At 40.8% G+C, this 71412-nt stretch overlaps 4 protein-coding genes across 4 annotated transcripts in view; 1 reads left to right on the forward strand and 3 right to left on the reverse strand.

Annotated features, from left to right (window-relative positions):
- Nucleotides 1-32504: 32504 nt before the first annotated feature.
- On the reverse strand, nucleotides 32505-35865 carry Tsen54 (tRNA splicing endonuclease subunit 54). Its single transcript, XM_090155880.1, has 9 exons — nucleotides 35752-35865; nucleotides 35520-35690; nucleotides 35395-35458; nucleotides 35246-35329; nucleotides 35039-35187; nucleotides 34288-34976; nucleotides 34151-34217; nucleotides 33965-34081; nucleotides 32505-32719 (listed from the first exon to the last, which is right to left on the reverse strand). Exons 1-9 carry the CDS (start codon nucleotides 35844-35846, stop codon nucleotides 32539-32541), a joined length of 1617 nt encoding a protein of 538 aa, XP_090012006.1. The 5' UTR covers nucleotides 35847-35865; the 3' UTR covers nucleotides 32505-32538.
- Nucleotides 35866-37247: 1382 nt separating this feature from the next.
- On the forward strand, nucleotides 37248-38218 carry mRpL16 (mitochondrial ribosomal protein L16). The gene has a single exon (XM_090155735.1). It carries the CDS (start codon nucleotides 37406-37408, stop codon nucleotides 38189-38191), a length of 786 nt encoding a protein of 261 aa, XP_090011861.1. The 5' UTR covers nucleotides 37248-37405; the 3' UTR covers nucleotides 38192-38218.
- Nucleotides 38219-42299: 4081 nt separating this feature from the next.
- LOC149932816 (uncharacterized) lies at nucleotides 42300-59845 on the reverse strand. Its single transcript, XM_090155774.1, has 4 exons — nucleotides 59164-59845; nucleotides 57922-58267; nucleotides 44159-44284; nucleotides 42300-43461 (listed from the first exon to the last, which is right to left on the reverse strand). Exons 1-4 carry the CDS (start codon nucleotides 59434-59436, stop codon nucleotides 43031-43033), a joined length of 1176 nt encoding a protein of 391 aa, XP_090011900.1. The 5' UTR covers nucleotides 59437-59845; the 3' UTR covers nucleotides 42300-43030.
- Nucleotides 59846-67114: 7269 nt separating this feature from the next.
- The window catches only part of LOC149932817 (uncharacterized), a 19741-nt gene continuing 15443 nt past the window's right edge, over nucleotides 67115-71412 (reverse strand). Inside the window, exons 4-5 of the mRNA XM_090156657.1 lie at nucleotides 70940-71127; nucleotides 67115-68458 (exon numbers count right to left, since the gene is read on the reverse strand). Coding sequence (XP_090012783.1) covers nucleotides 68048-68458; nucleotides 70940-71127 — 599 coding nt within the window. The 3' untranslated portion in view covers nucleotides 67115-68047. The remainder of the gene's footprint in view (nucleotides 68459-70939; nucleotides 71128-71412) is intronic.

Below are 71412 nucleotides of genomic sequence, written 5' to 3' on the forward strand. Positions count from 1 at the left end.
TGAACCCCGAAATTTTAGCTCCTCTGTTTTCGCTCTTTATTGAACCCCGAAATTTTAGCTCCTCTGTTTTCGCTCTTTATTGAACCCCGAAATTTTAGCTCCTCTATTTTCGCTCTTTATTGAACCCCGAAATTTTAGCTCCTCTATTTTCGCTCTTTATTGAACCCCGAAATTTTAGCTCCTCTGTTTTCGCTCTTTATTGAACCCCGAAATTTTAGCTCCTCTGTTTTCGCTCTTTATTGAACCCCGAAATTTTAGCTCCTCTGTTTTCGCTCTTTATTGAACCCCGAAATTTTAGCTCCTCTGTTTTCGCTCTTTATTGAACCCCGAAATTTTAGCTCCTCTATTTTCGCTCTTTATTGAACCCCGAAATTTTAGCTCCTCTATTTTCGCTCTTTATTGAACCCCGAAATTTTAGCTCCTCTGTTTTCGCTCTTTATTGAACCCCGAAATTTTAGCTCCTCTGTTTTCGCTCTTTATTGAACCCCGAAATTTTAGCTCCTCTGTTTTCGCTCTTTATTGAACCCCGAAATTTTAGCTCCTCTGTTTTCGCTCTTTATTGAACCCCGAAATTTTAGCTCCTCTGTTTTCGCTCTTTATTGAACCCCGAAATTTTAGCTCCTCTATTTTCGCTCTTTATTGAACCCCGAAATTTTAGCTCCTCTGTTTTCGCTCTTTATTGAACCCCGAAATTTTAGCTCCTCTGTTTTCGCTCTTTATTGAACCCCGAAATTTTAGCTCCTCGATCTGTTTTCGCTCTTTATTGAACCCCGAAATTTTAGCTCCTCTGTTTTCGCTCTTTATTGAACCCCGAAATTTTAGCTCCTCTATTTTCGCTCTTTATTGAACCCCGAAATTTTAGCTCCTCTATTTTCGCTCTTTATTGAACCCCGAAATTTTAGCTCCTCTGTTTTCGCTCTTTATTGAACCCCGAAATTTTAGCTCCTCTGTTTTCGCTCTTTATTGAACCCCGAAATTTTAGCTCCTCTGTTTTCGCTCTTTATTGAACCCCGAAATTTTAGCTCCTCTGTTTTCGCTCTTTATTCAGCGGCGAAATTTTAACTCCTCTCTTTCCGCTCCTTTTTGAGCGGTGAAGTCTTAGATCATCCCTTTTCGGTCCTTTTTAAGCCTTATAATTTCAGCTCCTCTCTTTTCGCTCTTTCTTGAGCGTTAAAATTTCAGCTGTTTTCTTTTGGCTCCTTTTTGAGCGGCGAAGTCTTAGCTCCTCTCTTTTCGCTCCTTTTTGAGCGAAATTTCCGTTTTCCGCTCTTTCAAAAAGATATTTTACCTCTCGATTTCGCTCAAAATGGCAAAAACCGCTAAAAATGAGAGGAACGCGCCCATCACTATTTTCTAGATTGGATAGATCCTTCCAAGCGCTATTTTCCGTCAAGTTAAATAGGAAGTGTCAGCTGCTAAAAGTAATCTTCAAAATAAGACAATTTCAAAAAATAGTAAAATCTTTTTTTTTGAAATTGTATTATTTAAAAATAATTTAAATTAGTTTAAGCTATGCTCTAACACTTGTATGTAGCCGCCACTTCCATTTTTAGGTCTCTATCGAGTTCGAAAACCTGAATTATAAAACAAAAGTGATACATTTGGAAAATAGAATTTCAGACTTTAAATTGAAATAAATATAAATAAAATTTTATCCTCTTTTCTTCCCCGATAATCTAGAATAGTTTGAGAAGAGGAGAAAGGGTGCTCCAGCATTTCCATACATTTTGCGTCTTTACTAGGAGAATTCTTTTGACCTGCCCCGAGCAGTTTACGGTCAATTTAGAGCTACACTTTTTCCAAAACTGAATGTTCCAGTTTGTAGCGGCGTAGCTCCGGGGTCCGCTTAGAGGGAGCGAGTAGCTTTCACCAAGTATTAGCGGCTCTTTCTTCGAATTTTGCCCGACGATTTGGCGTCTTCATCAGTATGGCTGAAGGGGGTTCCATTCTTCCAATTTCGTCGCCGAAATATGAGCCACGTCTTGAATATCTACATAGTATATCCCTAGCGCCTTCGTAGGCAGCTTGATTTTTAAAAGTCATAATCTTATCAGCTTGCAGAGTGGCTAGCTTCCAGCCAAAGGCTAAAACAGTTTCGCGCGTGGAAGAGGAGAGGAGAAACGGATCTTTTATATAAGCTCGAAAGTCGTCTTTATTGAAACGTGCAGATTTCTGGCGTGGCTAGATAGGGGACAGTTTACGGGTATAGCTTATTTTGCCAGGATTAAATTACGGCCGCGAGGCACCCCCTGGTGACATTTTCTCTAAGCTCGAGTTGGGTCATCCGTATACGGCCGATATTAAAGTCTTAGTCGAAATCTTTCTAAATCCAGGAAGACGTTTAAAGTCTTCCTTGGAATCTACTGTCAACCGGAAGCCCTCGATTTAAGTCGAAACCTTTCGAAAATTAAACCCAAATCTTTAGCAACCGCTTTCAGTCTGGCACTTAGTGAAAGTAATTAATTTTGGAAGGTAGCGATTCTTAACCTTATAATGTTTAAATTTGAAATTTGAAGCGCGTTCGTGATTTTTTTACCCAATGAAATATTCTTTACAAGCTTTCTTTCCCGCATCTGTCGGAATTTACATTTTTATTGGCCGATAAAACGGCGGAGGAAATATAGCCAGCTCGTCGCTCGATCCAATCCGTCGTAATCTTCCACGCGCTTTTAATTAAGAAGGGTTTTGGTATGCGAGAACACGACCAGCCTCCAGGATTTTCTCAATTTCCAAATACCACCATTCACCTTCACTCCTAAACCTTTTCAATGGACTGATTTTCATTATAATAGTTTTCGGGGAGAGGCTGAGTTGGAGAGTTTCCCTCGTACTCGAATACGCGATATATTCGGGTTTCATCTTAGTAACAAGTTCATTTTTGGCCAATTATTTTACGGGTAATTGAATAGAAAAAGTTTTGAAGTTAATATTCCGCCCCTAAGGTCTTGAATTTTCCCATCTTTATAGTATTTTCATATTTTCCTAGCTGCTGGCGATGTTTTAAAAAAATGTTAATTTAGCTGATAACGGGCAAAGTAGCGCCTAATTTCGTAATGGAAGTCGCAAAAATGCGTAATAAGTTGATAAGGATCTCTAACTATGTTTCGTAAAGGTAAAGACGAAAGCGTGTGGGTCTGGAAAGTTTTATTTCTGGGCAGTTATAACTTACGATTATTCGATGAGAAATACGACAAATCGCCTCGTCGGAGTAGCTGGCTAGAAACCCCGAAGATGGGTTAATTGGAGCGCGGTAATTGCCGCCGAATCAAGATTGAGTTTTCCGGAAGCCCGTCGCAGTTGGGTTTGTTTCCTGGCGGTGTTTGGGAGGCTGTTAGGGCGATAAACTGGCCAACCATTTAGCCAATTAAACATTACCCTATCCCGTATATTTCCCTCTTGGCTTTTTCCCGGCAGGCCAAGCTATTATCTCACTCTTGGACGTACCAGTAAGTTTTCACCTCGATGCCCCCAACTTGGGTGAATATATTCTCTCTTAACCAAATTGCAAGTTCCCGTTAAATCTCTCAATTACCATCGCACGCTCTCACGAGAAGAGTTAGAAGGGGGGCAGGGGCAGAAGGCCTCTGGAAGTCAAAGACGTCCGACTGGGGTTGTAGAGCCGACTTTTAATTGGAATCCTTTCTATTATACGTAAGAGGCAGATGTAGCCTGTAAATAACAGCAAAACCAAATTAAAGTGGCTATTCCGGAATTAGCGAAACTTTACTCGAGAACCTTAAAGCGTAAAACGCGAAAATGACATCTACCAAACTAAAATTTGTATTTCTAATTGGGTGTTTCTAGTTTCAAATGGATTTTTCTGCATTCACGTTTGTTTGGTCGCTCTGGGAGATGTTGCGGAAGGCCTATTCGTACTAAAACACTTCGTCAATGAACGCGGTTGTTTAAAATTATATACATTTAAAATATTCCATTTAGTAATTAAATCTTGTACAGCCACGAAGACGTATTGCCGAGATTTTAATTATAATAAGGATATGGTATTCCCGAAAATATTGTCTCATATTCCTTATATTTGTGGTTTAGTATTAGAGTAAGCCCTATTCATGATAGATAATATGTAACCGCGACTTTACCTATAACCTCTGTGTTAATGATCCCCGGTATTTTCCGTCTATCGAAAGAAAGGAGGGAAAGATTACGCGAGGAAAGGCGTAAGGGCGTGGCGTTTATTTTGGGCTATCACGAGGCAAACTGTAGAGAAAGGGGGAAAGATTACGCGAGGCAAGGCGTAGAGGCGTGGCTTTTATTTCGGGCTATCACGAGGCAAACAGTAGAGAAAGGGGGGAAAGATTACGCGAGGCAAGGCGTAGAGGCGTGGCTTTTATTTCGGGCTATCACGAGGCGAACAGTAGATAAAGGTGTGAAAGATTACGCGAGGAAAGGCGTAAGGGCGTGGCGTTTATTTCGGGCTATCACGAGGCAACCAGTAGAGAAAGGGGGGAAAGATTATGCGAGACAAGGCGTAGAGGCGTGGCTTTTATTTCGGGCTATCACGAGGCGTACAGTAGATAAAGGGGTGAAAAATTACGCGAGGAAAGGCGTAGAGGCGTGGCTTTTATTTCGGGCTATCACGAGGCGTACAGTAGATAAAGGGGGAGAAGATTACGCGAGGAAAGGCGTAAGGGCGTGGCTTTTATTTCGGGCTATCACGAGGCAAACAGTAGAGAAAGGGGTGAAAAATTACGCGAGGAAAGGCGTAGAGGCGTGCTTTTATTTCGGGCTAACACGAGGCAAACAGTAGAGAAAGGGGGGAAAGATTACGCGAGGAAAGGCGTAGGGGCGTGGCTTTTATTTCGGGCTAACACGAGGCAAACAGTAGAGAAAGGGGGGGAGATTACACGAGGAAAGGCGTAGGGGCGTGGCTTTTATTACGGGCTAACACGAGGCAAACAGTAGATAAAGGGGTGAAAGATTACGCGAGGAAAGGCGTGGGGGCGTGGCTTTTATTTCGGGCTAACACGAGGCAAACAGTAGAAAAGGGGGGGAAAGATTTCGTGAGGCAAGGCGTAGAGGCGTGGCTTTTATTTCGGGCTATCACGAGGCAAAAAGTAGATAAAGGGGTGAAAGATTACACGAGGAAAGGCGTAAGGGCGTGGCGTTTATTTTGGGCTATCACGAGGCAAACAGTGGATAAAGGGGGAGAATATTACGCGAGGCAAGGCGTAGAGGCGTGGCTTTTATTTCGGGCTATCACGAGGCAAAAAGTAGATAAAGGGGTGAAAGATTACACGAGGAAAGGCGTAAGGGCGTGGCGTTTATTTTGGGCTATCACGAGGCAAACAGTGGATAAAGGGGGAGAATATTACGCGAGGCAAGGCGTAGAGGCGTGGCTTTTATTTCGAGAAATCACGAGGCGAACAGTAGAGAAAGGGGTGAAAGATAACGCGAGGAAAGGCGTAAGGGCGTGGCGTTTATTTCGGGCTATCACGAGGCAACCAGTAGAGAAAGGGGGGAAAGATTATGCGAGACAAGGCGTAGAGGCGTGGCTTTTATTTCGGGCTATCACGAGGCGTACAGTAGATAAAGGGGGAGAAGATTACGCGAGGAAAGGCGTAAGGGCGTGGCTTTTATTTTGGGGCTATCACGAGGCAAACAGTAGAGAAAGGGGTGAAAAATTACGCGAGGAAAGGCGTAGAGGCGTGCTTTTATTTCGGGCTAACACGAGGCAAACAGTAGAGAAAGGGGGGAAAGATTACGCGAGGAAAGGCGTAGGGGCGTGGCTTTTATTTCGGGCTAACACGAGGCAAACAGTAGAGAAAGGGGGGGAGATTACACGAGGAAAGGCGTAGGGGCGTGGCTTTTATTTCGGGCTATCACGAGGCAAAAAGTAGATAAAGGGGGGAACGATTACGCGAGGAAAGGCGTAGGGGCGTGGCTTTTATTTCGGGCTAACATGAGGCAAACAGTAGAGAAAGGGGGGGAAAGATTACGCGAGGAAAGGCGTAGGGACGTGGCTTTTATTTCGGGCTATCACGAGGTGAATAGTAGAGAAAGGGATGAAAGATTACGCGAGGAAAGGCGTAGGGGCGTGGCTTTTATTTCGAGATATCACGAGGCGAACTGTGTGCTGCACTCTTAATCTCCGTTCAAACGAATACATACGTAATTGTTATTCATAGCCCGTCTCTAGAAAAAAATATTCAAAATTCGTTTTCGTAAGTTCGTATACTTGAATATACTTTTTTAGAATTTTTGTTTCATTAATTTGGCAAGTAGTAAATGTTTGGCTTTCCGCGTTCGAAGGTTTACTAAATAAACAAGATATCGGGCGTCCTTTGAAAGCTGATCCCTATCTCGTTTAGGGAAAAGTCTTTTCTCATTCGCAGAAACCCCGAATACAAATTTCGTAAACAAAACTTTTGAAAGACGAAGATAAGTTTCCACTGACGATGTTTCATTATTTTTCGGGTGGGTTTCGCCCCGGGGAAATTGGGTTCCCCCGCCCGAATAATTACCATTCCTTTTCCAGCAAACAATCTTATACGTCACCCTTCGAATCTCTCTTCGCGGCTCCGTGCGGATCTGGCGTATTATTACTCCGGTTCCGTATTTCTAGGGACGTGGACACCAGATACGACTCTGTTCAATACGCAAAGGCCTGATTTCAAAATTTCTGCCGCAATACTAATTCATTCGTTCAAAAGGCGCGAATACTAAAATTTCCGCCGTCAATCCTACTTTGCTTCGAACGACGGAATGGCCTTCTAGTCAAATTTTCGGAATAATAGGCGTGCAAATCTCGGACATAAATATTCGCCGGGCCCCTAATATCGAAGATTACCCTCCTTTCAGCTTCGGAAAATAAAGGCCTCGTTATTCGCGCTTATTAAATTTGTCAGATTATACATGTAGAGCGTTCCTTCTTACGAGTTTCCTAAGCCTAGTGACTATATACGATGGCCGGACGTCCCCGTTATAAACAAATGTTTGGTGGTTTTCGGATTAAGCCTGGTTATACCGTACTAGCGCTAATCCGATGCCTTATCAGAAACAGCCGACGCTCTACGTAAGCGTTCGCCGAATTATAACGCGCTATTTTGAAATGGAATAAGTAGGGAGATCTCCTTGACTGTTTAGATACTTTTTAACTCTTTACCATAACATTGCGTTATTGTTCGCCCCTTTCATGAGCCCGACTAACTAGTTCTCTGTCGACAATCGCTCGCTTTCAGGAACGGAAAATGAACTACGTTTTAAACTATTAAGCTGGTTAATGGTTGATATTTCACCCAGTTAGGGAATATCTGGTATCTGTTTCTTATACATTAGCTTGTTTTATGCGGATAACAGAGCGGAAAAAACATGCTTACCACTTTTAATCTTATCTGATCAGATCAAATCTGATAGTCTTCTCTCATCAGATAAAACCTGTTAGTCTTCTCTGATCATATCATATTTGTTAGTCTTATCTGATCATATCATATTTGTTAGTCTTATCTGATAAGATCAAATCTGTTAGTCTTCTCTGATCAGATCAAATCTGTTAGTCTTCTCTGATCAGATCAAATCTGTTAGTCTTCTATGATCAGATCAAACCTTTTAGTCTTCTCTGATCATATCATATTTGTTAGTCTTATCTGATAAGATCAAATCTGTTAGTCTTCTCTGATCAGATCAAATCTGTTAGTCTTATCTGATCAGATCAAATCTGTTAGTTTTATTTGAATATGTTCGCCGGTCTGCTTTTTAATTTAAAAATCCGTTAATCAAACAAATATCTGATACACATTTTAGATTTAGTAAATAAACAAAACATGTATTTATGACATTTAAACGGTTTGTGTACACTTTATCCGTTATCCGTAGATTCCTAAGAAATCGGATAATCTGATCTAGGCATAAGACAAGGAGTGGTGATTCTTAAGTCTAATGTATTTAATGATATAGATGATTACTTTTATGCGTTGATTTTAATGAAATAATCCCTTTCAATCATCAATATTTAATAAAGTTGAAAAAAGCTAGGTATTAGCGTACAAAATAATAATTCCCTTATAACGGTTATAAGCGGAAAAAAATGGTTACGACGATTTTAAACTAAGGTAACGATAGGACGAATTCTCCAATTTTAGATATACTTCATAATGGTTAAATATGAACGCGTACAATTTTAGATATACTTCATAATGGTTAAATATGAACGCGTACAATTTTAGATATACTTCATAATGGTTAAATATGAACGCGTACAATTTTAGATATACTTCATAATGGTTAAATATGAACGCGTACAATTTTAGATATACTTCATAATATTTAAATATGAACGCGTACAATTTTAGATATACTTCATAATGGTTAAATATGAACGCGTACAATTTAGATATACTTCATAATGGTTAAATATGAACAAGTACAATTTTAGATATACTTCATAATGGTTAAATATGAACACGTACAATTTTAGATATACTTCATAATGGTTAAATATGAACAGGTACAATTTTAGATATACTTCATAATGGTTAAATATGAAACAATCTAAAATCAGCACGATTAATAATACGCTTAACGTATCTAATTGTCAGTCGGCACGACCCAGATATAGAATATTCGTGACAGAGTAGTTTGTTTTAAATATATATTCCTTAACAAAATATTACGTATTCGACCGTCTTGAGACTCCGAGTTTTATAATGAATTTTTGGCTGCTTTTTTAAGGCGTGCTATATATTTCGACTTTAATATTTCACTGGTTCGGGGCAAATGACGTTTTATCTGACATTCGCAAATAAGGGGGGTGACTGAAGGGGTTTAGGTCTCGCCGGAGAGTTTTCGACGGGCTTCGCGTGTAGGCTGGGACCTACATAATCCATCAGAAGCTGGCGCGGAACGTCAGAACTTTAACTCGGTGGCCCTGGCTTTCTCTCTCTCTCTCTCTCTCTCTCTCTCTCTCTCTCCTCTCTCTCTCTCTCTCTCTCTCTCTCTCTCTCTCTCTCTCTCTCTTTCTCTCTCTCTCTCTCTCTCTCTCTCTTTATCTCCGATTAAAGCCAAACGCAATAATATTTTGACGTCGGACTCCGACGAAAATATATATATTTCGAATTATTAGAAAATAGCCCAGCGGCCCGATTTTTTCTCCTGCCAAGTTTTTCCGCGCAGCCTCTCATTTGCATTTTGCCTCCATTCTCATTTGGCACTTCCGTCTTCTTCCCTTGACCCGGTATCCGCCATCCCGCTAATACTATTAAGGGAAAACGCTTGTCAGTCGTCAGATTTTTGACGGGGCTGAATTTGAACCGACGGCCCGAAAAGTAACTATTTTTACACACGACATAGACGCCCAAATTTAATCTTTTCTATCATTATTTTCGGTCGTGATTCTCGTAGGACTCTTCTACGCTAGAGATGACGCGTTGTTTAAAACGTTTGACTGAAAGAAACTATAATTATAAGCGTAAGTTTAAAATATATCTCTAAAGCTTGTTTTCCACTAGCGCGCGTCATAATGTTATATTCTTTACGCGCGTAAAAACGTTTGAACGTTTCAAAGCTGAGAAACGTGTCGTTGCGCGCGCCAGTGGAAAACAAGCTTTACGAGATAATAACTTGTAGAGGTTAGCGGTAATAGCTAGTGTAGGGAGCTGTTGGCTCGCGTGACATGTAGGGCTTGCCACCACACTCCTATACGAATTGTAACCTGGCCACTTGTTTAAAGGCATTATAAGTCGCTAGATGACTTGGGCCTAAGGGTGTGCCTTGGGTATTAGCTTAGCTAATTATTATTATTATTAATCGAAATGTGTACCTTCCCTAAATGGAGACACATTTTAATGGGTGCGAGTTTCCCGTCAAATCGCGGATGCATACACCGCATCACCGCTCGTCTAATGACATAAAATGTAATACCGTATTTTTCTTATGTAAGAGTTTTAGAAAGTTAGCGTTTGATGTATTTCAGCCGCGCATTTTCAAGAATCAATTACAGCCAGTGACGGTATAGTTTATTTCTTCCAGGTCAGAGAGTCTCTTTTGAGGAGATGCATTGGCAAAAAAAAATGCGAACAAATAAATGACGTATCATTATCGTATTCGTACAATTTCTCACGTCTGATTATTGGTTCATCGTAAGTCGTATTTTAAAGGTGAATGTTTTTCAACCAAGTTTTTGTTCAATTAGAAAATACTTTTAACGAATATCAATGAATAATTAAACACCTCGCTATTTTACAAACTTTTAATTGAGTTTTATTCAAAGTTTGGTCATTTCTCTTTCCGGACAGATTCGGAAGTGTCACCTTGTCAGCGAAGGGTGGAGGCCCGCGGCCGCGAAATGGAAATATTTAGCCAGTGCCCTGATGACAGATCGTGGCTTTCGACCGTCATCCGGAGAGAAAAAATCTTCGAAAAGTGTCGGCGGGAAAAGTCTGTTATATTCGATTCCATCTCTATCTCTTCGCCGCCCCCCGCATCACGCCGCTGCGCTTCTTTCCACAGCGGCCGCGTTCCCTACAGCCGCGAAGACCGTACGCTGTCACGCCATCCCGTTTCGACAATTTTTCCTCTCCAACACCCCCGCGACAGAGGTGGGCAAAAATTGTGAGCGAATTCTGAAATGAACGCTCAGACCTTTTTAATTTGAGTGATCAAGTAAGCTAGTGCTCAATACTGGCGATGCTATTTTCTCTCTCTTAAACTGAAAAAGCTCAGGCCGAGCACCGTGAAATTATCACAGTCACTGATCTTTCACAGTGCGTTGAGCGAAATCGGTTGATCGACACGCTAGCCTGCTCAATTTGAAGCGCCACGTCCTCCAGCGGCGGGATAATTCGTTCACTAGAAAGCGCTGACGGCGGGCTGAGTGAGATCGCGCCGAGAGAAGCGGTAGTTTTTTAACACTGGAATTTCTCAACCCACTGAGCGACGGGATAGTCATTTTTCCGGAATTCGCTCACAGCGCGGTGAGAAAAAAATATACAAATAATATTTTATTGTCGATTTTTTTATTCAATGCACTTTTTTATGAAATAATTTATAAGAAATGAAACTTTTTTCTCACAGCGCTTTGAGCGAATTCCGGGAAACAGTCTACGCCGTCGTTCAGTGGGATGAGAAATTCCAATGTTAAAAAACTAGCTCTTCTCTCGGCGCGATCTCACTCAGCCCGCCGTCAGCGCTTTCTAGTGAAGGAATTATCCCGCCGCTAGGGGAAGCGGTGCTTAAAATTGAGCAGGCTAGCGCCTTGATCGGCCGATCTCGCTCACCACGCCGTGAAAAATCACTGACTGAGCAAACTAATCGGCGATCACCCTGAGCTGGCTCAATTTCTCTTTCTCGCTTAACAAAACCAACCGACCTTCGTATTTGAAGTGCTCACTCGTTTCGAGAAGATTTTCAAAAATGAACGCTCACAATTTTTGCCCACCTCTGCCCCGCGATCCTCGCTTCTTTCAACTAAGCCTCCGTCGAATCTCAACCGCGGCCTGATCGAAGTCGAAGCTCAAAGCACTCTTATCACATCGACGCAGTCACCGACGAAAAATAGCCGCCCTAAAATGGCGCTCTCCAAAGCGATTCTAATTAACGCTTGTTTTCGTTATTTTTTCCGTTTCGCCTCACTCCGCCTCAGCCTCCCCTCGAGGCGGCCTCTTCTTGTAGTTCATTTTTTTCGCGAGAAGAATTAATTTGGTTAATTATTCTTAATCCTCGAGTACACTATAGGAGATAACTGAAGGACTTATTTCAGAGAGTCGATCCCAATAACCACTGTCATTAGAAAATAATGAGGTCGTTGTCGTGGGCGACGACGCTTTTTTCGACTATTTGGGGACGTCATTGAACTAAATCTGGAACCAAGGCCTGAGCCGAGGCTTAAGCTTTTATAAAACTCTACCGGTCTTCGTATAGAAGTAAAGCGCGAAGAACAAAATTGGAAGTGTCGTGTCCCTTTAATTAATGGATGGTTTTTATTTACACGGTATAATTAGACTCTATTAAAAGTTTGGGCGTATAATTTTGGACCTAATTACCATATCGATTCCTTCTGTTTTAAAGCCAAGTACAAGGACGTAAAATAATAATTATTTTCGTCTCGGGCTGGAAAATAATTAGAGACAATTCCTTTCTCTCCCTCGGGATGAGGATCGCCGAACCGCGGCCTCCGATGAGCCCTGATCTCTCAACAATTTCCCATATTTCGCCCATCTTCTTTATTCAAGGAGCGCTTACGCTTGTCTTCTAAAAGGCGTCTTTTATAATTGACCGCAAATTAATTCCGCGAAGAAATATTGATTTATAAGCTCGACCCTTAAAATTAAAAAATACTAAATTTTAGACGAACCATTTTGGAAGTTGTTATCTTTACTTTTTTCTCGGCTCAAGTATTTCTAAGAATATTCAGTAAAGATATAAGGTCGGCTTCGTTCAAATTGCTTTTAATGTTAGTTAAATATGTAATAAAGCGTGTTTTGAGGTCAGCTGTTAATAATGTTTTACGTTATGTAGACAAGTATGTTTTCATTTGTCGATAAATATAATTATCGTTTAGTTTGGTTGAGGCTATGCTTCCTTCTCAATGATTACTACTGTAGACATAGTAGACAATAATCGATTTGAATGTAATTTCGTACTTCAGTGGATATTACGAAGTACCACGTTGTGACGCAGCCAGAATTTTTAAATTTGATTTGTGATTCGAGATATTTGAGGTCACAATTTTCACGATGTACGTCCATATTGAAACTTGACAAGAGTTTACCAATCGACAAAAATATTAGGACACAGTACAGCTTGTTCTGTCATATTGAGAATTTAAATCAATTGAGTTGAATTAACTTTGGGTCAGAGTTCATCGTAAATTCTATTTGTGAACTGCTTTTGGGTCGGTCGATATTGTTTCAAAGGCTTTTGAAATTGAGGGTTCCAACATTTGTACAAATCTCGTACACTCTAGAGAAAAAAGATTTTAGAAATCTTGAAAACCACTTGCAAATCCTGAAATATGGGCGAAAATCAATTTTAAAACATCGAAATCAGCTTTAACAAGTCGGCCCAGGCCGTAATATTAGTTCCACATCAGTGTATTCGAGTGGGCAAACCCATACACCCTTAGTAGACACAGGTAGGCAAACTAACACAAAAGATGTTGAGGCTACGTGATTTATTATCGTTTGATATATAAATTGCCATCCTAAGTTAAAGAGTGGATGCCGCCCACCATCAGGAGACCCGGGTGGGAAAACTGATATAAAAGCTGTTGAGCCGATGTGATTTCCTGTAGTTTGATATATAATTTACCATCATATGTTAAAGAGTTGGCACCGCCCACCCTCAGGATACGCGGGTGGGAAAACCAATACAAAACCTGTTGAGGCCATGTGATTTCCTATCGTTCGATATATAAAATACCATCCTAAGTTGAAGGATTAAAACTTGGGCGCCACCCACCCTCAGGATACGCGGGTGGGCAAACCAATACAAAAGCTGTTGAGGCCATTTGATTTCCTATCGTTAGATAGACGGAAAGTATCAAAGGTGAAATAGGTAAGCAAAACACGACGAACATAATTCTTTTAAATTATTGAAATTAGTGGAAATATGATTTAACGAGATTCTTAATCTGGGATTAAAATGGGTTTATTTTAGTAAATTTATATCAAACATTTGGGTAGTTTAGGCACCAAAAGTCATGTAAATTCGCAAATTCATAAAAAAAATACCCATGAATTTATTAACTTGTTTTTTTCGATCACTCTCCCTTTAAGGGGGTTGGTTTGAGGGGGCGGAAATTAACGGCACTGCGTGTGCGTCAAAGAGTTCTATCGAATGAGACCAACTGGTTTTTTTCGGTTACTCTCCCTTTAAGGGGGTTGGTCGGAGGGGGAGGAAATTAACGGCACTACCTGCGCGTCAAAAAGTTATATCGAATGAGACCAACTTGTTTTTTTCGGTCACTCTCCCTTTAAGGGGGTTGGTCGAAAGGGGCGGAAATTAACGGCACTGCGCGTTCTATCGTTTGATATAAAAAGTACCATCCTAAGTTAAAGAGTTGACTTTAACGTATTGTTATTAAAGACAGACCTAAAACTGGCCATCGGTAAAAGTTGTGTAGCCCCACACTCTAATTCAAACTTCCCGCCACGCCCGTGTCACCCTTCGTTCAATCCACTGCGTTGGGGGGGCGAAGTTTGAGGTTCACTTGACCTTAAACGCCGTAAATATACGTAAAATAACGCGAAAAAGGAACGACAATTGCGACAACTTAACTAGCCAAATACAAACTATAAAAGTGTTCAAGGCAAAAAGTTCAAGAGGAGGACGTGGCTCAATTGGTAAAAGCGTCGGTTTTGGAGATTACGCGGCCAGCAGCTATCTGGGTTCGAATCCCGGCATCGCCAATTATATAAATTATTTTTCACAGCTCCATCTACCGTGTCGTCGCTTTCCACGACAAACATATAAACAAACAAACTACAACACTTAACGACATTCCGTCCACAGCAATAGTCCCACTTCGATAGATATATATATATATATATATATCTCTATATATAACTAAAAACCAGAAATCAGCCCGAAAATTGCACTCGGAAATTTCAAAATCAGTTTCCGATTACTGAAATCACTTTGAGATTCAAAATCTCGTGCGCAAAATGTCGAAGCCCTCCCTCGAAATACCAAAAAAACTGATCAGTTCAATAATCTTCCGTGTTTTACAATTTATTGATTCAACTTCGTTTTTTTACCTCAGTCGTAACAGATCTCGGAAACTATCAAACCAATAAGTTCAACATTTTGTGCACCAACCACTTCGATGATATTCCGGTCATAAAGAAATTTGAGTTTGTTTACCTCAATTCAAATGCTGTGAAGTACTGGGTTTTTTTTTTGTTTAAAATGTTATTCAAAATCTTGGATAAATTCTTATTTTAGAACTGAAAACCGTTACTTTTTAGCACAGATTTTCACGAAGAACCAGAAACTTTCATTTTCTTTACTCTTACATAAAAAACCAAGTAATTCAGTTCACTTCAGTTCTTTTCCAACCCCGAGTACATCTCTTTTTTTTTCAGGGAGGCTCTTTACCGCGTCGCGTTAGGGGCACAGTGGCGGGAACGCGGTTGTTTCACCCCATTGGTCGTTTGTTATTTTTTCTAATCGACCACCATTTCCAGCCATTGAAGGGGATCTGGTACTGAATTTGGCTCCCCGAGGGGCACTGTCTCTGTCGCGGTAATAGCGTCACGTTCGGCCATTAGGCAATTTCGGCGCAGAGTTTGCACTGGGACCACCAATAACCTCTTCCTCCCTAGCTGTGGTCGGGAGAGCACCCGTGCGCGCCTGAAAGAGAAGGCAGCTTCCCCAGCTGTTTTTGTAGAAACATTCCCTGGGTGGTTTCCGCCACGCCCTTTTCGCCAATTTTAGGCGGTGGGGCACGAAGCCAGATTCACTAAAGAACACCATACTTTGAGTATATAGACGATTTGTACGTCTACTCCATAGCGTATGGTGACCTGGATGGTCGATGTAGTCGTACACCGGTCTTATCTGCGGACTGGCTCGGAGACATGTACCAAGAAAATTCAGTTTTAAGTGGGCTTCTGGCGTTTCGAATATAGATCAACCCATCTGGCCTTCGATGGCCGCGTTCGCTTTGATCCATTTTCCGCCCAGAGCAACCTTCCCGACTTCCCGTTGCTTACGTTCCAGGGTGGTCCGGGTCGCCTCTGTGGCCAACGTCAGCGCTGGCACGGCAACCGACTTCATCAGGGTACAAGATACCTCATAGCGATCATAGTGGCCTTTATGACCCTCGTTTGATAGGTAGCGTCAAGATAATCGTAGCGGGTAGAGAACACTACTCCGACGAAGCGTGTCTCGTCCATCTCTTGGAGGGGCGCGTTGTCGATGAACAAGCGCGCTTTTGGGCAGGGGCGTAGGAACCGGGAGGGGCAGGGGGGCAATGACCCTGCCTAGAATTTTGCTGGGAGGGGCAACTAATGTTATTGCCCCCTCCAACTTTTTGGTCAGTTGCAATCTTCAAAAGGCTCAAATTCTCATTTTAAAAGCATATAAAGCTTATAGAACCTCAACAGTTTTTAAATTTCAGTCTTTTCCCGCCAATTTGCATAGTAGTACAAAGTACACATGCATTCGGAGAAGCTAAACTCCATTAAAAATTCAAAACCATTCTCCAGACCCCTTTCCGTTTCTCTTTGCCCCCTCCAACTTCAAGAACGTTCCTACGCCCCTGCTTTTGGGGGCCGCTCTCTTGGAAGTGATATTAGGGTGAAGTCCATAACCCACGATTTTGTGGTGCAGAAACACAACGCCTTGTCCAAATTTTCCTGTATTTTAATTGTAATTAACCAAGACAGTAGCTTGAGAAGGGGTCTCGAACCCGAAAGCTTGCAGATTTTTAAATTCTTTTGAACCATGTCGTTTGTTTTAATTCATATTATCATAAGTGTATAATATTTATTATTATTCAAAGATACAAAGACATTCTGCGATTTCGCATTAGCGGTTAATCAAAGGTTTAAAGGTTCAAAGGTTTTTATTGCCGTAGTTGAACTACACTCTTTTTGAACAGAGCGGCTCCTTGCGGAGCTCAGCGAGAATGAAAACAACAAAATAAAAAACACATGTAAATAAACTTTGAAAAAATCACAAATATAGCACTGTACTGGAGTAGGGGGGTTACTGACTAGCATAGCAAACCCAAGTTTGTCCTTCGCCAAGCTAGTTTTAGTCTGTTCCAGGAGCACAGTATATGGGAGACTACACCATGGTCCCAAGGGTCCTCCTTTAAACCGAGTAGAGATTCCAGGGGCTTTCCTTTATTTGTGACCCTCCAGATGCGAATATCCTCATCTACCTCTGTCTGGGGACATTCTATCAACACATGCCATATATTTTCCTTGTCTGCCCCACATAGTTTGCATACCGGACTATATGGGCCGAGTTCGGCCTGCCTTTCTCCAGTCAGCAGCGACCCTGTCCTAGCTTTGAAAAGGAGCCCACTGCTATAGCTGTTGTTATAGCAGTTCTCTACACGGGGTTTGCTTTTAGACATATTTGTCAATCAATATTTGTCAAAATGGCCGCCGATTTGGTAATTCGGCTCACGAGCCGCGAGCTTTGAAGTCAATGTCACCACGTAGTAACAGAAGACTCTTGAGCGAGTTTATTTCATCAAAAATTAAATGGATTTTATTTATACAGATATAAGTCGAGATATTTATTAGGATGTATATGAAGGGCTTTATACGGATGTGTAAAGTTCTGCATATTAGGATTCAGGTTAAAGATAATTAAATTATATTTCCTTAAACGGATTGTTGTTAACTCAAAATTCCCCAAAGGAATATAGTTGCATAACACAAATTTTAAAGGATAATATTGATGTCAAACCTTTTTATAGAGATATAGAGGTACCTCAAAAGGTAAAGTGACTTTAAACCGTCTTAAATGGATAGTAAACTTTAATATTCTAATCGCCTCTAAAAATTCTTAAAGGTATAGTTGACTCTAAAATTCTTAAAGGTATAGTTGACACTAAAATTCTTAAAGGTATAGTTGACACTAAAATTCTTAAAGGTATAGTTGACACTAAAATTCTTAAAGGTATAGCCCTTACCAAAATGGGAGTCTTACTTTAGTCGCCAATTAGTCGCAATGTAGGATCAAGGATTTTTAAGTATTATGTAAGCATTAAAAACTGAGACCAGAATTGTGGGTCCTAAATAAAATCTATTTTAGTCTCAATAAAAGAGTTTATATATTTAAATGAAACTCAGTCTAGTCTCAGTTAGGAAGACTCATTTCTGGAGACTTGAAAGAAGTTTATTTGCGAGTTGATTATGAGAATTTTAGATTAAAATAAGAGTTATTTAAGACTTCACTTTAGTATCATATGGGGAGACTAATTTTTGGGGACTTGAAAGAGGCTTAATTGAGAGTTGATTATGAGTTACAGTATTAGATAAAAATAAGAGTCATTTAAGAGTTCACTTTAGTCTCATATTTGAAGACTCATATTTGGGGACTTGAAAGAGACTTAATTGAGAGTTTACTATGGGTTAGAATTTTAGATTAAAATAAGAGTCATTTAAGACTTCACTTTAGTATCATATGGGGAGACTAATTTTTGGGGACTTGAAAGAGGCTTAATTGAGAGTTGATTATGAGTTAGAATTTTAGATTAAAATAAGAGTCATTTAAGACTTCACTTTAGTATCATATGGGGAGACTAATTTTTGGGGACTTGAAAGAGGCTCAATTGAGAGTTGATTATGAGTTACAGTATTAGATAAAAATAGGAGTCATTTAAGACTTCACTTTAGTCTCATATTTGAAGACTCATATTTGGGGACTTGAAAGAGACTTAATTGAGAGTTTACTATGGGTTAGAATTTTAGATTAAAATAAGAGTCATTTAAGACTTCACTTTAGTATCATATGGGGAGACTAATTTTTGGGGACTTGAAAGAGGCTTAATTGAGAGTTGATTATGAGTTAGAATTTTAGATTAAAATAAGAGTCATTTAAGACTTCACTTTAGTATCATATGGGGAGACTAATTTTTGGGGACTTGAAAGAGGCTTAATTGAGAGTTGATTATGGGTTACAATATTAGATAAAAATAAGAGTCATTTAAGACTTCACTTAAGTCTCATATGGGGAGATACATTTCTGGGGACTGGGGATTGGCTGGCTATATTTGGTTAAGCTAAACTTACTTGAAACCCTCACATACTTAAAATTAAAAAATTTGTAATAAAATAACAGTTTAGAAATTTTATATAATATACTTGAAATTCTTAAAATAGGATATTTCATTTCAAGTAAAATTATTTACGAGTGTGTAAAACAACTGAACTGAGTCAAAAATAGCCTGGCATCTAGCGCCATCCTTGAAGTCTGGAGATTTTAAAACTTGCAATCCAGCATGGCAGCTGAAAAAAGTAGTCATTTTTGATTCAGTATTTGAGTAGCCAGCTAGAGGTTCATTATAAAATTAGATATTTAGAATGTAATTTTGTTTTTTCAAAGGACGCCCAAGCGTAAAAACTACCTGCTATATAGCGATCGCCATGCAATAATTGGTGAAGAATTTCACTATAGATTGCAGTGAACTGCTCACATACAGGGCACCTGGATGTATATTAGTTTTACTGATATCGGCAGATTTCCAATTATTGCTAGAGTCAACCCTTACCAAAATCGTGACTGTCACTTTTAAGCTTAAAAAGGTTTTATTTAAAGCTGCTACAGTTCTTAATACAGCCTCAAATGAGATTTAATTCATACTTATTCTGAGACTAATTAGAGTCTTAATTACGGTTGCAAAAATCTTGTAAAATCAAGTTTTAAATAAGTATGCAAGAATCAACACAGTTAAGACTTAATTTAAGCTGCTACAGTTATAAATACATCCTTATTTGTTACTTATTTCATACTTGTTTTGAGTTTAAATCAAGTCAAAGACTTGATTTAAACTCAAAACAAGTATGAAATGAGTAATAAATAAGGATTGATGTATTTGGAACTGTGGCTTTAAGACTTGATTTAGTCGCAAAACAAGTATGAAATAAGTAATAAATAAGGATGTATTTGGAACTGTGGCAGCTTAAATTAAGTCTTAAATGTGTTTATTCTTGTATACTTATTAAAACTTGATTTTACAAGATTTTTGCCCCGTAATTAAGACTCTCATTTTCTCAGAATAAGTATGAATTAAATCTGATTTAAGGCTGTATTTGGAACTGTGGCAGCTTTAAATAAAACTTTTTTAAGTTTAAAAGTGACAGTCACGATTTTGGTAAGGGAGTTGACACTAAAATTCTTAAAGGTATAGTTGACTCTAAAATTCTTAAAGGTATAGTTGACACTAAAATTCTTAAAGGTATAGTTGACACTAAATTTCTAAAGGTATAGTTGACTCTAAAATTCTTAAAGGTATAGTTGACACTAAAATTCTTAAAGGTATAGTTGACTCTAAAATTCTTAAAGGTATAGTTGACTCTAAAATTCTTAAAGGTATAGTTGACTCTAAAATTCTTAAAGGTAGAGTTGACTCTAAAATTCTTAAAGGTATAGTTGAATCTAAAATTCTTAAAGGTATAGTTGACTCTAAAATTCTTAAAGGTATAGTTGACTCTAAAATTCTTAAAGGTATAGTTGACTCTAAAATTCTTAAAGGTATAGTTGACACTAAAATTCTAAAAGGTATAGTTGACACTAAAATTCTAAAATTGAGACTAAACCTAGAAAAATCCTAAAAGAAATATTAAATTTAAAATTCTTAAAGCCATAAAAAAAATCATAAAGAAATAGCTACCTAAACAATTCTTGATAGGAAAGTTACAAAGTCTCTTCATAAAGCTTGTATATATTATCTTTGTAAATATAGCAGTGATGGGCACGCTCAACTCATTTTAGAGAGGGTCGGAGCGTTTGGAGTCGAAATGAGCACTAAGAGTAGAAGAGCGGAGCTGCCTCTATGTTTAGTTATTAATGAGCGAAAAGGTCGATAAACTAAATTTTAGCTTGATTAAACTAGCCGGAAGAAGAGCGGACCTTAGAGATGAGCGCAGGTCTTACAAGTTAGTCATAGATTGAGTGAGAGAAGAGCCGAGCTTCAAATCTCAACAAACTGAGACGAGCTAAGGATAATTAGTTTAAAAAGCGTGTATTCTGGGCTAATAAATCTACGCTTTTACGCTGATTTTTCAAAATTTTATATTATTTTGGAATCTCTAGAGCTAATTTTGTTGATTATATAGGTAACTAGCTTTAATACCCGGCTTCGCCCGGGGTCTTAGTTTTAATGAATTAGATCTGATTTGTACGTAAGAAAGGTAAACGCTGTAGCAAAAACGCAACACGCGTAGCAAAAACGCAACACGCGTAGCAAAAACGCAACACGCGTAGCAAAAACGCAACACGCGTAGCAAAAACGTAACACGCGTAGCAAAAACGCAACACGCGTAGCAAAAACGCAACACGCGTAGCAAAAACGCAACACGCTTAGCAAAAACGCAACACTCGTAGCAAAAACGCAACACGCGTAGCAAAAACGCAACACGCGTAGCAAAAACGCAACACGCGTAGCAAAAACGCAACACGCGTAGCAAAAACGCAACACGCGTATCAAAAACGCAACACGCGTAGCAAAAACGCAACACGCGTAGCAAAAACGCAACACGCGTAGCAAAAACGCAACACGCGTATCAAAAACGCAACACGCGTAGCAAAAACGCAACACGCGTAGCAAAAACGCAACACGCGTAGCAAAAACGTAACACGCGTAGCAAAAACGCAACACGCGTAGCAAAAACGCAACACGCGTAGCAAAAACGCAACACGCGTAGCAAAAACGTAACACGCGTAGCAAAATCGCCTGAACTACTTAAAAATACCAACTAAACCTCCCCTTCTACGAAGTCCCTTTCTTTTACACTAACTCCCCTTCTACGAATTTCACACTAACCCGTTCAAAACGTTTAAGGGTAGGGACGGGCGCAAGGAACTCAGAGAGGAAAACAAACCGGGTGACATTTTAAAACAAATAACAAATGAAAGTCAGATAAGGGAAGCAAAGGGGTGGAAGTCGAGCAAAAAATAGAAAACCGAGACCAGCCGGAAAATAGATAAGAGAAGCAAAGAGGCGAAAGTCGAGTAAAATAAAACTGAATTATGAGTAAAATAATAAAATTGAATTAGATTAATAACCATGTCAGGTATTTGGAATTAGACGCGTTTAGTTGGAAATCGGGCCCTGAACATTGAGTTAAAATTTCAAAACTCTAGAGCTAACCGTTCTTGAGTTTTTAGGAACATGACAAACAAATGAATAAGTAAATAAAAGGACAAACTTTAAAACTTATAGTTATAGACTAGCTTGAAGTCCGTTCTTCCATGGTTGAAGAGCCCCCAAATTCGACCACTTCTACCTATCCTCCCAGGTAGAGCCTACGGGCGAATAAGATAAGCCCTTACCGTCAAAACCTCCGCTACCACTCTTAATTTCGCCATGTGTCGGGGAAGCAAAGTGGTGGAAGTCGAGAAAAAAAATTAAAGCTGAGACCAGCCGGAACAGTAGATAATGGAAGCAAAGAGGCGAAAGTCCAAAGTCGAGTAAAATAAAATTGAATTAGTAACCAAGTCAAATTGAATTAGTAACCAAGTCAAATTGAATTAGTAACCAAGTCAAATTGAATTAGTAACCAAGTCAAATTTAATTAGTAACCAAGTCAAATTGAATTAGTAACCAAGTCAAATTGAATTAGTAACCAAGTCAAATTGAATTAGTAACCAAGTCAAATTTAATTAGTAACCAAGTCAAATTGAATTAGTAACCAAGTCAAATTGAATTAGTAACAAAGTCAAATTTAATTAGTAACCAAGTCAAATTGAATTAGTAACCAAGTCAAATTGAATTAGTAACCAAGTCAAATTGAATTAGTAACCAAGTCAAATTGAATTAGTAACCAAGTCAAATTGAATTAGTAACCAAGTCAAATTGAATTAGTAACCAAGTCAAATTGAATTAGTAACCAAGTCAAATTGAATTAGTAACCAAGTCAAATTGAATTAGTAACCAAGTCAAATTGAATTAGTAACCAAGTCAAATTGAATTAGTAACCAAGTCAAATTGAATTAGTAACCAAGTCAAATTGAATTAGTAACCAAGTCAAATTGAATTAGTAACCAAGTCAAATTGAATTAGTAACCAAGTCAAATTGAATTAGTAACCAAGTCAAATTTAATTAGTAACCAAGTCAAATTGAATTAGTAACCAAGTCAAATTGAATTAGTAACCAAGTCAAATTGAATTAGTAACCAAGTCAAATTTAATTAGTAACCAAGTCAAATTGAATTAGTAACCAAGTCAAATTGAATTAGTACCAAAGTCAAATTTAATTAGTAACCAAGTCAAATTGAATTAGTAACCAAGTCAAATTGAATTAGTAACCAAGTCAAATTGAATTAGTAACCAAGTCAAATTGAATTAGTAACCAAGTCAAATTGAATTAGTAACCAAGTCAAATTGAATTAGTAACCAAGTCAAATTGAATTAGTAACCAAGTCAAATTGAATTAGTAACCAAGTCAAATTGAATTAGTAACCAAGTCAAATTGAATTAGTAACCAAGTCAAATTGAATTAGTAACCAAGTCAAATTGAATTAGTAACCAAGTCAAATTGAATTAGTAACCAAGTCAAATTGAATTAGTAACCAAGTCAAATTTAATTAGTAACCAAGTCAAATTGAATTAGTAACCAAGTCAAATTGAATTAGTAACCAAGTCAAATTGAATTAGTAACCAAGTCAAATTGAATTAGTAACCAAGTCAAATTGAATTAGTAACCAAGTCAAATTGAATTAGTAACCAAGTCAAATTGAATTAGATTAAAACCATGTCCGGTATTTGGAATTAGGCGCGTTTAGTTGGAAATCAGGCCCTGAACATTGAGTTGAAATTTCAAAGCTTTAGAGCTAACAATGCTCGAGTTTTAATTTCCACATGACTTGTGTTGAGTCCGTTGAAGAGCCCCCAAATTCGACCCCTTCTACCGGTCCGTTAATGTAGAGCCTAGGAAGCGTCCATTAATTACGCGAGGCGATTTTGGCGATTTTTCGACCCCCCGTCCCCCTTAGTGAGATGTCCTGTAGAGTCTTCAACTGGGATAGTAGATGTCAGAATTGTATTAGACACTACGTTAATTGGGAGAGTTATTCCGACTTTAAATTCAAATGACCGACTGAAAAATCATTTGAATTCCTTATACTTATTCTAACTATTTTAAGTAAAACTCTACTGTTGATAACCAAACAGGACTTTAATAACGATATTTGTTAAATCAAACGGAGCTCCACTTTTCGGCGACTTACATATTGAAATCTAATTTCAACTCACAATTTTACACGGTTTCTTGCGGGGGAAAAATTACGTGATATTTGCCGAAACCCCCCTCTCCTCCACGTGAGATTGGGTGAGATTCAGCTCGAACCCCTCCCTCCCCTAAACGCCTCACGTAATTTATGGACGCTCCCCTACGGACGACTAAGAAAAGCCCTTCCCGTCAAAACCTCCAGCTGAGAGGTGAAAGTCCGAAGTCGAGTAAAACTGAATTAGATATAATAAAATTGAATTAGATTAATAACCATGTCAGGTATTTGGAATTAGGCGCGTTTAGTTGGAAACCAGGCCCTGAACATTGAGTGAAAATTTCAAAGCTCTAGAGCTGACCGTTCTCGAGTTTTTAGGAACATGACATACAAATAAATAGATAAATGAATTAAAGGACAAACTTTCAGACTTATAGTTATAGATATGATAGAATAGTTTTCTACGTTAGTTGACCTGATTGATGAGACGAGTGGAATTTATTATATTTTCTTTGAGCTTTCCTTACAAAATTGAAAGAAAAAAAGATGAGCTATCAGTAAATGTGTTTCATATGAGCTTATATGAGAGAGATACATTATCTAAACTGATCTTGAGAAGCAGACCCATCTCTACCATTGGGCTAGGTAGGGCGGTTTGGGTTCAATTGCGCAGTTGTCATTTGTGCAGTTTCCATTTGCGCAGTTTCCATTTGCGCACTTCCCATCTGCGCAGTTTCCATTTACACACTTTTCCTTTTGCGCGTTTCCCATTTGCGGAATTTCCATTTGCGCAGCTCCCCATTTGCGCTGTTTGTCAATTGCGCAAATTACCATTTGCGCGGTTTTCCCGTTTGCGCACTTCCCATCTGCGCAGTTTCCGTTTACGCACTTTTCCATTTGCGCGTTTCCCATTTGCGGAATTGCCATTTGTGCAACTCCCCAGTTGCGCAGTTTGTCAATTGCGCAAATTACCATTTGCGCGGTTTTTCCCGTTTTGCACGGTTTTCCCGTTAGCGCAGTTTTCCGTTTGCACGGCTTATCATTTGCGCAGATTTCCCGTTTGCGAGTATTTTCTTGATTTAAATATTCATTATTAAGCCTTTTTGCCTTGACAAAAGGGTTATTTCTGGCAGAAAGTTTTTAACATTACCTTATTTACCATCCAGCTGCACTGTTGGTCTATGTTTAATATCCGGTCGCGCTGTAAATACCAAAACTTTTCATGTTTTGCTTAGTTGAATTAGTCGCTTGAAAATATATCGCCAGTCAAACAGCGACTCGTAGCTTCTCAGCCTTAAGGTTAAAATAGTAATGCAATAACTGTTTACTGACTACCTCCAGAATAACAGCCTGTATTCTAGCCTGTAATACGTCTTTAGTTTCAAGCTGACAAATTTTAAATATTGGCGCCTGACGGCCCCGCGCACTCACCTCACTCGAGCGCTGGGGGCGCGCGGCGCCACCCCAATCCCATACTTTAAAACGATGGGGACAGTACCAAGCCTTACGCATCAAGAATTGTCCAACCCGATATTAACCCAACCAAAATTATTCTAACGTAACCTAACCTAACCTAACCAAACAATTTTCCCCCTTAAATAACCTTTTTGACCCCAAAGAATTACGCAATGTAATTATGTGGCAGGCACTTAAAATAAATTGCAATATTTTGGAAAAGGAGTATTTTTTGTGGCAGCCACTTAGTTTAAATATAAATATTTTGAAAAAAAATTTTGGTGGCAGGTACTAAGCAATATTGTACAGCAAGCATTCGCTTAGAATGTTTAATTTTAAAACGCAAAATTCTTTTAAGCTGAACCTACGTCAAAGTATGTTTAAACTGGTAAAAAATAGTCTTGCCTAAGCCTGTGTTCTTTAGCAAACATAGAAAACGTTTTCATAGCGAGAGCCAGAATAATTCCGTCAGCGTTGCAGATATAATATGTTTATCTTAGCCCAAATTCTGAGAAGCTACGGTCTGCTTTTTGACTGAAGATATATTCCCAACAGAATAATTCAACAAACGATATTTCAACTAAGAAAAACTTAAAAATGATTGGTATTTACCTAGAGGATAGCGCCGCCGATCAAACGCCGCCGCCGCCGCCGATTATTTAGATAACGCCGAAACGCCGCCGCCGATAAATTTCATTTTTTAAAGTATAATAATTACGTTTTGAGATCTAAACTACATAGATTTTTCTTTTGGTAGTGCTACGATTCCTAGGCTGTTGGGTGCACCGTACTAGCGTTATAAAATGAAAAATAATTAATAATTTCCAAAAGATCTGGCACCACTGCACCGCACGCACCAAGATTTTCTGCAGCATTTAAAAATGCCTTTGATACAAAGATAAAATAATTTGTGATAATAGACTTGGTTGGTTGTCTGTACGATAATGGCGGCGCCCAGCAAAAGTTTCTAAAAAGAGTGTATAGATAATAATACTAGTGAAATGGTAGTAAATTAGTACAGTATTGTTATTACTAGCGTAAATGTTTTAGTTTAATAGTATCAAATGTGACATAGTTACTCATAAGTGTGCCTCTGTTTAACATATCTGTATTAAAAATTTAAATGAGACCTTGTTTCACAACCACCAAAGACTATATAAAGCTACGAGTAACTTTATATAGTCTGTGACAGACACCAAAGAAAATACAGCACTAACGTCGCGTAAAACTGGTTTTAACTTCCTTCCCCCCTACGCGAGAACTAGTTTTGATGACGATAAAACCGTCATCGACTGGGAAGTGACGTCAATAACGTCATATCCTTGCAACAAGGTATCATTATGAAAAACTTCTTTCAGGCACACTTATGATTAAATAAGTTACATCTGATAGTATATAAACAAAGTTACCTCTTCTTTGTTTTGGAAACAAGTGGTACCTATTTTAATAAAATACATTCTATTAAACATGTATTTTTTTAAATGTGTTTAACAATTTAAGTTCTAGCGGTCTATTAACAGGCTGGCGCTATTTCTGAGGGGGGGCAGTTTTTCCCCTTAGGCGCCGCCGCCGCCGATTTTTTATCAACGCCGCCGATTATTTTCTGAAAATCGGCGCGCCACGCCGCCGCCGAACTAATTATCGTTCCCGCCGCCGCCGTTGAAAATTGGTTCGGCGCTATGCTCTATATTTACCGCGCGACCGGCAGTTAAAAATACACCAGCAGCGCTATTGGATGGTAAACAAAGTTATGTTAAAAATAATCTGCCAGAAAAAAAAGTCGTTCAGGGTAAAAAGTCTAAATATAGAATATTTAAGTCGTGAGAAGCGGCGGAATTGAAAAACCCGCGCAAATGAAAAACTGCGCCATTGAGAAACCGCGCAAATGAAAAACCTGCGCAAATGAAATCTGCGCAAGTGGAGAACTGCGCATATGAAAAATGCGCAAATGAAAAACGCGTTAATGGAAAACTGCGGAAATGGAAAACCGCGCCATTGAGAAACCGCGCAAATGGAAAATATCTGTGCAAGTGGAAAACCGCGCTAATTAAAAACCTGCGCAAATGATAAACCGCGCAAATGAGAACTATCTGCGCCAGTGGAAAACTGCGCATATTAAAAATGCGCAAATGAAAAACGCGTTTATGGAAAACTGCGGAAATGGGATACTGCACAAATGAAAACTGCGCTAATGGAAAACCGCGAAATTGCGGTATTGGGAACTGCGCAGTTGGCCCATTACCGGTAGGGCTAAGCCCTAGGGCACTGAGCTACGGAGCGGTGCCGCCTGACCCTTTTTATTTTATATAATTTAATCGTAAAGTATTCAATAAAGACGGCCCTGTTGAGAAGAGCGAGAGATACAAATATATCAGGTTGGCATCAGAGGCTTGCGAGCTGAGATTAATTTTTTTTTAAATGCCCATCTCTAGTAAATAGATAACGATCTCATGAGTTTTAAAGCGATTGAGAACTATAAAGATGCCTAGAAAAAGCGTAAATGGGTAGAGAAAGCAAAAATCGTACTTTATAAATTTGATAATAAAATGGCGAATCATAACAAAAATTGGCAAAACACGCGAAAACGTATAAAGGTCCATAATGTAAAAAGGGGCAAAAAACCTAAACCTTAAACAAATTTAAAGTAATTAAAAAACTTACGAGCAACTCGGACCAAATAGATCTTCGATTCATAAACGAATTACAAATTAAATAAAAGAGGTAGAATTTCCAACGAGTTTATTTAATTTTTAATTCGTTTTGGACTCGCAGCTCTATTTAATTGGTCTGAGTTTCGCGTCTTTATTTATTCTCAAAGGCCTAGGGTTGAGGGTTTAGCTTTTTCGCCCCCCTTTTCATTATGGAGGTTTTTACCTTTGATTCTGATTAACTTAACAAATCATAACAAAATTATTATTTTCTATAATTCATTTACTTAAAACTCCACCCCAGTTTTATCGCGATAATGATGTCGCTCTGGATCTTTATCACGCGTATATTGTTCACACCTGACATTTTTACAATCGCGAACTATATTTGACGAGTATCTTGACGAAAGATAACACTCCGCTTGTTCCGGTTTAAAATGTCGCGCAAATGAATTTTAGCTTTACAGCGTTAAACCAGCGAACCTAGTCTCCGTGTTTGGCCAAGGGTAGATTGGGTACACGGCGTTATTAACTGGGGTTTACGATGTTTTTGTTTCGTAATCTATAACAAGGTGTCTTAGATAAGACCTCTCGAATTGCACCGCATTCTTTTTTTCTTCTTAGTCCGAGCGTGGTGTATCCGGGCGAGGTGTTTTTACTCGCTCATTTCGGTCTACCTCTACTCGGGTCTTTCAATTTACGAGGCTGACCGAGAGTCTCGCGTAATAAAAGGGGTCGGAACCTCGTTAGGGACCGTTTGAAAGCCGTCCAGCGTGCGTGCAAAAGTGTGAAATAGGAATAGGAGTCCGTTTAATCAGTCGCTCCTGGACTGGCGTTTTTCCCCTCCTATAGAAAGGCGTCAGTTCGATAATTGAATCGTTATCTCCGGGGTATTGGGACGGCTAGAAAGAACCGAGCCGAGAGAAAAGGGCCGAACGGAAACGTGGTGACCAAATTAGAAGAATCCGTTTTCTTCGTTCGTAGCATCCCGGTTCTAACCGGCGAAAAAAGAGTCTACAACGGCGTAGGGCCAAAGGGGAAGATGAACGTCGCGGAGCTTAATGAGCCCGTCAAATGGTTTCCCGTCTGCCCCGGCAGCGTCGAGACCTTGGTTCGACCCCCGCGCCTCATTCAGCAACAACAAACCGTAATTGAGCATTGGGGCGACCCCATTCTAGGGGTCAATCCCCGCTCGGAGTTGCTGGACCAGGATAGCGACTCGTGGGACGATGAAGAGGACGAAGATTTCACGGACGTAGAAGAGGAAGACGATCCGAGGGCCAACAATTTGTTGGCTTTCGCTGAGAGGGCCACTTCACGCCTCAGGAGTTTTGTGTGCAGGAACGAGGGACGCGAAGATTACCGACCAGTATACGAAGAGGATTCTTCTCGTCCGAACGCCAAACGCGCTCCGGACATTTATTATTCGGACGCGCTCAACGCCGCTCGTTTCAACGGCGAAGCGACTCTGGGGAGCGCCACAGTTTCACTCGGGAACGGAGAATTCGTTCCGACAGCTCGGCCGTTCGCGCTTGACGCGGCCATTCCGTCCACTTCCACGAGTAGCTGCCCGTCGCGTAACGTCGCTCTTCAAGCGGAGTTTGAGAAATCGAATTCGACTTGTCATTGGCATTGCACGGGACTCGCCAATAAATCGAGGGGTTTGGGCCCTCTGGAAGAACTCTTTACTCTGATTGCCCCTCCCGCGACGGTGCCGCCTTTGATGACGGCCTCTAACGACTTCTACGACAGATCGCTCGAAGACGAACGTAATTGTTATTATTACGATGATAAAATGTACGAGCTGCTGATGGCCAACGAAGCGGACGCCACAGCCGTTTTCTGGAATGACACTTGCGAAAGAAGCTCCATTAATAATTTATCCGATTTTCCCTTTCTGTGAAATTGCGATATACGAAACTTGTTTTAGCCATTTTAACTTAATTCCATTTGTCAACATTCAGGGACTTCAAAAAAAAAAACACGACTAACGTTTTTGAACAATAGGAACAATATTTTGTTTGGGAGAAATAAAAGGTTGCGCTTTCCGCTTCTTTTGTTTTCAGATATTTCATTTTCCCATTCACGTTTTTCTATTTTGCGTTAGCTTTTTCCATTTAAAGGATCCCAGTACTGTCGAGGTTAATCGTTCTTATCATGGTCGTTCTTATATTCAAATATTACAGCTAAAAACATTTTTATTATGCCGGTTGAAACATTTTTATTATGCCGGTTGAAACATTTTTATTATGCCGGTTGAAACATTTTTATTATGCCGGTTGAAACATTTTTATTATGCCGGTTGAAACATTTTTTTTTTCAAATCTATGTAACGAACAGAAACCTTTGAAATTTTCAAAATAGTTTCTGAAGAAGTCGAAGTCGAGACTTTTGGAATCAATCAGTGAATTTCCGGTGAATTATATAAACTTCCATTCGATTTCGTCCCCCACCCCCTATTATTTCCTGAAGTATGGGCCCAACCAGTGGCGTATCCAGACTTATGGTCGCCCGGGGCGGAACATCGAATTTGCGCCCCCTCCCACAAGGAATTAAATTCATCTAAAATAAAGACTCAAGAACCGCAGCTGTATACGATGAAAAGGTTACGCTTTGTTCCGAATGTTACTTAATGATTTACAGTAAACGCAATTTAATTAATCTTCAACGGTGGTATGAGATTGAGGGAAATGAAATTGCCTAGTAGTAGCCTAGCAGAGGCTTAAGAAGTTATACGGCACAGACTAGAAACAAAACAAAACGCTAATTTACCTACCAGATTTAGAATCGTCAATTCGCCATGTACCCTGCTTTAGCAGCTTTATCAAATAACATGGGAATCCGAGCACTTATAAGGGTCCCCTGTGAGAAATTGCAAAAAAATTGAAAATTTCAAAACCAAAATAAAATAGATAAAAAATGAATTTTATGATATTTTGATGAATTTTAGTCAATTTGATCAAAATATGTAAAAATTGATCAGATTGTTATTTTCAATGGGAAAATATACATACTGTGTTGTCAAAAACATTTTCGGTTGCCATGGCAAAACTAATGTCCATTGCAACTTTTCTCTTGGTGAAATTTCATTTTACCATAAGGTCTACATACCCACCTAGTTTCAACAAAATCGGTGATTATCACCTCGGGTAGTCTCCTCGTAAGAATAATTTTCTAAAACCGTGTCTGTAGTTGCAACGAAGATTCGGCATTCGACTACATCCTTGCAAAGATAATATAAATTTCGTACCCTAGATTCGAAATAACCATTGAGTTGGGAATAAAGTACTTCTAGAGCCAAAATTCTTGAAATCGCGTAACAACCGAAACAGTTATCATTTGCCGGTGGCGTCATCTGCCGCGAGCTACCTGCGAGTATAAGCAGGGGTGGAGGTCAGACGATGTTTAAAAATATGTATTTTCTTTGAATGATAGGTGATGCTACCCAGCGGCGGAGATCGGATAAAATTCCTGTGCGGGCCCGGGCCATTATTTTTTATCCAAAACTTCATATACTTTAAGCAAGAAAAGGTACTGCTCTAGATCTTTATTCCTATATTTTTTTAAAAAAGGTTATTTCTAATAATATCTCATCCGTCAATGAATTCCTTGATAACCAAAATTAAGTCGATCTCTTGAATGCATAATGATGCATTTCGAAGGTATTTTAGGCTATCTTGCGTAACTTAAGATAATTGGGTAAATCAGTGTAAACGACGTTGCGATTTTCTGTCGAAATCAATTTTACGCTTATATCATTTTAATTTTACTTGTAACTTCAATATCTATTGACTATTCCCTGATCATTTTAAGAGATTTTCCCTGACTTTTTAAGGCCGAAATTTCGATTTAATATTTTACGTTTATCAGAAGTTAATAAATTTAAATGGACTTATATTTCAGTAAAAAGGTTTTCGCAATGTTGAAATAATTAGCCACACTTTCAAGGAAATAAATGATAATCATAGAATTTGTCATAGGTCTTGAGTAAAATTACCTTAAAAGTGTCAAAATAAAATTTTCACAAATTCTTAAAATTCCCGGACTTTTTAGGACTTTTTTTAAAATTGCCTGACTTTTCCCTGATGAGTGGCAACCCTGTTATCTTCTTTAATGTAACGTCAATTCTACCCTAGATTCGAATACTGAGAGCTTTCCCATTGACGGTTTTGTTACGAAGCGTTTACCCTTTTCTGGCACGTGACCTCAGAAAAATCGGGCTCCATAGGTTGCGGCACGGCCAACTTCGATCACGCGCTGCCACATTATATAGCGTGATCGAAGTTGGCCGTGGTTGCGGTAAGGCGCAAACCATGGAGCGAATATTTTCTGAGTTCCGGCGGGAAGTGGGTAAACGCTATCGGCAACGCGCGAGAGAGTGATTTCGAATCTAGGGTACGAGTTTAAATTATCTTTGATTCTACGGATATATTTTTATACTTATGGCACTAAAAGAGCCAACTTGGGTGTCATGATAAATATAAGGATGCATATTCAAAAAATTAGGACATTTATTTAATGACAGAAATGAAGCTTTTATTCAAAAGAAAATTATAAACAGGGAAATTCGTAGATTTTATTTACGAGCTAATCTTGGTTCTTGCATTGGCGTGTATTGCAAAATGTTAGTATCGTTAAATCCATAGAATGCCACTTCCGCATTGTCACTAACCACCGCGTAGTAAAGTGGTACGTCGTCTTTCAAATCTTTCGTCATTAATTTCGTTTGATTGAAAGTTGGAACCGGCTCTTTGGAACTAAAAAGGGAAATACGACCTTTAAAAATCGATATCATTACTAGCTTTAAGTTTGAATTTCCCGCCTAAGCTCGGATTCCTTGACATCGTCACGCAATCTCTCAAAAAAGGGAAGAACTATATATTGATTTATATTATATTGATATTAGAACTAATTGCAGAAGTTTATACAATTCATCTTACAAGAGAAGTATCCATCTAAGCCATTAAAATTAAACTTGTTAAGTCATTATATTTTGTATTTGCCCTGCGTTATATTTCTTCCAAGGTGCATTTTGAAAATACAGCGTTAGCAAATCACATTAGCAGGATAGGGAGATGGATACTTTTACAAATCCTAGCTTGCTCGTGGGTGTGGCTTATGTTCGTTGCCGTGGTAACGCGTATAGGTTAGCCATGACATTAAGATACCCATGGGGGTCACGTGATTATTTCGCAGGATCGTGTGGCATTTTGCCTCGTGATCTGTGACGTTAAATTAATTTCAAGGCGGGCTTAGTTATGACGTATGCCTACTACGCTACGAGCAAGCACTAGGGCTGTGCGAGTCCTGTTTTTTTGAATTTCGAGTCGAGCCTTCGAGTCCAAATATTTCGGACTTGATCGAGTCCTGGAGTCCTAAAGAATTAATTTTGAAGCTTTCGAGTCCAATTCGAGTCTTAAATTTATTTACCGTTGTTTAAATTTTTAAATTTATTAATAGTGGTTGCAAATTAAAAAGGCTTTGTTAGTTTTTCACTTTATTCATATTTGAAAACCTTAACTTGAGATCATCTAAGATAATGAGAGCAAAAAAGACCTTGCTGTAGATTTGAGAATGAAAATAAAACTAAAACAACAGGCAGCCTGACGCACACTCGACGCCTTGACTCATGGCGAACAAATCGAGGACTGCAAAACCGCTACGGCAGCGCCATTTCTGAATTATTTGAAAGCCGTATGAAGTAACCAAATATCAGAGTTAATTTTAACTTTTTTATATTGGACTCGCCGGGTAATTTTCAAATTATCTATTTACTCGAGTCCGCTTCAAGTAATTATTTACCCCTTCTGTGAGAATCGGGTACTCGGGCGAGTAATAAAATGACCTATTTAGAGTCCGAGTCAGACTACTCAGACTAGATACCAAGTACTCGCAATTTTTTAGTACTCGCACACCCCTAGCAAGCACCCAATAGGTGATATATTATACTTTTGATAAAAGTCACTTTGTTAACATTATTACAATGAAATAATGATATTTACTTTGTAATACTAATTCTTATATTTGGCAAACTGGGACCTGATTTACGGTACACAATGCCAGGCAGATACACATCATAATTAATTTTTAATTTGGTCTTCTTATCATCTGATGTGGCTCTAAGTAAAGAGAAATATTGTTAAGAAACTGCATAGCCAATATGTTCGAGTTATACATGTATTACGTACATTTGACTATTATATAGTTGATCACTTTTCAACTCTGGGATAATTTGTAGCCTAGATTGCACTTCACCTAACGTAAACATAATACAGATTATCAGGCCAAATTCCACTATATTATGTCGTATTTAATTTAAAATTACCTGTTGATAATAATTCATCCAGGTTTATTAAGGGCTTAGTATTTCCAGTCCATAGAATAAATCCATCACTACTTTTTGGGTCATTCTTTTCCATTACCATGGCCTTTTTGAAATCCTTCCAATTAGTGAAAGCAGTGTTCTTTAATTTTGGCACTACACTGGGGTAATCTCCTACAATGACGATTTCTCCTTTCAGTTTCAAATCTGTCCCACCAAATCTCCTTTTCATTCTTCTGTCACTGTTTTTATTGCAAAATTGGTAATTTCTCTGTGTCTGGTTATATTTATTGGGACTAACTAATCTCAAACTGTACAAATGCTTTTGCGGGACTACATTTTTGGGTAATAAACTTTCAGGGGGAGGATGAAGAGTAAGCATTCTCTGACCAGCAAAGTTAGGAAACTTTAAAGGTTTTTCAATCTTTTTTGGTGGTTTTTCAGTTTGAAACCTATTGTTGTCAGTTTTTACAGATTCCTGGGAAACCGTTAGAGTTGAATTTATTAATTCATCAAGACACTCTTTACTACTATATGGCTGAGTATCATTTTCCGACACTCCCGATTCTGCCATTTCTCTATTTTCAGGATCTTCTTTCTTTCTTCTTTTGGGCTCTGGTTCATTGGCTTCTGGTGATTTCGTATCTTTATTTGGAGATTTATCCTCCGATAGGTTAGGCTTTTTGTGGATACTGCAATAGATAAAGCCTTTTTATAAAAAAAACTACAATCTTCAATTTAAATATTTTCATACATTCCTTGATGTCTTATTACTGTATATCCTAGTCTAGATAAATGAGCGTAGACATAGTAGTTTTCCAATTCTTGTTCCGATGAAAGGAATAAGGCGTAACTTTGTTGAATACTGACTGGTACTTCGCAATAGAAAATTTCAATTGAACCCTTGACAAAGAAATTTTTTTAAATTTTATATTTATTTTTTTAAAGAATATTTCATTACTGTTTCAAGTAGAAAAAGGGCTTCTTCTGGATTGAGGTGTTTCTTCCCTCTTATTCGATCTCCCATGTACTGCATTGATTTTCCCTTAAAAATTTATAATTGTGGTTTATGTTCTGTGATAATTTAACCATCAGGCTTTGAGGTGGTACCTTCTCTTTGTGAATTATAACTTTTCCTACATCTGGTTTCCATTCTCCTTGACAAAGATCTCCACTATTAACAGATTGAAATAAACAATTAGTATAACATTTCTATAATTTGGAAACCAACATACAGTTTAGAAACTCTGTCTTCGGATATTAGTTCCTTTAGTTCCCTCAAACAGCCATCTAACTGTTTTTCTTCTAACCAAGAACCACTAGGTGAAAACAATCTATCTCCTTGGCACTGTAATACGCCGAGTGATTTATCTGTTCTTTTTCTCAAGCTGATTATTTCTTCAGCACTATTTTACGATTTATTAGAATTTAAGAGTTTTTTATCCATATTTTATTATTTGAATTTACCTTAAAAATTTAGATTCAATCTCAGCGCTAGCCATCATATTAGAAAATAACTTTGAAAACCAAGATTTTATTTCAAATTTAAAGCCAGACAACATAGCAGACAGTATTTTTGGGTTGCCAGAGCCCAGATCGTGAAAAGCTAATAATGGAAAATAATCGAATTCAGAAAAAAATATCATATTTGGTCAGAATATTAATAATAATTTTTTAATTCAGGATAAAAAAGCTGTACACTTATTGGGCCCTGGGGGGCGATTCTGTAAGAAATCGAATGGAAATTCGATCTCGATACCCTATACCAGCGGTTCCCAAAAAGTGTTCCGCGGAATCCTGGGGTTCCGTGGAAGGGTCACAGCATTATAGCGTATCTGTATTCACCTTGGGGTCACAGGGGGTCCGAGAATTCGCAGCGCGGCCATCTTTGTTTGGGTCAAGAGTCTTTTAAGATAAGTAAAAAATGAGTGGGGGTTCCGCCGGAATTAAGTGGATAATTTAGGGTTCCATGGCAACAATAAATTGGGAACAGCTGCCCTATACCATGTCGAGATCGACTTCGACAATTTACATTGATTTATGCTTATTCGAAATCTTTACCGAATACCATTCGTCGAGATCTCGAAGTTCGAAATCTAGTTTTCGATCGAAAATTGAATTTCGAATATTTACAGAATAGGCTAAAAACACTTGGAACTAAAAAATTGACTAACACAAAAAGGAAAGATTAATAATCAATCAGCTTTCCACTTAAAACGTAAATTTTCCGATAAAATCCGATAATTATCAAAAAGTACAATAGTTTTTTCCATAAGGTTTATTCTGAAGTCGATATTTTTCTGGCTTGATAATTAAATTTTTCGCATCCGGCAACGCTGCTGTGTTAGGAAATATGGGCTACGTTCAGCAGCAGTCAACGGAAAAAAAACCGATGGATTTGATATTTTCCACCGATGAGCTTTTTCGTCATACTGACGTCGTAAGTTGCTGAACGCTTTTATTCAGTCATCGGCCGTGCTTCGGTGAGTAACCGATGACTATCGTGACGTCAAAACCGGAAACACGACAAAGCGTACAGTAGGAAACCGATGTCACCGATTAGCAATCGGTGAGTCCATAGACATAGGAACTGGTATAAGTATAGTTCCTATGTCTATGGGTGAGTCGATTTTAAAAGAAGATTGTACGCGAACCAAAGATCGGAAAATTACAAACATAGTCTTAAAATAAAGTTAAAACCTTACTTCAAATCATATTAAAATCTCAGCGTTGAACAATATTTCAAAGATAAGGGAAAAGGTTCCTAAAAGTGGGACTGTTTCGAAAAATTTTCCCCGTAGGATAACATTAGAAGGGTTGTCCCGGTTCCTAGCGCGCCAAGCGGAATTTTCCCGCGTAAATCGGCTTTTCCTCATACGGTCGTTAACATGGGAGGAAAATAAAGCTGGGGGGCCTTCTAGTGCGAGTAGCAGTGGATCTAAGTTGGCCGTGGCTGAACGTACCCATTACCAAGGCTTTCCATTTTCGATGGAGAATTGTTGTTGTTTCAATTTTCTTTAAAATTTCTGGACTTTCCGTTGGTATTACAAAAATAATTAAAAAAGTATTTGTGATATTTTTTGAATTAATAATTCAACAAGTATATTTGCCAGAAAATACGATGTTAAGGTCTGTAAGATTGGTTTTTCTTGGACAAAGTATTAAGCCTTTACAACCTATTTTAGTAACTAAGGTAAATTTGTTTATTGAGAATGCAAGAAGGGGTTTTAGAACTGAGGGAGACCATAGTTCAATTGTTCCGCTGGATGATCTACCAAAAGACTACACTAATGTGGAATTACCGGAACAACGAAAGTTACCCATTTTGGAAAAGGTACCTCAGATTCCAGGACTAATGAAAAATCCATACAGCCAAAAAAGGATGATAGATATAAGAGGTCCTGAACTTGTCCATAATCAGCTAATTTACAAGCAATATGGCATTATCGCTTTGTCCGGTACGCAATTACGAAGCGGTCATATTGACGCTATACGACTTACCGTAAACAGAATGATGGATGAAAATAAGATGTTTGCTTATTGGAGAATTGACCCTCCATGGAAAGCCAGAACAAAGAGGGGTATTGGGAAAACATTGGGTGGTGGCAAAGGAAGCATAGACCACTATGTCTCACCCGTAAAAGCTGGGAGAGTTATCATGGAAATGGGAGGAAGAGTGGAATTTAAAGAAATAGAACCAATTTTACAACAAGTTGTTTACAAACTTCCGTGTGATGCGTTGATTGTGAGTGAGGAAGTTCTATCTGAATTATACGAAGAAGAGAAAGAACTAGAAAGAAAAAATATCAATCCCTTTACTTTCAAATATGTTGTAGACAACAATATGAGGGGTTGTGACACTTGGATAAGTCCTTATGATACGAAGTTCTACAGCAAATATATTTAAATGTAGTGTACAAATAAAATAAAATTAGTTACCAAAGTATCTGTTTTTAAATTATCCCTATACAAAGATACCATTTCCAAGGGATTCTAAAAACTGAAATCTAGGTTTTTAACCGTTTTAATATTGTGTTGCCATTGATTGATAAATTGCCTACAGTGAAACAAACATTAAAGGAACACACCAGCGTTTGAATTTAATAAGTTTCACGCACTTATTTCCAGAATATGATTGGTCGTATCTGCAATCACTTGGTAAATCCGGGGCCCAATTTTTTCAAACGCTGTGTGGCCCTTTAGGAGGGAAGCCCTTGGAGGTTTTTAATTGGTTTTAAATTTTTTTGTTTTTTATTGGGGCATATGACTAAAAGGTACATTGAGAATGGAACAGCCTTAAAAACAAAGAAAATTCAAAAACTCACAAATCTTGTTAACATAATTGGTTTTAGTGTTTTTATACTAGATGGCGCCAGTTTAATCGATTTAGCGGGAAAGGAAATATAACCGTGAATTAATACACAGGGTGTCCACTACAAAATGATACAGAGCTAATAACCGAAAAGCTTTTCTCCTAAGAATTTGATATTTTCAGATCGAATAGCACGCACAGGGGACATGCGTCAGATTTATAACCCGGTGTACCGGTAAGATTGAAACCACACCACCGGAGGTCTATCATCATAATGCCCTACGCCAGCGTCCACAAGCCCGGACAGGTGACAAAACCAGCATGGGTAGCAGAACCCCACTACTGATGGCCGCACCCTCGACGCAAGCCGCTCAACCCAGCAGAAGGTGCAGCAATGGGCCGACCAGCGCGCCACTTCGCACACAGCAGTGGGAATGAGAGGGGATGCTCTGGAAACTCCGGCCGACACCTTACCTACGAAGGTAGAGAGCCAAACCCATTGGAAAGAGCTCCTAAAGGGGAACGGCGAGCACACAGCAATCCAAGTAACCCGGCACAGCTGGCACCGGATATCCCGGTGGGAGCCCAAAAGGCCGAGAAACAGGACCGCCGTGCCCTCATACGGAGGCTCGCAGCCCCACACCAGGCTACCCAATCCGCCGAGGCGGCCAGGTTGCCTGGACCCTCTCCGTTAGCCTGGGCCGAAGCCCAGTTACCAGTCCACACCGGACCGAAGCCGGAGGTGGAGATAGGACCATTTGGACGGAGCTAACATCTCCCAGCGCGCCACCGCCCGTGATGGGTTACAAGAGCCGGACCCCGACTCCCCGGTAAAGCCGCCAGTTATTGCACACTCCGACCCCTTGTGGGCCCGCACGCACAGGGGGTCAATAGATGATAAGAAACTCAATGACTTTGAACATAGCCGTCTGAATATATGGTGTATTCAGAAGGCTATGTTCATGGCTCTGCCATCGTGCATTTTTGTCCAAAGGATTTGTTTAATTTCTTTTTTACGGCTTCTTTTACTTTGGTCTCAGTTTTTTTTTGTTTTTTTTTTTACCTCTTTGCCCTTGTTATTTTCTTCCTAATCTCTCCCTTCTTCTCTTGTATCCTCCTTTATAACTTTGCCGTTATATTAAGCCTTGGCTAGGCCATAGTTTCTAGCCTTCATGCACTCAGATGAGATGACGAACGAGACCGTTCCGACTTTCCAGAGCTGGACGACTTTGTGGAAGTCAAGCCTAAGGTGAACTTGATGAAATTTACCTAAATGTAGTCCAAATTAAACATTTCGTAATTTTCAAAATTAAAAAAAAATCCCAAGCTTTTTTAAATGGAGATTTTTTGGTTTTAAGTGATCAAAATCCCTTTCGGTTGCCATAGCAAATCGAATGGGTAGTGCAACTTTGCCTTTTGGGAAATTTAATATCCAAATCGGTAATAAACACCTCGGGTACTCTCCTTGTTAGTTGGCCGTGGCTTGGAGTGGCGACTTTTGCATCACCTCTGCCATTTCACTTACGACATCATCTCAGGAGATAAACCCGCATCCATCAACGTTTTTTCTCGTGTCATTTGTTGCTGTTTCCCGTATTCTCACCCCTCATACGATACCATGTATATAGTGTAATGTGTAAATTTATTATGTTGGTTTTTTTGTTCTGTATCTATGTATTCGGTTTAACATTCCATGTATACGCCTCTGTTTTTCCAGATAGTCTGTAGAAATATTTAATGCTAAATAAATAATTAAAAAATCATTGGAGTGCCCACCCATATCTCGAAAGATGATATTCCGGAGGCAGTTCGAGCCAGTGCAGTGGACGTTTCTAGTTTTGGCCGCTTGGGTGGTAGGAGTTCTGCATATATTTTGGGTTTCTCTAGAGTGGTCCCACTTAAGGTCTTGTTTTACAGTACCTCCATAACCCTGGTACCTCTTACCGGCTGTTTGTCTACGACTAAGGCCCAAGTCAATGTTTTAAATGAATTAACTTTCGTGGATAACACAAATTTGAAAAAGTATGTATTAGTCGTTGATTGTCCCAAGAACCTATGTAATTGGTATCCCCCAAAACAATTCTCTATAATCATTGTGGGTGTATATAATAATACCAGAAATACATGTATTTCTGATAATACCACCTACTGACATCGTAACTAGTGAAATCGTACCTATTACTGACTACGAAACCATAAAACTTAAACACTTAAGACATTATTTTAATTTTCGGTTGATACATATTTGATATACTGGAGATCTCATTGTACTTTGACTTGATGATTTTGATGATATGGTCCTCTTGAATACTGCAGTGGTTTAAATATTCATTCCTCACTCACTCAGGTTTGGACCAGGGTTAAATCGTATAGCAAAGGAGCAATCACTAATAATACTAATATCACACTGCTCAGTTGGATTTTGAAGAGACGCAGTGCCATCCCAGACACGGAATCAGCTTTTCGCAAAGATCGCAGGGCCACCGATAACATTCTACGACTCACGCGAGAGCCGAGAAGCCCAGATCGCCATTGCTAGGGGTCTCATCTGCGTAGCCATTTCCCTCGACTTGAAAAATGCTTTTGGTAGTGTTCACCATTAAGGACTATTAGCTAGACTAAGAGCTTTAATTGGGAATCACTGGTAACCTCTATCACTGGGTGGATAATTTCCTGACTGAGCGTACTGCAGCTGTCAATGTGGGCAATTCTGTTTCCGATCCGTTTGATGTCACTCGTGGTCTGCCTCAGGGGAATGTTATCAGCCCCACACTCTTCAATGTACTATTGGCTAACATAACTACCGGCTGCCCTCACTACCAGCTGCCCTCCACTGTTGAATAACATGGAGGATTAAAACATAGAATGGGGTTTGACATTCCAGCCTGACAAAGGTAAATTCATGGTTCTCCATACCAAGGGGAACACCGATTTTTATATAGATATTTTCTTCACTCTGATTCAGTCGCATCTGGAGAGGGTCGATAAATATGTCTATCGTGGCGTCACGATTGATACAAAATCTATGAAACGTTTGAATTTACTACGGGCGGTTTCATCTATTCGCTGAAAGTTTTATACACGCAGTTTATTGGGTCACGTCTTGACTATTCTTGCTTGGTTTACAAACGAACTAGATAGAGTTCAAAACGTTGCCCGCAGGGTACTCCTCGATATGTATCACTATCAAAAGTCAAAATTTCAGCCAGAGATTCCAACAGTAGACCGGTTTCGCCTTTTTGGGGCTAATCAGTATTATGTAGGAACTCTGGCTTTGCTCGGAATTCTGCCGATATCAGTATAACTAATATCAGGAACCCATAACTCTACTGGGAATGCTTATCCTCCCGTATCGCATATGGTAAGATCACTCTGAAGAAGTTGTTTGTTAAGTTAACATAGTGACGTCAAAAAAACCGTCAGTCACATCGAGACGAAAACCTGCCGCGATAAGCATTCTAAGTAGATGTATGGATTCCTGCTAATATACATTCAGGGTGCCCTATATGTATATTTTTATGTATCAGTTTATTGTGAAAAAAATAGTCGGGTCAATGATTTCTCTTTATTAACTACTATTAATAATAGAGATAATTTTAGGTCGTATGTCGCCGACCAATAAGATCACAGAAGCAATTCAGATTACTGTTAACACTATTTTATCGTTTATATATATATTACCGTTATTAAAACGAGAAATACTTAAGTTTTAACAGTCTAACCAAGTGAAAAAGCCGTCAAAAACACCAATCAGTTAGATAATTATGTTACAGTATTATCGTGTACGTTTTGAAAGAATGGGAAACTCTGTTTTTTTGAAACGTGAAGGTTATATCGATTTGTTTTCCCATTCAGAGTGAAGGAGCACTTTTATTTTGTATCGATAAAAATCGAGAAAAGAGATAAATTGTTATTTTTTCGGGAGATCATATGGTCTCGCGGAACGACCAGGTGTATATTTATATAACGAGTATGAATTTATTCACGCTCACGTCGTTACGTAACTACATACTGTCGTCGTTTTACAATCGGATAGATAGCTGGTAACGACGGAAAACAATGGGCCCAATTCGTGGAAAGGCGTCACAAAAATCGACGTTTCAAACTGGCCTCGGATGACGCAGAGTTAAGAGAATATCCGTTCAGGAGATATTGTCTCTTTGGGAAATTTACCGCGTGACAAGAACCATTTTAGATTTTAAGGTTTTCACGAAATTGGCACCGGTACGAGAGAGGCCAACGATAATTTTGGCCATCGAAAATCGTTTATTATTTCTTTCGCGAAAGGAGAACGAAGGGTAATTTTTTTTGTAAATCGAATTGGAAATCTTCGCTCTAGCTGTGTGTTTGCGTATACGATGACGCGACGAGAATTTGGATCAGATATATTCTGGCAGCACCAAAGAGTGACGTCGTATTTTGTTCGGCGTCCATTTAAAGTAGAGATTCCATCTCGTCCCTGGTGGTTCTGGCGTGCGCCCGGTGCCTCTTTTTCGAGTTGGTGACGGCTTCTATTTGCCGATGGGCGTGTGAATTGTGGTGGTAATGACGCTTGGCCCCGAAATGTTTCTTCTTGGCGTTGTTGGTGATTCGGTGAAGGTGTCCGCTCTTGGGGGTGGACGAAGGCGCGCTGCCGGCCAGAGGCGGCGGAGGGTCAGCGTGCGGCTCCGTCAGCCAAGGGTGGAAGGCCAGCTGATGAATGGCCAGCTCGTCGGACGTGGGCAGCGTGGCGTCGCAAAAAGAACAGCCGAAATGACCCCTACGTCGCTGATGTCGCAGGAGGCGCGCTTCCGTCGCGAAGTAACGATCGCACACTCCACAGCCTTCCTCCTCCTCGCCAACCCCTTCTTCGTCTTCCAAGTCGTCTACGAAACGGAAACGAAAGATATGAGCATCGGAGAGTACGGCACAGACCCAGTTTCATTTCTTAAGATTTCCCCATTGCGAATGATGCCTCTATTATTCGGCCTTGGCTACTGAGATGCTACAACCCCCTTCCATGCCCTGATAAACTAAATATATATACCGTCACCGTTAAAACAAAACCACGTAACTTGAGATACGTGGTTTTGTAAAAATTGACATATTCAGATTCTAAACCCCCAATTTACATATATAACATTAAAAACATTAATAGGTTGCGATTGAATTTATTTTTTTAAATCGAGAAAACATTTAAACGTATCTTTGATATTCGCAACGCATTTCGCGCAAAAGCACGTATCTCGCTTATTGTCAGCTCCTATCTCACTACATGACGCGAGACCACGTATCTCTAAAAATTCCCCTTTAGCAAAATATTTTTAAATTAAAATCCTCATAAATTCAATATTGAAACGAAATTATTTAATTATAAAATTAACTCGCGCGTAAAAACCTAACACTCGATTTCACAAGTCCCTGCAAAATTAAAAATCCATTTTTCTCAAAAAGGCCACCGAAAAGATACGGGGTTTTGTTTTAACGGCGACGATACACTCCCTTCCGGTCCGGCCTACATTCTTGGACTGTCGCTCTCCTAATCATTTAGCTCTATCTGGGACTTCCGTTTGAGTGGCTGACCTGAAAACTCGTCGCTTTCTTCGTCGGTGGTGTTGGTGGTGGTCGTCTCGTCCTCTCCTTCCCAGGGTGAGCTGCCATCGTACATCGGCGAGTCATTCCTCCGAAAATTCAAAATTGTCGCGTCCACTGGAATTTAAACAAAGATAACGGGTGCTCTCATTATCTTATAGCGTTTCCCATTTGACTGCTCTCGAGCAGTCTAGATCGCTCTGATCAACATTTTACGTTCCATTAGCGTGCTCGGATCTGCTCCGATCAAGTTTCGCGTGTTCCATTTCGCACTCTCAGGTGCTCCGAGATCGCCCAAAACCGATCTGCCGATTTCGACAGATCAACGGATCGAGATCGAGATCGGAGCAAATTTTCGCGTGTTCCTTTTAGATTTTTTGGCAAAATGGCAGACCAAGATGCGAAAATTCAAATTACAAGCAGACGAAAAACAACAAAGCGCGGGAATATGTTCATGGAATGTTCCAATTGCGGTTTTACTCTAGTCGATTGGGGCGAGATCTATGACGTCAGAGACAGATTCAGAGCGAATCTTGAGCAATCAAATGGAAAACGCTATTAATGTTCGTACGCGGCTCTTAAAACGTCAAGAAGCTCTCTCAATCGATCCTTTATTATTTTGCTCTATTTTTCGCCTATTATATAGCCTAAAATCGGGATTTGATCCCTTAAGTTGCCCATTTTCAATAAATCCGGGGAAAATCACTATTGGCTTAAAATATTTCTAGATCAGTGCTTACAAGTTGAAGTGCATCGCTAAACTGTAATTAGAACTTACTTACCCGAGGTGTAAAACACTGATTTTGCTCAAACTCGGGGGTTAAGTAGGCCTTAATGAATCATGAAAATTCCCAAAAGGAAAAGTTTCAACGGGCATTAGTTTTGCCATGGCAACCGAAATGTTTTTGACAACACAAAATGAAAAAATCCTTACCCAAAAAAACATGGGATTTTGAAAATTTCTATAATGCAAAAACAAGAAAAAATTTATCAAAATTGACGAATTTATTATTTTCTTCTAGTTTTTTGCATTTTTAATTTTTTGGAAAATTCTAGAAGTTTTCAAAATCCCATGTTATTTTCTGTAAGGAATTTTCCATTTTGTGTTGTCAAAAACATTTTCGGTTGCCATGGCAAAACTAATGCCCGTTGAAACTTTTCCTTTTGGGAATTTTCTTGATTCATAGAGGCCTACTTAACCCCCGAGTTTGAACAAAATCGGTGTGTTACACCTCGGGTAGTCTCCTTGAACTTAGTAAGGTAACCCGGCCACCTGAATTAATGGCTTCAAAAGTCGCTTGATGACTTAGGCCTAAGGTGGTGCCTTGGGTATTAGCCTAGCTGATTATTATTATTATTATTATTTTTAAGGTCACAGATAGGTTTTGAAGATAATTAAAAACTAAAACAGTTTCTCGAACCCAAAATTGTAAAAATACGTTAGTTCTTAGGATAAACTTAATCAAATAAATAACTCATTTCTTTATATTTTGTTTCCATTTTTTAACGTGAAAAGCGCTTTTTCTTCGAAATTTTTCATATTTTGTTGAGAGGCCACTTTTAGTGAAAATGTTCCAACGGCAATTAAGGCTTCGAAGAACGCGAATGAAGGCCAAACTTTATTGGCCTTTCCCCGCGTTAGTCTAGGCGAAATTATTCCTAGAAAACGGGTATCTGTTAGCCTCTGTTGTTTCGGTAGGTGGCCCTTAGATGCTTTTTTATTCCCCTTTGGTTTTAGCCGTCTGGAAAGCGATCGATTTGAAGAGGGCACCGCCTCGACCGCTCTTTTCTTTCACTTTTTGTTTATCTATGAAAGTCTATTTTTAATCCGTAAAGGGGCGCCTGTAAGGTCTCATCGGGCCACCGTGTATAACATCAATTACCCGGCCATCCCGACAGTATCGCGCCGAGGAATATCGAATATAAATTCGGCCATAAAAGATGGGAAGGAGTGGTAGGCTCTTTCTTATTATGTCTTATACTTTTCCTTCCAAACGAATCCAGGCACGTGTCTGCCAGTGCACTCACTCTAGCGAAACTCCATCTTCTCTAATGGAAGGATCGGAGTAGTATTTTTACCCCTTTTATTCAGCCCAGGTGAATCGCTGGCGTTTTTGCTTACGCGTCACCCCGGTGTCGCGCGTTTTTCCATCGTGGGAAGACTCCCAACGAAAGATGGCTTTAGGTTAGTGGAAAATCTTAAAATAAAAGATTTTCCTACTCTCCTCTTTATACCCGTCCAAAGTTTTCGTTCCATCTATTTGGCCACGTCGGAGGAACCCGAATTTAGGGGAAGCTATTACGAACGAAATAGCCCGGAGCGTGTTTTCCGTCTCTATACGCGTACGTGTATAGCGGAGTGAAGCTTAAATCAAAGGCGCCTTCTCGCCCTTGACGCAACTGCCGACCACCCTCGAAAGGGACTTCCAAAGTATCTCCATTACATGTATATTCGAATGAAAGAAGCGGGTTCTCTTCTCTGTATACGTCGAAGAAAGCGGAATGGAGCGAAAAAGAGATCGAGAGACGCAGGTGCATTATGGTCTTGGCAGGCTGGTCTCCCGCGATCGTATTCTTAAAGGGGCAGAAACGACTGTGGTGAAGAATATAAAGAAGAATTGAGAGTAGTCTCTTTACGACTTCATCGCGTTCGTGACAAATTTTACGAACAGCGATTTGGTAAAAGAGTGAGACGGTGAATTGAGGCGATGATAGAAAGATAGGTGGCGCTACGGGAAAAGAGGGAGAGAGTGAGGGTGTTTCGTCGGAATTGAGTGATGACGTCTATGGTTTTTCTCTTTTAGTCGAGCCCGTCCTTTTTACCCCAAATGCGTTTAGGAAGAAACTCGTATTATTAGGAATCCCGTGTCCGTGTGTGTATGTGTTTTTCTCCTTACCTTTTTCTCTTTTTTTTCATATGTATTTTATTTTATTTGGTTGAGGGAATTGGAGGCTCAAATTTTCGGAGCAGTGTGCCCCGAATTCTAAATTCGTGGCTCTCGCTCGGCCCTACTTCTTCTTTCTTTAGATGGCCCCCGTTCGCGAATTGGAAAATTACTTTGCGGGGAGATTGTGTTGGGGAGGAACAACGAGGGGTTCTGCCCCGCGCGACACCAAATGGAATGGAGAGATAAAAATAAATTGGAAAGGAGGTTCTCTGCAAAATCAAATTTTATACGACTCCTATACAAAGTTTTTAGATTATTCGACTTTTTTCCCCTCGAATTTCCTTAGTTGTTATTATTAAATTGGTCGTTGGAGGCCGAGGGTTGAGGTGTAAGTCCCTCTTTTTTAATTAAATAAAGTGTCAAACGACGTAATGTATTAAAAATTATCCGTTCAACTCGAAATCGGGAATCGCACGACGCGCTAAAGAGTCCTTTTTACGCTAAGGGCCTTTTTTAGGCCTAATTTGTTAGGGTGAAATAGTTGTTTTTAGAATGGAAGAACCTTTATTAAAGTCTACCGAATGCCGTAAACACGTAAGTAGGCTCTTTGTTTCTAATTATTAATACGTTCGTCCTTACCTACGCGAAGAGAGATTTGTTTAAATGTCACGTCGGCGTATACGGTTGCTATTTTAAACCGATCCTGATCGGAATCTCCCAATTATCCACCATTATTAACGTAATTAACGCTGGCTTAATTTTTTTTACAATTGGTACCCGCGCTTCATTTCCCCGGCGTACTTTAGCGAGAAATCCCTTTAGAACGGGACCTCCTGATAGACCCTCGACGCTAGTGATGGCGTTTTAATTCATCGAAGGTTTCCTCCAAGGCCTATCTCTCTCTCTCTCGATAGGCTAATTACTCCAAACCAATCTTGTCAAAATATATTTCCAGGGGCTCTACTCGAACTCGGTCGCCGCTCGTTACAACAAACCCTACAGAAGAGCCAGAGAGAGAGAGAGAGTTGATAGTCGTTCGGGCGGGGGGTTGGGACGATATTTCTGACGTCACGACCCACCCTTAACTCGAGCAGCTTTATTAATTAGGCTTCTTAATCAAACTGTCTGAAAAACTTAGTCGCGGCGTACGAAAATTCCTCCCTGTTTTCTTTTGTCCGCCTCGTCCTCCGTTATCTATTTCGTGTTTTTTTTTTCGTTCCGAACCCGGGTCGAGAACGATCTTCAATTACCGAAGGCCTAGATAGGTATCTTGCATTCTCCCATTTCCAAAAGAATGAGTTTTGCATGCGATAGAAAAATCTATAAATCTCATTAATTCCAAAGCTAAAACATGAGCTTTTTACGGGAATATCGGAAAAGGTTAACTTCAGGGGTGTTATTTTCCGAAACGTTTTTTACTCCTAAAATAACGCGTCCAGGCATTTGGAATGCGAATTCTATTAGTATTTATATTCATAATATATGTAACTTCACGATAGATATACACACCCGAGAGTTGATCAAGTACGTGGGTAGGTTTCTAAGAACGTTGAACGGTAACATCCAGAATGACTCCGCTTTAAAATCAGCGCGTATTGCCATCTAGATGTTGTCAAACTAGAAGGGTTTTTATTATTGACATAGGTACTTTCAAATCGTGAAACATTTTTTTAATATTTTTTTAAAAACATTATATTTACTATAAATATACATAAAATATATTTTTACATTTTAAACTTTAATTTTCAGTAGTTACAAGAAATTAATGAAAACGTTTTAACCGTTAAGCCCCATTTTCATGCTCGCTGGTAGCGGATAAAAATCGTCAAAATTCGCTTCCGCCACTCGCAAGCGTGAAAATAAAGCTAAAATATCTGTTTGAAACCGATCGACGCGGAAAGTGAAAAAGTGTATAGCTGAAGCGGATTTAGTCGATTTTTACCCGCTACCAGTGAGCATGAAAATGGGGCTTTAATCCTTAACAAAATATTTCATACACATTTTATAGTAAATATAATTCGTTTTAATGAAAATATTTACCGGGTAGATTGAATCTGTACCATTCCTAGTTGCATTTCCTAGCTTCCGCTACATGCATATTATCATTTTCAAAAGTATAAAGAAACATAACTTCAGCATTGCCTTGGTTCAATGTTCTTATGAACTTAAATACGTTCTTGGTCTAATACCTTCTTCAGACGATTGGTAAATACACCGATTTGGGTGCCTCGAGTAATTTTTTTAATGAGCCGGGTGATCGAGTACTTGATTAGGAGCTAGTTTCATTCAAGTAATTAGGAAATTAAATTTAAAATTAGTATAAACTAACTTATAATGCTGAAAAATATTCCTTTAATTTAAACGAACCACAGTTTCCACAACATAAGTAAAATTATAGTGACTAGTGGGATATAAAAGACTACTATACTAGGCTACTAGCCTAATTATAGCAATTAGTAGTAAAATAACAGTACAATACAATTTTTTTAAACTATTAATGTACCATCTATCCATATATGGATTCAGGAAGTTAAGACTACGGAGTCCTTACGCCGGCCGACATCCGAGATCGAGAAGAGTTACCAAATCAAAACCAAATAATATTAACATTGAAGAAAAACCGCGCAGGCGCACTACGTATTAAAAGGGAAAGCTTTAACCAGTTAGATAACCCTATAGCCCATTAAAAACTAAAATTTATGGCGAAAACCGCATCAAAAAATATTGAGTGGTTAATTTTTAATAAAATAAAGAAATTTCGGGAAATCGAAAAGCGCGCGTCCGCCGTGACACCTGGTGAGAAACCGGTGAGACACTCCCGGCTCGATTAAAATTTATTAAGAAAAAAAGCTCGCGCTGCTGTAGATGCGAAAGATTTTAGTTTTTTTTAATTTGCACGTGCGGCGCTTTCCAGTTATAAGGGACCTAAGCCTAATTTGAACGATTTCAAAAGTTACGCTAGTTCGCAAATCGCTCATACGGGGTTAGGGGTGCTGGCGGCAGCCACTAAGATGGCGGCGAAAATTCAAACCCAAACACCTGGCGTTATTTTTCGTTTCGACTTTTTGGGCCAAAAGCTATTTTATCAAGACAAAAAAGGTACGTGTTAGTATATTGAACGTCTTGTTAATCTTTTGATACGGAGATAAGGCCATATTTGGAAAAGCTTGGCCGTTCCCCTTTAAACACCGTGATCCATCCCCAGGGTCATTCGAAGCGTTTGTTGTTTGTACGTCTTGTAGGTGCCGATCATTGCCAGCCCAAAAAGTTGCAAAAACTCCACTTTGAATTAACGAGTATAAAAAAACCAATGCTCGATGAGTTTAGAGAGCAGCTTATTCGAGTAATCGAGTACCCGACTATGCAATTTTTCGGTACTCGATAATCGACGAGTATTTTCCAATTAGTTATTCAAAAAATGCCGAGTAATCGATGATGTTCGAGTACTCGCACAGCCCTATTCACTACACCTCGAATAGTGAATACAACCCTGAAACATGTGCATTTTTTCCACACCCTAGATTCGATTTCTGAGCCCTTTCTGATTGACGGTTTTCTAACGAAGCATTTACATACTTCCTGCACGCTAGGAGCAACAAACACAAGGAGAACGCAGCTAGCCTTTAAACACGCTAACGCAGTGCTGTGTACAAATTTCATTGGACGAACCTTTACGCTGAACGTTTTATAGAAAGGGGGAAGACAATTTCCGAAATTTCCCCTTCCGACGGCAGCAGGTGATAATGCGTCTAACCAATGAAAATTGTACGCAAGAAAATGCACGGGTTGCGTTTTCCTTATGTGGGGTGTTGTGTTTGTTGCTCCTAGCTGCACGTGACCTCCAAAAAATTGGCCTCCATTGGTCGCTGTTTTGTCCTATCACGGCCAACTTTGATGACGCGCTGTTGAGCAACAAGCGCGTCACCAAAGTTGCAGTGGTCTTATCTATATTCGGTTACCATGGTAACTACGGAGCTTATTATTTTTTAGTTCCGGCAGGAAACGGTTAGACTACGCGCGAGGCTGTTATTTCGAATCTAGGGTACGAGGTTTATATTCTCTTTTATTACACGCAATTCGGTAACGTTTACCAAGAACATATTCAGATGAACAGAGAATATGCGAGCGGCACCCTTTCGCTTCGTGATTCCAGGAAGATAAACCACGCCCCTCTCCTCCCCTTCAATATAATAATAATAATAATAATAATCAGCTAGGATAATACCCAAGGCACCACCTTAGGCCTAAGTCATCTAGTGACTTTTGAAGCCTTTAATTCAGGTGGCCGGATTACAATGCGTAGGAGGGTTGTGGCAAGCTCTCGTGCCACGCGAGCCAACAGCTCCCTACACTAACTATAACCGTTAACCTCAACAAGTTTTTATGGAGGGGGAAACCGCTTAAACCAGTGGGGAAAGAAATTGCAAACTCAACGCAGAAGGAGTTGTTCCGAGTTTTCACCCAGTGCCACAAGCTGGGATCAAACCCGGCTCCTCTTTCTGCGAGGCGAAAGTGCTAACCACTCCGCCACCCCACCTTGTCTGATCTCCCCCCGTATGATCGCAGGCTCTCTCTCTCCGAGTAGGCTGAGAACACCTTCCTGGAATCACGGAAACAGAGAAAATAACTGCGGCAACATATTTTCAGTTAGCCTGAAGTCCTGAATACATCTTTGCCATTACTTATAACATAAGCCTATCATAAGGTCCCCATAAGTAAAGGTCTAGCATAGAGCCCCATGTTTACGGCATTGTCCATGCGAGAAGAAAATTAATGTACGACGATAGGGCAGTAGCGACATCTTCTTTTCAAAATTTCTACATCTAAAGTATTCTCTTACTTGGTAGAGCGGCCAGGCTCGGATTGATAAATGTCACACAAAACGCGTCGAAATCTCAAATTTGAAAAATAAATACCTTCAGAAACGCAACTCTTATTTCTAAAAGCCAGTTTCAGGTCCTGGTGAATCATTTTGCAAAGATTAAGTGTTAATTTTAACTGTTAAAGTGATAAAATTGCGAATAAGCCTTGGCTACGGTGCTAAGGGATCGCGGCGCAGATTTCTCCCGCGTGGTTCTAAGCATAGAGATAGAAAAGAAATAGAGGGAAGATTACCGCGTTAAGGCACCCCTGTTTTTGACCGGTAAAATTCATCCCCCCCCCACGCCTGTATGAAAGCGGAGATGGGCAGAATTTGCAACGAAATCTATCCTTCTTTTGTATACATCAAATGACAGTTGGTTTTCCAAAAGGCATAATGTATTTCATTTCACCGCGCGTCGATGGCGCCACGTAATCTGCCCATCTCATGGCTTCCTACATTGGCGAAAATGGGGTCGGAACTCGCGGTCAATTTCGCCAGATACAATAATGCCTCTATTTCTTTTCTATCTTTATGGCGGAGATTTATCCCGCGTGATTCTTGGTTTAAAAACGCTCGCTCACGGCTTGCGTGAGTTTATAATGCATTTCGCGAAATTTATTTAGGAAATGCATAGTTGAGGACGTAGCCACTAGGAGGTGCAGATTTTGAATACCTGCCTCTTAATAACCGGTATGCATCGTCAAAAATTTGGCCAAGACCTTATGATAGAAGAATGTACGTATTTATCCTTGGGTAGAATGACTATGTTAAGACGAACCTTGGACTTCCTGGTTTAGTTTTCCCCAGGCACGAAAGGGGGAAGGAAAAACGTGTCGGGTGTGTGCTTCAATCGCGTCGGATGATGTAAGATTTAGCGAAAACCGGAGTTGATATGATTTTTTTAGGAGGAAGAAGCTGAATGTTAGAACGTGAAGGGGATTGGGAGCATAGTCCCTAAGTTTAAATAAATAGATTCTTTGCTTATACATTAGTTCGTTTCCGTTTGGAGTGAAACTTTACGCCAGGATAATCCGCAACTCTGGTTTACTTTTGCCAACCTCGAACTTGTCCCTGTATCAAGACCCCCGGGAATAGTCGGGTCCTTATAAATAGTTGAAAACTTTGTGTCTCTCCCTATCCTCGCGTAAAAGAATCGGTACGGATTATAAACGTATCAGGCAAACAGAGCAGTCGATTCCAGAGAGAAGAAACTAGTGAAGCTAAAAGATAATGCGCGCATTCTCTTGCATAAAATATGACCGGGATGAGAAAAGGAGGAGGAAGGGGGGGGGAGGACAGCTCGGGGACTTTGTTATCTGGCCCAGAGAAAAGAGATAAACTACGGAGGAGGAGGCGTCCGAGAAAGCTAACACGTATTTTTATCGGATGGAGAGAGCAAACCCCTTTCTGGCGCCTACTCTTCTTCTTTTAGACCAACTTTTTTTGGGGGGAAAGCTCCCTCTATAAGTCTTTCTTTTTACGCGTGAGCGTCTTATAGCCAACCAATATTGCATGGCGAATGGATCGGAACGGACGACAGCCTTATCCGTCATTGTCGGATCGACTTTGAGTCCACTAGCTCCCTCCCAACTACTCCCTTCAAATCAATGACTCCTCCAGAGCCTCCCCTCCTCTTAGGACCCAAAAAAATGCCAAAATCTAAAAAAAGGACATCCCGGAGAACGTTATCTATAAACAGAAATCAAATCGACTTTAATAAAAGTGAGAGAGTATTGGGGTGGCGCCGTACCAGAGAGAAATTTCTCCGATAGCCGATAAGGTGGTTTTTAAGGGGTGACGTTGCTCCTTTTTAACTTATTGACGTCGAGGTTTATCTCACGAGCGCGTAGACCGTACCCGCTTCCCGTCTTACAGTCAACTGACGAGCTTCGGTCGCGGATGGGACGTGATATTTTTTTGGGTGGAAAGGGGGAACAGTGGGTGGGTATACTCGAAGAGTAGAAACTTATCGAAAAGAGAAATAAAGAATCAGAAAAAAAGGGCCTAACTACTCGAGAGTTAATCCGATTTTATCGCGAGCAATTTCTTTAAAAAAAATGGCCGAATGAAGTTTTTCTCGGCTCATTTTTCCTTCTTCTTCCGCCCACCCCACTTTGCTCTTCCCCGATCCTTGGATTTCTTTCTCTCTAGAATCCACTTCGCACTTTTTTATACCCGATATATATATTTTTTATTTTCTCCCTCCATTTTGCCGTACACACACACACTCGCATCCGGTTGCCATAGCAACCTCTCCGAAGCAAAAGAGAAAAAAGTCCGAGGTTTATACATTGGAAAGGATAAAACTTTGGAAATGGCGAATGTATAAGGTACGATAGGGAGAGAGGCTGGACTGGAACGGTTTTGGGTTTGATGGCGCCAGAGGAGGGGGGGGGGCTGAAATGAAAAATAATGTTCGAGACCTTTTTGTAGATATAGAAGATGTTCGGTGTATAGTCTCTTTCCTCTGTGACTTTCTTTTTAACCCCTTTACCATGTCGTAAATAGAGAAACCGAGTTGTATAAGAGCCCTTTCTCTTTCCTTGAATTTATTTCCGACACGAGAAGCCCAGAATGTAAAAAAAAAGGATAAAAATACGGGTATATGAACGAAGCCAAGAAAGAATGAACGATTCTTGGTTTTTTGACTTTTACGAGCTCCGAATTAATCGCCTATAAAATTCTGGGGTCCCCGCGGAAGGGAGGGGGTAGCGCTCTTACAACGGCTAGCGTGGTCGCCGGTATAGGTTATCTAAAAATGAATTTTGTCTTTGGTATAAAAGACGATAATGATCGAAAGAGTCGCGGTTTATTTGGAGAGAAAAATTATCCTTTTTCTTTAAGCCCAGTTTATAACGATCGTAATTTCAAACTATTAATAAGAACGAGGTTTATTGATTGATTCTAAACAAGGCCTAGGGAGTACGACGCGAAGTTCGCCTTTTAATGGTTCACCATTGACTAATGCGTGTTATATTAAGCTATTAAGGTTCCATAAACGTTCTAAGTTTATATTTTTCAAATAAAATTACTTTAGAAAAGTTCTTATTTTATGATCAGACTAAAGCCCCATTTTCATGCTCGCTGGTAGCGGGTAAAAATCGACAAAACCCGCTTCAGCTATACACTTTATCACTTTCCGCGTCGATCTGTTTCAAACAGATATTTTAGCTTTATTTTCACGCTTGCGAGAGGCGGAAGCAAATTTTGACGAGTTTTATCCACTACCAGCGAGCATGAAAATGGGGCTTAATACGTGCTTGTCATGGATTGTGACAATGTTTTGTCTACGTCACGTAGCTATTGCTCTTGAAGGTAGAGAGCACGAGCTGCAGTCGCGAGCCGCTTCGAAATCGGAAGCCCGCGTGCAAAACTCGCGTGAAAGTAAAGCACTAAAATAACTGGAGCTCGTGATGCGGATAAAAACATTTTGTACTACTAATTTTCATTGTTTTATCCTAGGAGCAACAAACACAAGAAGAACGCAGCTAGCCTTTAAACACGCTAACGAAGGGTTGTGTACGAATTTCATTGGACGAGCGTCACGAGCCTTTACGCTGAACGTTTTACGGCCGGGGGGGGGGGGAGACAATTTCCGAATTTTCCCCTTCCGTCGGCAGCAGGCGCTAAAGCGTCTAGCCAATGAAAAATGTACACAAGAAAATCCACGACTATTGTCGGGTTGCGTTCTCCTTGTGTGGGGTGTTGTGTTTGTTGCTCCTAGGTTTTGTCAAGGAGGATAGGAAGGGAGGCGAAGTAGGAGGGATGAACGTGCCAGCATCCTTGTAAAAAGCTTAGCGCGCGCTCGGCGGGAAAATTTCGGAAAAATGGCGACAAGATTGCGGCCGCTACGCTACGTGTTGCCGCCATTTTTCCGAAATTTTCCCGCCGAGCGCGCGCTAAGCTTCTTACAAGGATGCTGGCACGTTCATCCCTCCTACTTCGCCTCCCTTCCTATCCTCCTTGGTTTTATTTTATAGAAACACCTATTACTCCTTTAATAGTTTGCGTCTCATCGTTAGCCATGCCGCGTAGACCGTACGGAACGCTGCTACCTACGATTCCCAGAGATGGCTCCAGAAGGCTAAACCCTGTAAATTATCTAATCTCTGAACACCGTCGTGCAGCGTGTCGAATACTTCTACTGGCGTTCGTTTGGGGGTCAAATATTCCAAAATTTGGGTATCGAAATCGTAAACCAGGTTCTTAGCGCGTATTTTCGTCTTCGTTTGAAGGGGGCCTTTGCCTTTGGTGCTTTTTCAATCCATTACTGTTTAAGGTCCGTGTCGCGGTAACTCGATCCCGTTCATCTCTATCGTCGGACTCTTTTATGTTCGTAAGGGGATCGGGCCGGATTAATTCCGAGGTGGGCAGGGTCACGCGAGTGAGAGGCTGAGGTCGTAACCCCTTTCCGATTAGCGAATCCCTTCCGCGGCCGCGTCGGTGGGTGCCACTAATATCTCGACTTCCAATCTCTAGCGTACAGCTTCGCGAAAATCCTATATAGTCTCTACCTCTCGCGTAATTCTTCCTCGTTGAAAAGTGTCAGGTATTTACTTTAGTTCTTTGTCCTTTCAGCCGCTCGTTGTTTCAAATTCCCAGCCGATTGCTTTTAATTACCGGATAATGGAAAAGCCAAAATTTAATTTAAAGACTTGTCAGCTCTTTTCAGCGGCATTTATTTCGGGACCAGAACGTGAGCCCGGGACGGGGCCGATCTATTCCGTTTCCACCCACGCGGAGTATCGTTGATCCATTCCCCCGCTGGCCTTTTTGCTCTAACTAGGAATTATCTTCGCGAAGAACAAATTATTACTTTTAGTCGGGATGGCGAGGGGGCGAGGGGGGGGGGGGGGTCTTGAAGGAGAGATTGGGAATCGCGGTGGTCCGAGAGAAATGACTCCCGGATTTACGAATTCCCTCTTTTAGACCTTAGCAAAAGAGCTCCATCGTGTCGGAATGGCCTAGGTGAAACAGTTCCCCATCTACTCTATAATATAGGAGAGAAAGGTCGAGTAGCCGGTCTGAAAATAACCAGCCACGCGTTAAGAGATATAACTCACGGTCTTTAACTAATTCTAGTCCATTTGAATCAACGATTGAGATAATGTTCGTTTCCTCTCTTTCTTTTTGTTGGTGGATCAGTTGCTAGAAACCAACGAAGTAACCTTACACCACAATCGATGCTTAGTTAATCGATTAGCAAGTCCGGGTTCAACTCTAGACCCATTTTGAGGCGTTATCGCGAACGAAGAAGGCAGAATATCCCGCGTCTTAAGTTTAACACTTACTCCCGACTATAGAGGGTGTTAAAAGCCCACACCCGCGCGATTTTTTGTCCACCTTAACTCCTTCTTTATGGGCTGTTAGCGAGTGACAAAAAGAAGGGAAGGGGGGGGAGGGTTGATGAAAAAAAAAACTAAGACTAACAAAATAGCTGTTGGCGCTTCCATTTTAGAAATCGATACGACGAGGAAGTGGGCGGAGGCTGGAAGGATGAGGGCGCGAGGAGCCGGGCATCGTTCTATTGATCAACAAAATTTCGACATCCTCTTGATTCCATATTTATGCTAATTTTAGGATGATGCGGATTAGGAGTGGAAAATTTCTATTTGAGTCGGGAGGGACGCGCCGTTTCAAGCCCTTCCACGTCTTCCCGTCTATATTCCTTATTACTAAAAGCGAGTAATGGATGTTCTAGCTCCTCGTAATACAAGCCGATTTTCGCAAAAATTGAAAATCAATCTTTTTAAAAACCCGTATGGAAATAGCTTGAATATTGAAACGCGGGAGAAAATAAAGCCGGGATCTAAACCCACTCCCTCGGCTTGGAAGAAAAAATTCCAAGGGTACGTTATATCCGAAAATCGACTTTAGCGGCGCGAACTCTTTTATGGCGTGGTTCTACACGAGGAAAGTACGTATGAAAGGAAAGCCTTTTTTATTTTGAAGAATAGAGTGAAGTATAAAAAGGAAAAGGAGATAAGGCTGGTAATATTTACCCGTACTGACGCTGGATGCGACATGATGCGGAGAAGGGAAAGGTGGGGCCGGTCGCTTGACCAAGGCGGTGACAATCTCGCGACGCTGACCCGGGGTCGGAGTGGCCCACGCTTCGCTAGTGGCCAAGGATCCGACGTCTTGGTGCAAGGAGTTGGAATTGGAAGAGTTGGAGGAAGAATACGAGGCCGAACTGAGTTTCATGGCCCGTCGCACCAACGGAGGTACGCGAGCCAGAGGAACCACGTTCAGCGCCACTTTGGAACACCTTCCTCTCCTCTCCAGCTCTCGCAAGGCGGCCAGATGAGCGTTGTTCAGAGCGAACCACTGTCCCCCGGACTCGGCCACCTGCGATAGATATTTTATAAAACGTTTTATATTAATGGATCCTATAAAAACCATTTTAGCCAGTCAGCCTCCGTTCGCTACGCTGCCGGCTATTTTTAATCCGCCGTTTCCTTTTTTATCCATCCCGCGACACGGACAAAAATGCTTTTATGGCCGATCGTAAAAAGTTCCAGAGATTAATGGTGTTTATTACATTTTTTGTTATCATGCCGTATTTTTTCGACGCGCGTCTACGTGGGAGTTTTTCTTTTTCGTTTGTGGTTTTTGAAGGAGCGCGGCTGGTGTTCGGGTCGTCGCGAAAGCCTTTGGCCGCTGCGTGACGGAAGAGTCGTTTATGGTTGATTACGGATTCCCGGGTTGTCGTGAGAAGGAATCACTTGTTAGTCTATTTCGACACGTAATTCCCCGGAGGGAAGTTCCCGGCGCAAAAAAAGGAGAGAGAGAGGGTCACCCATTAACAAGCATTCCCTTTACGTGACCCGAATCGTTAAGTGTTAGTTGGCGCCTTTTAGAAGAACGTGGGGGGGGGGCGGAATCACTGGCTTGTTTTCCTCGAATTCGCCCAAAGCGTAAAGCCACTTTATATTTAGTGGTAGGCGAGATAACTAAACGGGCCATCCTCTGAATAGAAAAATTTCCTTTCTATTAGACGCCTTAACGAGAAACGGTAGACTCTTTTATTTCGAGAGAGAGAGAGAGAGAGAGAGAGAGAGAGAGAGAGAGAGAGAGAGAGAGAGAGAGGGAATAGGTTACGAGGTCGTTCTTTGTTTAACTACGGATGAGTTACCCTTTATGAGATTAGAAATCGGAGACGCGCGACTGCATAGCGGGACTCTTTGAGGCGGTGAGGGATGACGGAGAGAGGAAAATGTATGATAATTGAGTGAAGGACTGACCTGCAAACGAGGCGGTTCGTCACCGGCCATGGCGTAACTTTCTTCGAGCCTCTCGAGCCAGGCGTCCCTGGTGATGGGGTCGAAGGTGAGAAGGCCGCAGGGGCAAGGCAGAAAGCGGACTTGCGAAGGGGCGGCCGTCGGCGAGCGGCATCGGAATGGGCCCAACCAGCCACCGGGGCCCCACCAGCGCCCGTTGCCGGCAACAGCGTTTCCACTCGTAGCTGACGGGCCGAATAATCGGCAAAAGAAAGCCCTGCACGCCGAAGCCGCCATTCTAGCGGGGGCATCCTCCGATCCCGCTTTAAGAGTAGGTGGCTTTTCCCGAGTATTGGCGGAGAGGCTCGAGAGGAAGCGAAATCGCAGAAATGGCTTCTCGTCTTTCCGAAAAGGTTTAGCCGTTTGAGGAGCAACACGAGCCCCGAGCCCAGCCAACTCGACGCGTTCTTTCTGGCCGCTAATGAGAGGATCCGCTACCGGCGCGACGAGCCAGCGAGAGCGCCCGAGAAGTCGCTTCTCCGAAAGAACCGCGAGACTCGGATGCGAAGAGTCTGGATGACGCCGATCTCCTCCGAATTCAGGCTGGCATTGAACATCTCTCCTCTTCCAGCGACGCCAAAGACGTTTCGGAGTCGACTCCCGGCGGAGAAGAGAGCCGGAGCCCGCTCTATCTATACCCCCTCGATCCCCCCTCCGTGGTGCTCTATAGAGAGTTTGCCGTTTCTATCATCGACTTCCTCCTCCTCCTCCTCTCCGGGCGAGCGACGGGGCTGCTCGTGCCGCCATCTGTATTCCTGATCCCGGGATTTCAGTTCGGGAAAGAAGCCGACCCGAAGGAGAAGGGCACCCAGGCGGGAGAAAGGGGTCGGGTTTGTAGATGGGGCGCTCGAAAATAACCAGGCGTATCACGCTCTCCTCGCTGTTAACATCCCGCTCTATATAAGCGGCGAATCGCTTTCGCCACCCCCCCCCCCTTTCCCGCTTCCTCAAGATTCCCTAGGCCCGTTTTAAAAGGTAACCTACCTCGTCGTTATACTGCCGCTGTAATATACGGGACGCCGTCGCCGCGTTCAAATCGCTACGGATAAAATAGACGTTAAAGTAAGGGATATATTGGTTGCCACGACAACGGCGTCATTTCCCTTCCAAGCTCGGGACGCACTACCGACGAAACTAAGTCTCGATCCACTCGTTATATAGTTTCAATTATCCGTATCCCTTTCGCCAACCTCCGTTTACGATTGACGAAAAGCGAGCTAGACGAAACCCCGACGTATCGAGGCTATAGCCACGTCAGCCGTTTTGTTTAAATTTCCGTTTAATTCGTAAAGTCATTAAGAGAATAATCGGAATAAAGTCGGGGCTAAATTCTTCCGCCCGAGCGCGTCTTCCTCGTCGGAAACATTTCCGTCGGAGTCGGCGGAATAAGTTGGCCGCGGGAATCGAATAGTTTAGCGTCATTAGCGTTCCGTTTCTCGAAAGCGGCCCTCTTTTCCCGCGGGCCCCCGGAGTTTCGCCGTCCAGCGCCATTCCTGACCCATTACTCGTACGCCGACACAAACGAGGTAAGAAGGCGGGGGTCGTCCGCGTTCCGAAATGACGAGCTTGGAGTAAGATTGCGGGCATTCTTCTGGCGCGACGAAAATAGGATAAAGATAGCCGGCGGAATAATAAACAACGGTGGTCGGCTATAGCTGAGCCGACATTTCTTTCCCTTAAGATAATTCGGGCCATTAGGAGTACGCGAACGCCAAAAAGAAGAACGCAGCTTCTCCAAAGAGCGGCCGAGAGAGAAGAGAAACTATAAGGATAGTTATTCCCTCTTTCCACGTATGTGTGTACCTTCTTCCTCTTTTTGGCGGCCTGTCTTTCTCTTTCCGTGACAATCTTGGTCGTGTAACGGGGAGGAAAGGGCGCTGTTCTATCCGCCTATTGCCCAGTTCCTTCGTCCTTAAAGTCCTCTATATGACAGATAGCCGTGCCGCTTTTATATAATTGATGCTCGTGAATTGGAAGCTACGAGCGAGAGAGAGCGAGCGAGCGTCTCCTCCGATTAGATTGGCGTGGCCGGGTTTCCGAGTGAGAGAAAATGTCTAGAAGGAAAGACGGCGGGTGGGGAGAAAGTGAAAGGTAAAGGATTTTCGACAGCGAATTTTGGAGATGGCGCTGGAAGGAGCTTCGGGCGGGGGGGGGGGGTGAGTTAGACGGACGCGCCCCTTTTTAAAAGCTTCGGGGATTAATTTTTATCCCCGCGTCTTTAATGAGATTCTTTTTAAGTGGATGGGTGGAAATGTCGGGGGTGTCCGCCTCGATCCGGAGGATCTCGCGGCGGATTTCTCGGGAATCGCGATGGTAACGACGGGGAGGGAGGGGAGCCTAAGTGGAGATCGAAAAATGTTTCTCGTACTACGTAATGAGGAATGAAGGTTTAAGGGGCCATGTTTAATTCTATTTCGACTAACGATTCGAAGACGGTTGAAGAAAAAAATCCCCCCATACACGAGTCGAGTTTTAATCGACTGTAGTAACGAAGGTGGGTCGCTGGTAAAGTCCGCTTCGATTTGACCTCGTGGCAGAACTACTCGGTCGGTTGAAAATGGAAGCGACGCTATTCGGCGCCAAAGGAAACGGCAGGGTAAAGAGAGAGAAGATTGAATAGCCCTCGGATTCCATTTCCATTTCTCACCTTCGACTCTTTGGAGCGCTCTACGTGCCAGCTTCGCATATTTTTACCCTCTTAGAAATTCCTTTTTGTTAAAAAAAAAGGAAGAGTTTTTCAGTTTCGCGAATCGAGTGGAAATATCTATTGAACTCGGATAGGCCGGATGAGAGGAGACGGAGGGATCGAAATGAAGTAAAAGGAAGGTACGTGAAAATATCCCTACTTCGAGCGTACGAATGTATACTTTTTGGCGGAAAAATCAAACGATGGAAAAAACACTCGACTAAACTTAAACAGTACGTAGATGTAGGCGAGCGTATTCCAACATTTTCTCTCCCCTTCACTCCTCTTTTCTCGCTATATACTTCGGCCAATACATCACGTTCCACCTTCGAAGGAAATTTTCCACCAGCGAGCTCTCTTCACCCGGTGTCAGTTGGAAGCTGGTCGCCCTTTAAGTCGACGCTGATTATACCACCTTCCCCGTATCCGAAGGAACTATCGATTAACGCGCGATTCAACTCTTAGAAAAACGTAGAAATATGAAGGATGGCTGGGAAAAAGAGAAATGTATAAAAAGAGGCCGAAATTGAAGAATGGAAAACGCTGACGCGAAACGCGTTTGGCGTAAATGTCGTTCGCTTTCGCCGCGCTTGTAGCGGGCTGCGGAAGCGAAAGGATAGAATGGCCCTCCTCCGGATCTCCTTCTTTCCCCAAAAATGCTTTTTTCTTGTTTTGACAGATTGCGCGCTGTGCCGGGGCTAACTTAGCCATATAAGTATATAGTATAAATGAAGGGTCGAACGGCTGTTCCGCGCCTTATTCCCGGGCAAGCGGCTACTATGGCAACTGTAGTGTCGTAGCAAGGTGCTAAAGTCCGAAGCCTCGGTTTCCCCCTTATTGCGTAAACTATACTATATATATATATAGATAGATAGATAGATAGATGGTGGTGGTGGCGGTAGGTGGCGCGCTGCGGAGGAAGCGAAAAAAGATGAGGCAGGAAGAAGCTGCAACCTACATCGGCAGCTGTTGTTTGTTCTACCGAAACACGCTCACCCCAGATGATGGCAGCGACGAAGAGGGAGATAGAAAAAACACGCCGAGAGAAGCGAAAAAACAATGGATGGGGGGGGGGTAATTTCGGACTTTTTTGCGAGTTAAAGCGCAATAAGCGCCTCAACCACTGTCAGAATTGTCTCGTTTATGGTGGATGAGACCCGCTCCCGATATATATATTCTTTCTATCTCTTTCTTTGGCGTTGCGTTTTATACCGGCGTTCTCTCTCTCCTCGAAATAAGGGTGATGGGATTTTAGAGGAATGGATTCCCAGCGACGGGAGACGGAGCTAGTGGGATGGGCCCCCTCAAACGACGATCGGGGAGGAATGGCTTAGTGAGTTGTAAAAGGAAGGCCAGGGCGGTTTTGGCGGAGAATTCGCTCTTAAAGGCCTCCAACGCGTCTTCTGGTGGCAGCGTTGCCCGTGGGCGGCATAGAGGAAGGAGACGGAGAAGACGATCTCTGAAGGATGGGTCGCTATGGCAACGCGTCTCTGGGGAAAGCCACGTCCCCGTTCCCTTCTCTAACTAGTGTACAAAGACGGGCTTTAGTTGGAATTGCGAAGACCAGGGCAAAGAGAGAGAACCCCCAAATTGGATTTATTTCGAACTACCGACCATAGATGGTCCTGCAAAATGTATTAGCGACGTAGTTTCCTGTTTTTTGTCGAGTCCCCGAACGATAGCCCCTTCCCTGGACCCCTCTTGGGCCGAACCAACACCGACCTCGCTTATCATTTATTTATTCATAACCCGTACGGTAAAAATCAATTTTCCGGAGATGGTGAAATGATATGAAATTAGCCTTCTCTTCATTTTCCGAGCCCTTTTATTTATCACTCTCCTCCAAAAGGAGGGGGGAGTATCTTTTGAATTTCGAATCTATTAATTTGCCCATTGAAAAGGAAACTCGCTTTTTTTTTCACTAAGGCTATTTCCCCCCAAAATGTGTCCACCCCGCCGGGTTTGGAATTTTAACAAAATCAATTTTCAGCCTAATTTGCCATCAGCCGCGAGTGGCCGGAGCGTCCCTTCGGCGCTTCCATCTGTCGGAGAAAACCCCGACTCTCACTCTTTCCGCTTTCGTTACAACAAAGAGGGTCTAATTGTCGTTGTCACTAGGGCGATTTTAAATGGCGATAAGCCCCGTCCACCTCGCGTCTTCGTTACTTTCAAAATAAATGTTAGAATAGGCCGGGAAATAAGGAAATTTGAAAGCTCCTCGCGTACATTTCTTCGGCCGTTCTCGAAAGTCTTCCGTGGCGAATGCGCTGAATATTCAATTTAGTTTCATCTCGCGGGAGTTACTGAATCAAAACATTATGGGAGCCGAAAATAAAACTAACTCTGGTTTTTCTCTTACTTTTCTTTGCCATCCTTAAAAGGAGGCTAACTGAAAAGCTTCCCGCCTTCGCCGCGCTATGAAAGAGAAGAGGGGAGGGGGCCCGAAGCGTATATATATTTTTTACGATCTCTTCGGTTTTTGTCGAAATGACGAGACCATCAATTCCGATTTCTGAAAAATATCGGGAAAAAATTGCCCGGCGCGTTCCATTGAGGGAAAAATGTCTCTCAGTGTAACATTACCCGTCTGAACGACCGCTCGAATTGGGTTTTAGAATGAAAAGAGATAGAAAAGGAGAGAGAGAGTATATGACAAGTCCGTTACTCTATGACAGTCATCTGGGAGAAAAAGTCTTTTCCAATATTCTTCTCTTCATCTTCCACTTTTTTAGGTTTGGCAGCGCATCGCGCGACGATAGAGCCTTTGGGTTTTTCCCCTCTTATAGCTTTAGTCGAGCAGAGCTAGAAACGACAAGTTTCGGGGGGTAAAAAATAGAACTACGAAGGACCGCGGGGACAAAAACTAACGGACGAAAGAAAAAGCTTTAAATTGACTAAAAGCGATCTGCTCATAACTAAGCCCGAACAAAAAGTGAATTTCACTTTTCCGTCTCCGGGGATCTGCGAAATTGAATTTTTCGTTCGCGGGTACCGTTACTTCGTTTCTTTTTTTTCCACAATTGATAAAATGGGAAATATAATATTAATACTCTTCGAAATTATCCTCACGATTATGCTTTTGTATAATAGCCATACATGTTTTTAAAATTTGACTATTTAAAAGCTCTTGATTGGAGTGATCCTCAGGCCCATCTCTACCATTTAGCTAGGTAGAGCGCCGTCTGCACCTTTTATATATGTTTTTAATTTAATTGTAAAGTGTTCAATAAAGACACGGCCACACGATATTATTAGCCCTGGTGATCGCCACTATACCGTAGCCGAAATATAACGGAACAGCTATTTTCCAAATTCATTTTACGTTATAGAGAGTAAAACTATTAGCGAGCCGCATTCCAATTTTGTCAGACAACGGTGTTAATAATTTATAAAGTATTGAATATAATTCACGGTACTTCAAAGAGAAAGAATTCGACGTCGCTATGTAATATCGCTTTCCGCGTCATTCCAAGAATTTGTAAAAGTGCTTTGCTGGAATGTCAAAACTCAGGCAGTGAGAAGAGAAAAAACGGGAAAAATCTATTATCCCATCTCCGTGAAAATCTAACGCGATACTAAAAGCGTATATATATAGATATATCGGATAATATTTCTTTTGTTGATGATGCTTCAGCTTTCTGCGGATATCTAGAATGAGGAGCGCAAAAAGTGTGCAGCTGGCGGGCAAAAGTGTGGATCTATAAGCTGCAGCTGGCGGGCCTTTGCCGTTATTCCCTATTCATACTCCGCGTGAATTGTTTGATTTTCTACATTTTTTTTTAATCTTCATCAAAGCGCTAGACCTAGTTTATGTTTCCCTTTATTCAGTAGCCCAGAAACGCCCTTTTTTGCGTTGTTAATTGGGTGTGAAGGGGCCATTCTGGTTAGTTTTTTTATTCTATTTTTCAGAATTTTTTCCCCTTCCATTAAACTTAGGTTAAACTACCGAAATGGAGCAATATACGTAATTGCTTCGTCCCAGATTATTTTAAAATGTTCTACGGCAATTTTACTATTTTTTTCGTTACGGTTTACGATGAAAAACGTAAGTAGATCAAACTGACCTATTTCCGCCTGTAGAAGTGTTCCAACGGCCTCGCTTTAAAGCGCTGTAAATCGGCCCACTTTTAGAGGCAAACTTTTCGGATCCGTTCGTGTACGGCAAATGACTCGACATCTCGGAATAACAATAAAACACCACGCTATCGCTTTGACTAAACTATCCGGTAACATCCGAACGTATATTCGTTATTTCAGATTCTCGTGGGAGGACAAATCCCGGTTTATTCACTGTAACGTAAGGCTTTGAAACCTTTTAAACTTTTAAATCTTTCTTTTTCATTACTGAAAAGTTATATATTTTGAAAGGAAAGTTTTGTTCGCCCTTATACTCTGGGCGTCTCAACACAATGATAATAAAATACAATAATAAAATAAAATTGCCGTAAATAACATAACACCGGCGCCGCACTTATTATTACGACCGAGTTCTAAAATTTCGGAATGACTCGACGAAAATGTGACTTAAAACGGCTCAATTCCGCGACCGCTTTTTTCTCGATAAAAATATCAAAGTCCTTTGAAGAAATGTGAAAAATCTAAAAGCGCGCAGAGGGGGAAAGTGTAATAAAGGGTAACGGGGGGGGGGCGGAAGAAAAATTATGGTGATAGGGTTTGAATTTTTAACGGGGCCTAGGAAGGGATGAATGTTTAATGGGTACTGCGCCTGGCGCTTGAAATATGAGCGCACCGAGTTTTTCGATAGGATAATTCGGTAAGGAGGGAATAATCCTTTCTTGGAAAAATCGGCCGAACAAAGTAAACAACCAACCCCGATTTTTAAGGCATTATCATTCACCCCGCTGTTACAAGAGACGGGGCTATTTTCTTCCGAACGTCTACGTGTAGACGGTTTCATTTTACGTTCATTTTACGCGACTTAACGTACTTAGCAAGCCCATCGCGTCCGTTTTTAAATTTCAGATCACGCTTAAAAGATATTAATATAATTAGATTTTTAGCCTTATCTAATTTCGGGCAAATATTTGAGTTTAGTAACCTCTAGTTTGTCCTCTTTTATAAACCCCAAAGAAAATTGAGTCGTTTTTCTCGAACATATTTTTATTTTGATATAAGTTTCGAAATAACGTCATAACAAACACATATTTGTTCTTTATTCGCTTTCATTCTAAAATATATAAACTTACTGGTAAATATATTTTTTCATCTTCTATATTTGATTTTCTTATTATATTTATTTTTCAATTTTAATCTTTTACACGTGTACTACTTTTGGCACTGGAAGAATTCAAATTATTATTATTATTATTATTCTTTTTTTTTAGTTCTTCGTACGATAAGATCTATAGTATATATTTATAACAATTCGTTTTAAATGTTTTTTTCTGGCAAATTCATAACGTTCTATAATCGGACAAATTTTCTTTCTAAAGGCGGAAGAATTTTGTATTTCTGATAATATCTTTGTTTCTTTTTCTTATATAAAATTACAACATTTTGTATTATATTTCAAAGAACCTACGTGAACTTAATTGGTATTTAGAAGACAACCGAACACTCTCGACATACCGTCACGTTTGTAATTAAGCGAAGCTTTTATTCAACTTCAAATGGAACACTCGTAATTTCTTTTTTTTTAAACTCTTTTACAACATCTTACAAGTTAAGATTCGAAACTTTGTTTCCTTTTTGGGAACCCGAAGCCATTCCGTAACGCGCGAATCTGTCCTTTCACTTTCTCCTTATTCAACGTGAAAGGAGCGGCACAGCTCCGTTCGGGAATCGCTACGGACGACAACTTTTAAGTGGAAAACTTCGTTCGTGTGTCTCTACCAAATTCGCGCTAAATAGTCTATTAATTCTCGCCCATTAACTACGTTGGTCCAGAAATAATCGTAAAATAAGCTTAATTGGCTCTTTTTGGCTCTCTAGCGTCTACGTCGTTTCCTTTTCGTACGAGTGTCGAGTCACATTCTTGGAATACCCCTCCTGTTTTCTTTTCAATTGATAGACAGGGACGTTAGAGAAAAAAACACGATAGCTGGAAAAAGTAAAAGAAGCTAATCAGATCGAAGGCGTTTCCAAATATAATTCCCTTTCGCGTTCGAAGAACGGAAGAAAGTGAAAAAGGAGAAGTGCGGACTAAAGAAGTCGTTCTTGTTCGCCGGATTTCCTTCTGACTCCGCAACTAGCCAGCGACGCCTCGTCGTCTTCAGACGTCTCTCCGGCCACAGTGCCGTTCGCTGTGGGTCCCCCCGCGCCGTTGCCGCCACCGTCGTCCACCCGATTCTCCTCTTCGTCCTCCGCGTCGGCGTCTTCGCTGTCGTCGTCGTCGTCTTCGTCGTCGCTCCAATGGTTCAAGGACTGTTTGTGACGTTCCAGGGCCGTCAAAGCGGGGAAGAGAGTTTCGCAGACCGAGCACCAAAAGTGGCGTCGCCGCTGTTGATGTCGGGCCATTTGACGCCCGCTACTGAATGTTCGATCGCAGACGTTGCAAGTCAACGCGTCTTCGTCTTCAAAATCGCCTTCCGAGTCATCTTCCACTATGACACCCTGCGAAAAACCCACGCAAAATATGTTCTTTACTCTAGTATTGGTCAAGTAATTGGTATGACGGCTAAATGTGGGATTTTCTAAATAAGCTAAAAACGGTACTTGTACGATAAAATTGAATTAAAAGTCCACTTATTCTACAATAAGTGAACTTTTAATATTCATTTTATTGAGATTTTATCTTTTAAACTGTATTTGGCTATACAAGATGTTTCAAAATGTTATGCAAACATTTTAAAGAAGTTGTAGGGGTGAGTTGAGAAGTATGCCTGTTTTTTCCCCATTTTCCTAAAGAACGCCAGAGAGCTTCAAAGTCAGTAGCGGCGCCAGCACCCGGCCGGGGTAGGCCTGGGCCTACTTTAAATTTTGGTAGGGGCTTTCAAAAGTCGTCTTAAGGGGCCTCCAAAATTTAATATATGGGCCTCCAAATTATTTAATATCAGAAAATTTGGTATTCTGTTTGCGAAATAAATTATTTATTTATTAATTTTTCAATATTCAATGCGAGTGATTCGCTTAACGACACTGCTGTTTTTATTCCTTTCAAAGGTACGAGTAACTTTTCTTTGACATTAGTGTATTTTTACCTCTCCGAGGGGACAAAGTCCCCTAGGAGGGGTTATACAACCACCGTGTCTGTCTGTGGGTCTGTGGGTCTGTCTGTCAGGCCTGCGAACGCGTTCGCATTTTCGGGGCAAGGGTAATCATTGCGTACGCAGTTTCTCGAAATTTCTGCGTTCGCAGTTTCTCGAAGGGTTGGCAAAACCACCGTGTGACGGTGAGCGTTAACGGATTCATTTGCGGTTTGGTTTGGATGGTGTTTTTTCGCTCACCGTCGTGACGGTTTGGTGTTTTACGTTTTTGTAATGTTTATGCGTAGGTTGTGAGTGTTGAATTTGTTGTGTTTGTGTTCTGATGGTTGCGCATGTTGAGTCTGTTGTGTTTATATCGGCGTTTTCTCTCCAACTTCTTCTTAATGACTTTGGGACGGACCGAGTGCTGAGTGTAATGCTACCTCTCAACGTCCAATGGCAGGGTTTCCACCAGTTGTACACGGTATTCGTCTTAGTATCAATTTGCGATCGCATCGGGCGGTATTTGAACCCGAGACCTCCTGCTTGACAGGCGGACGTTCTACCACAGAACCACCGACACTTGTTACGCCTTATTGAAAATTAGACCTTCAGCTTTATCGGAAGCGTATTTAATAGAGTACGAAATTTTGGTTTAATTGAAATAGAATTGAAATTGAAATTATTGCATCGAAGAAATTCTAATTTAGCGTTTCTCTATTGATTAAAAACAAATGCGCCACCCAGGTTTCGAACCCAGACCATTCGGCTTGGCAGTCGAGCGCTCTACCACAGAACCACCGATAGCTCCTTATGTTCACTGAAATTAAGACACGCATCGTAAGCATAATAGGTAATAAAGTCTTTTTTATTAATGAATTTATGAAGGCCTAATCTGGTTTTTTTAAAGGTTAAATCTTGTTTTAGCGCAGTCAGCCGAGATAAGAGGGTTAAAGGGTAGACCCTGTGGGTGGTCCACTTTGTTAGTTTTTTTGTTATTTATTTACGGGTATTATTAACGACCTATATATAGTTGTGTTAATTCAAAGGCGATAATTTAACGTTAATTGCTTTAAGAGCTGGCGGTTAGTCAAGTGGCTCTCTGTGCTTTGTTGATGGTAAGGTTTTTGCTTCTTGTAAATATATTTGGTGTGGATATTTGGATATCTACGATTTCTAACGCAGTCAATGATTTCCTGGGTGTGCGAGTCATTATATGATATTGGAAATTGGACGGCATTGGTCTTTTTCATGCGGTATGTGTCACAACGTCAACTGGAAGTCTACGAGCGTTGAAATAAAATGAGCGTTAAAGATGCGGCAAGTATTTCGTAAGCGAGAAAAATACAAATACCATCTGTAGATATTTATTTCATTAAAATTTGCTTAGTATTATATTCAACTGATAAACATGTACTGTAAAAAGGGTTAAATTCAATTGTGCATTGTTTTAGTAAGTCTAACTCGCTGTTGTAACTACTTAATTTATAATATTCTGAATAAATTAAACTCGATTTTTCGTCTCAATTATGTAAATTAAAATTAAAATTTTATACCGGGCAGGGTTTGAACCGAGAATACGTTTTTCGTAAATAACTCTGAATTGCGGAGATATCTTTGGGGGTCGTGTCGAGAAATTAATACCACTAGGGACCATTCTTCCGAGGAGAGGTATATTTTGGCTTGCCAACTTGTTTGTTTTAATTTTTGGCGAGCGCTACTATATCCAAATTGTGCTCTTTTAAATCATAGTAGGAAAATGGGGGAAAAAGACATACTTCTCAACTCACCCCCTACAACTCCTTAAAAATTTGGCATAACCTTTTGAAACACCCTGTAGTCATTTAATCTGTATTTTTTACGTAACACACTATTAACTATCCTACTTTCGAAACTTTACAAAGCGTACTTCAATATCCTGGCTGTCCTCTTCGTCATCCTCGGTGCAGGAAGAAGAGGTGATGTCGTCGTCCCCGTTTCGAGAAGAGGCCGTGTCGTCTTCGTCATCCAAATGGCGTCCGGGGCAAACGACCTTATGGTAACCTTTCTTGGTGGCCTGGCCGCCCTCCTCCTCTTCGTCTTCGTCTCCTTCGTTGCCTTCAGAGACGAGACGAGAAAGCAATTATTATTCACCGTGGAAAGACTCAAAAATTCGTCAAGAATTGTCGATAGAGCGAGTGTAGCGAACGACGAAGGAATGGCGTTTATAATAGTATAGGAAAATGTCGGAGAAACGGTCGTTGTGAAAACAACGACGGCTGGGACCCAAAGAAGACCGACGCTGTAGGAATATTTTCGGGCCATTAATGGCGAATTTCGGCCCAAAACCTGGGAAGTATCAAACCACAGGGTCCCTTCGTCCACCCACCCTCCTACTCGGAA

Source organism: Leiobunum rupestre, chromosome 8 (genome assembly GCF_980474605.1).
Source record: "Leiobunum rupestre chromosome 8, qqLeiRupe1.1.hap1, whole genome shotgun sequence".
Taxonomy (NCBI): Eukaryota; Metazoa; Arthropoda; class Arachnida; order Opiliones; family Sclerosomatidae; genus Leiobunum; species Leiobunum rupestre.

What these genes read in the sequence shown, in the direction of transcription:
- mRpL16 (XM_090155735.1), top strand. Translation starts at nt 37,406, where the DNA reads ATGTTAAGGTCTGTAAGATTGGTTTTTCTTGGACAAAGTATTAAGCCT.
- LOC149932816 (XM_090155774.1), bottom strand. Translation starts at nt 59,436, where the DNA reads ATGGCGGCTTCGGCGTGCAGGGCTTTCTTTTGCCGATTATTCGGCCCG. An exon ending in CGCATCCAGCGTCAGTACGG is followed by an intron (nt 44,285 to 57,921) that starts GTAAATATTACC and finishes TTTAAATTCCAG; the next exon opens with TGGACGCGACAATTTTGAAT. An exon ending in AGAAAGCGACGAGTTTTCAG is followed by an intron (nt 43,462 to 44,158) that starts GTCAGCCACTCA and finishes TCCGTTTCGTAG; the next exon opens with ACGACTTGGAAGACGAAGAA.
- Tsen54 (XM_090155880.1), bottom strand. Translation starts at nt 35,846, where the DNA reads ATGTTGTCTGGCTTTAAATTTGAAATAAAATCTTGGTTTTCAAAGTTA. An exon ending in GTAATAAGACATCAAGGAAT is followed by an intron (nt 34,977 to 35,038) that starts GTATGAAAATAT and finishes TATCTATTGCAG; the next exon opens with TATCCACAAAAAGCCTAACC. An exon ending in ATAAGAATTAGTATTACAAA is followed by an intron (nt 32,720 to 33,964) that starts GTAAATATCATT and finishes TTCCCTTTTTAG; the next exon opens with TTCCAAAGAGCCGGTTCCAA.